General features: G+C 42.0%; 1 protein-coding gene across 5 annotated transcripts; it reads left to right on the top strand.

The window, feature by feature from the left end:
* Positions 1–5452: 5452 nt before the first annotated feature.
* ITGAM (integrin subunit alpha M) lies at positions 5453–49824 on the top strand. 5 transcript variants are annotated; one of them, XM_059154719.1, is made up of 31 exons: positions 5453–5702; positions 7293–7401; positions 11568–11671; positions 11982–12052; positions 12197–12314; positions 19243–19373; positions 19810–19955; positions 21174–21327; positions 22372–22522; positions 23162–23235; positions 28851–28980; positions 29266–29408; positions 35410–35550; positions 35644–35853; positions 39400–39530; positions 39625–39788; positions 41444–41598; positions 41695–41826; positions 42012–42085; positions 42316–42457; positions 42552–42674; positions 44682–44761; positions 45026–45109; positions 45451–45526; positions 46059–46166; positions 46370–46453; positions 46607–46720; positions 46807–46908; positions 47330–47440; positions 48158–48266; positions 49626–49824. In XM_059154719.1, the coding sequence occupies exons 1-30, from the start codon at positions 5675–5677 to the stop codon at positions 48227–48229; spliced, it is 3462 nt and encodes a 1153-aa protein (XP_059010702.1). In that variant the 5' UTR covers positions 5453–5674; the 3' UTR covers positions 48230–48266; positions 49626–49824. The 5 variants fall into 5 exon arrangements, with proteins under 5 accessions (XP_059010702.1, XP_059010701.1, XP_059010700.1 ...); XM_059154718.1 differs by lacking the exon at positions 49626–49824 and adding an exon at positions 49271–49416; XM_059154717.1 differs by lacking the exon at positions 49626–49824 and adding an exon at positions 48557–49130.
* The last annotated feature ends 11124 nt before the right edge of the window (positions 49825–60948 follow it).

Genomic DNA, 60948 nt, shown 5'->3' with positions numbered 1-60948 from the left:
TAGTATTGACCTGCTCCGTTTCCGACCTGGGCCGGTTCACCCCTCCTTAGGCAACCTGGTGGTCCCCCGCTCCCGGGAGGTCACCATATTGATGCCGAACTTAGTGCGGACACCCGATCGGCATAGCGCACTACAGCCCAGAACTCCTGGGCTCAAGCGATCCTCCTGCCTCAGCCTCCCGAGTAGCTGGGACTACAGGCGCGCGCCACCGCGCCCGGCTGCCATCAGTATTTAACATTCTCTTGCAAGCCGGCCAGATTTCTAGCTGTCATTGCCCTCACGTGGTTGCCTGAGGGCTCTTTCTGCCTCTGGAGCCTCTTCTTCCTGAGCATAATGGCAGGCATGTTGGGAGTACCAGAGAATTAAGGCTACTCCAGAGAGCACCCCTCAACTAATAGCTGCTTTGAGTTGTGGGTAAGAGTCTAGGGGTGTCTGGGTGGCTCAGTTGGTTAAGTGGCTGCCTTCAGCTCAGGTCATGATCCCAGGGTCCTGGGATTGAGCCCTGCATCCAGTTCCCCACTCAGGGGAGCATTTCCCTCTCCCTCTGCCTGCTGCTCTGCCTACTTGTGTTCTCTCTATCTGTCAAATAAATACATAAATAAATAAAATCTTAAAAAAAAAAAAAAAGAATATAGACCCCCTTACCTCCCAGGCAGATAACTCTGAGGTATGTTTTACACTGGTTTCCAGAGTTCTCAAGGTATTGAGCTTCAATTGTCCATAGTGTTAATTTTTTTCATCACACATTTTTTAAGGAGCTCTTTCCGTTCCCACGTCGACACCAGTATTTCTTGTATCACCTCCCAAGTAAATTACTTGCACTTGGATCCTTGTTTCAAGGTCCATTTACAGTGGAACCCAAGCTAAGGTTTTATCAAGAGAGGGGCTGAGGAATGGATGAGAGGAAATGGCTGGGAACCCATAGACGGGGTCACCTCATCAGGTGAAGACCTATTGTTGAGTAAGTGAGAAAGGCTCCGTGGTGTGGATAGCCATTCTGAAAATTTACCCAGGCCTTTACAGATAATGGGCCCTTGGCCACTCTTCAGGACAAAGAAGCCCTCATGTCTGAGCTATAGCAGCGTCCTGTGTTGATCAGCATGTGAAAGCTTTTACCGAAACAAATCAAGCATATACATGAAATTATTCCTCCACACTCTCATTGGATCCTTTCATCCAGGGCCTATGACTTTACTCCTCTTTCCTCTTTACTGCTAACATGTATAGATGTATAGGCACTTTGTTGTTTTAAATTATTTATTGGTGTTTTTCTTTTCTTTCTGATTATAAAAATCATTCTTTTTTGTATAAAAGTTTTAAATACAAAAAAATATAGAAGAAAATGAATATCGTCCTGTGGCCGATTAAAATAGACCATAATTCTTTGACACAATTCCCACTTAGAAGTGGAATCTAGTCCTCTCTCCTTGAATGTGGGTGAGTTCTGTGACTGCTTGACCAATAGAATATGGTGGACGAGATCCTGTGGCAGTTTTCAAGTCAAGTCAAAGTCTCATGAGACTGGACACTTTTGATTATTATTTCCTAGAACACTTACTCTTAACGTCTAATCACTATGCTGTGAGAAGCCCAAGGAACCCAGAGAGGCATATGGAGGTACTTCAGTCAGTAGTCCCAACGAAGCCTCCACCTGCACCAACTGCTGGCAATGTGAATGAACACTTTTGACAGTCCAGCCCAACTGAGCCTCAGATGACTCTACTCTAGTGTTTGTCATAATCTGACTGTGACCACATGATAGCTTTCAGTGAGAACTGCTGAAGCTGGACAATCTACAGGACCATGACACAATAAGTCACTAAGATTTGGAGTGGTTCGTTAAGCAGCCATGTTGCTGAATTGCTGTATGAGTTCTAGTAGTTTGGGGGTGGAGTCTTTTGGGTTTTCCATATAAAGAATCATGTCATCTGCGAAGAGAGAGAGTTTGACTTCTTCATTGCCAATTTGGATATCTTTTATTTCTCTTTGTTGTCTGATTGCTGTTGCTAGGACTTTTAATACTATGTTGAACAAGAGTGGTGAAAGTGGGCATCCTTGTCTTGTTCCTGATCTCAACGGGAAGGCTGCAAGCTTTTTCCCATTGAGGATGGTATTTGCTGTGGGTCTTTCGTAGATAGATTTGATGAGGTTCAGGAATGTTCCCTCTATCCCTATACTTTGAAGCATTTGAATCAGGAACGGATGCTGGATTTTGTCAAATGCTTTTTCTGCATCAATTGAGAGGACCATGTGGTTCTTCTCTCTTCTCATATTAATTTGTTGTATCACATTGATTGATTTGCGAATGTTGAACCACCCTTGTAGCCCAGGGATGAATCCCACCTGATCATGGTGGATAATCTTTTTAATGTGCTGTTGGATCCTGTTGGCTAGGATCTTGTTGAGAATCTTAGCATCCATATTCATCAGTGATATTGGTCTGAAATTCTCCTTTTTGGTAGGGTCTTTGCCTGGTTTGGGGATCAGGGTAATGCAGGCAAACATATCCAAAAATGGGCAGAAGATATGAACAGACAGTTCTCCAATCAAGACATACAAATGGCTATCAGACACATGAAAAAATGTTCATCATCACTAGCCATCAGGGAGATTAAAATTAAAACCACATTGAGATATCACCTTACACCAGTTAGAATGGCCAAAATTAACAAAACAGGAAACACCATGTGTTGGAGGGGATGTGGAGAAAGGGGAACCCTCTTACACTGTTGGTGGGAATGCAAGTTGGTGCAGCCTCTTTGGAAAACAGTGTGGAGATTCCTCAAGAAATTAAAAAATAGAACTTCCCTATGACCCTGCAATTGCACTCCTGGGTATTTACCCCAAAGATACAGATGTTGTGAAAAGAAGGGCCATCTGTACCCCAATGTTTATAGCAGCAATGGCCATGGTCGCCAAACTATGGAAAGAACTAAGATGCCCTTCAACGGACGAATGGATAAGGAAGATGTGGTCCATATACACTATGGAGTATTATGCCTCCATCAGAAAGGACAAATACCCAACTTTTGTAGCAACATGGATGGGACTGGAAGAGATTATGCTGAGTGAAATAAGTCAAGCAGAGAGAGTCAATTATCATATGGTCTCACTTATTTGTGGAACATAACAAATATCATGGAGGACAAGGTGTGTTAGATAGGAGAATGGAGTTGGGAGAAATTGGAAGGGGAGGTGAACCATGAGAGACTATGGACTCCGAAAAAAAATCTGAGGGGTTTGAAGGGGCGGGGGTGGGAGGTTGATATACCGGGTGGTGGGTATTGTGGAGGGCACGGATTGCATGGAGCACTGGGTGTGGTGAAAAAATAATGAATACTGTTTTTCTGAAAATAAATAAATAAATTTATATATATAAAAAAAGACCCGCTTTTACAACAGGAAGATATCTATACTTTATATTTTTTTCCTCCAGGAGAGGGAAGATTTTCTCCTTGCCCACCAACAACCTGCCAATAAGAGACTGTTACAACTCAGCAATGAAAAGCCACTACATTTTGAACCTTTTGTTTATTTTATTTTTTAAAAGATTTTATTTATTTACTTGAGAGAGAGAGAGTTGAGCACAGGTTTATTCTTTACTGATGAATTTTATTTTATTTTTTAAAGATTTTTAAATTTATTTGACAGAGAGAGAGATCACAAGTAGGAAGAGAGAGAGGGGGAAGCAGGCTCCCTGCTGAGCAGAGAGTCCAATGTAGGGCTTGATCCCAGGACCCTGAGATCACGAACTAAGCTGAAGGCAGAGGCTTAACCCACTGAGACACCCAGACACCCTATTGGTGAATTTTATTTTTAAAAGATTTTATTTGTTTATCTGATAGAGAGAAAGAGAGAACAAACAGGGGAAGTGACAGGTAAAGGGAGAAGCAGAGAGCCAAGCAAAGAGCCTGAGTCTGGACTTGATCCCAGGACCCCGGGATCATGACCTTAACCCAATTGACTAAGCCACCCAGGTGTTCCGAACTTTTTGTTTATAACAACTCCTCCCAATTCCTTCCTTTCCTCTCTAAAAGAGCTTTCCTGTCCTTTGTTTTTGGGACTTGCCTCTGGTTTTGTCATTAGCTTTTAAGTCTCAAATTGCAATTTCTACTATTCCTAAATAAACCCAGTTGTGCTAATAAAATAACTGACAGTTTTGTCTTAAGGGTTAACACATGAAATTATGATCTTATGTCTTTGAAAACAGATTCAGAAGTGAGTAGACATAATGGCATGTAAGGGTATATCACAGAGTGAGAGACATCATTTAACCATCCCACTATTGTTGCGTTTAGGCTGTACTTGTTTTTCATTATAAAAACACTGGCACAGTGAACAAACTTGTACATACCTTTTTGACTGTACTTCTCAACTATTTCTTAGGATAAATTTTTGGAAGTGAAAATTCCTGGACAAAGGGTTTGAGGCTTAAAAATTTTTTTTCTTTTATTATGTTCAGTTAGCCAACATGTAGTACATCATTAGTTTTTGACATAGTGTTCAATGATTCATTGTCTTTTTTTAAAAGCAAATTAATATTCAGAAAGTACTGGATTTCTCTGTATCTGAATTGTCCTTTCTGATGGCTACAGAAGGAAGACAGCACTGGCCGAACCGTACTCTTTGTTTCCTTGGACAGGAGGGAAGGGCCTCTTGTAAAGTGTGTTTTCAGGGAGAAACAGTGTGACCTCCCACAAATGCTTGGTTTGTATAAATGCTTAGACACACTTTCCAGGAGAAGGCAGGCCCTGAGTCTATTCAGCTTGCTTTTCATAATGTTCAGCCAACCCTAGAAGCAGATGGGAACAAACCTCCCCCCAAAAACCCCAACCCACCTTTGGTGATGTAGGAAAGATGTTACGGTTTGAGGCTGATGGCCAAGAAAGAATTCTTGAGATGTCTTTGGTGCAAAAAGGTGATTTTATTAAAGCATGGATACAAGACCCGTGGGCAGAAAGAACTGCTTTGGGGTCATAAGGAGTGGTCCGTTATATACTTTCAAGTTGGGAGGGGGCTACGGATAGTGTAAGTCTCTAAGGAATTTTGGAAGCAAGATTTCCAGGACCTTGAGAGGGCTAGCTGTTGTTGGGGAAAAGATAATTTATTACTGTCTAATAAAATCTTAGTTATGAGATCCTTCCGATTATATCAGTGGGCCACATGCTTGGGGAATGGTTGCTAAAACGTATCTTGGGGGTTTTAGAGATAAAGGAAGTTTCCAAAGGAATTTTTATAGTTGAAGTAGACCTACAGGATCCTGGGGTGAGGGGGTCAGGCTAGCATTACCTTTTGCCCTTAGGAAAGTATTAACATGGAGGCAGTTGAGTCCCTAGAGGAATGTCACTCTGCCTGTTTCAAGGACTTGTCAATGGGCTGTACTTAATAAGGAAATTTAATAATTTTTCTTCTGCCTCTTTTTCCCACATCACTTGGGACAATGATCTTGATGGTTTGGGCCAGGAATCTGGTTAGGAAGGGAGCACAGGCTGTTTGCAGCCCCAGGAAAATGTCAAGCAGGGCTGGTGTGCTCCCTGAGCCTCCGCCCTCTTCCTTTGAATCGCTACCAGACTTCTGCCTCAAGCTTCTCCTTTTCTGTCCTTCCTGTGCTTGGTGGCTTTCTTGAAGTGGCTCAGTGGTATGTGCAGCCCCGCAGTTCCTGCTCTCTGCAGCTATGACTCACAGAGTCCTTCTGTTAACAGGTACACCAGGGACTTCAGCGGGAGGGGGACTCAGGGTCAGGAGGGGTTTTATGAGTCTGAGTGGAGAGAGGCAGCACAGAATATGTAGGAACTAGCCTGGGGGAATATAAAGAGGGCTTGGGGAAAGATAAGGGATTCGAAAAGAAGCCGAGAGTAGAACCAGACCAAGATACCCAGAGAAGCTTGGATGAATAATTAAATTCATGGACTATGCAATGGGGTTTGGCTGTTCCCTTCACTTTACAGACCAGGAAACTGAGGCCCCAGAGAGGTGGAATGATATGCCCAAGGGTGCACAACGCATACTGGATACTGAGTGTTTTTCTTGCATTCCATGTTATCACATTCACTTTGTCCAGAGTTCTGTTTTCCAAGAATCCAGGTGTACATGTTGAGTGGCTGGCCAAAATTTTTCAGTTTTGTTTCCTTTTATGCCCATGCTTTGTAGAGAATTTGTAGAGAATGAACCAAAGGGAAAAAAAGTGCTTGATAATTCCATAGGAAGGAAATTACCTAATTGAGTCTTTAGGAACCTGATTGTTGGGCAAATCAGTAGGTGGGGGCACAGGGTGGAGATAGAGACCGGCTGAACGCACCCCGTTCAACTATCAGGAATCAGCAGCTGGGGCTTGTGGGGATCCAGGGAGGCTTCTTCCCGTCTGTTTTTATGCCACTTGTGAGCCATAGGTCTCAGATGAGCATTTATTTATTTATTTTTTATTTTATTTTATTTTTTAAAGATTTTATTTATTTACTTGAGAGAGAGACAGTGAGAGAGAGCATGAATGAGGAGAAGGTCAGAGAGAGAAGCAGACTCCCCATGGAGCTGGGAGTCCGATGCGGGACTCGATCCCGGGACTCCAGGATCATGACCTGAGCCGAAGGCAGTCGTCCAACCAACTGAGCCACCCAGGCGTCCCGAGCATTTATTTATTTTTAAATAAATGAGAATTTTAAGAATTTTCTCGAATAGGCTTTACACCCAGCATTGAGCTCAATGTGGTGCTTGAACTCAGGACCCTGAGATCAAGACCTGAGCTGAGATCAAGAGCTGCTGCTCATCCCTCTGAGTCGCTCAGACACCCCTCAAATGAGTATTTATAATCTATTTATGATAGAGAATACTAACTTTGAATCCCAGAGATGTTATCTTCCCCAAAGAATTCCATTTGTCTCATTAGTAAATTTTTAGAAAAGATTTTACTAAGCAATCTCTACACACAACATAGGGGTTGAACCCACAGGGTTGAACCTGTGACTCTGAGATCAAGAGTCACAGGCTCTACTGATTGAGCCAGTCAGGCACCCCTAATCAGTACTCAATTATTATATTTTGCATTTCCTTATTGAAAAATGTGTGGAATGCATTTTCTCTCTTGTTTTATTGGGCCACAAAACCTAAAATATTTGGCCCTTTATAGAAAAAGTGTGACAACCTCTGCCTCAGGCTAATAGAGCTGGACTTGGGAGACAGACATTTCCATGCTGGGTTTGGGTGAGTTTCAGCCGGTAGATGCATGGAGCAAGAGGGTAAGTTGCTTTCTTACCTTCTTATCCCTGCCTGATCCTCACCGCTTGTCCTTCCTCTAGCCTTGGTCTTACTATGTGACGGGTTCAACCTGGAGACTGAAAAAGCAGCGATCTTCCAAGAGAATGCAAGGAGCTTTGGGCACAGTGTGGTCCAGCTCGAGGGATCCCGGTAAGGACTGCAGGTGGAGGTTGTCTTATACTTATTCTCTTTAAAACATATATGCCTAACCCCCCCCCCCCCACAATTTCCTTTATTTTTTTCTTGATTTATTTATTTTTGTATCAGAAATACAGTTACAGAGTTCTACATTTGAAAGATAGAACGTAATAGTAAAGTTTTCTCAGCACACACTCCTTTCCCCCATTCCCTACTCAGGAGGGTCCCTGGTAAATGGTTTCTTGTGGGTTCTTCCATAGAGGTTCTATGCTGTGTGTGCCTCCACATTTCCCTAACCCCAGTACCACACACAATTTGTAGCATGTTATACTCAAACTGCAGCCTGCTGCCTATTTTTGTGAAAAAATTTTATTGACACAACCTTCATCCCAACTTGCCATTCATTGTTTATGGTTGCTTTGGATTTAAAATGAAATCAAGAGTCTTCAAAAGAGAGTATATGGTCTGCAAAGCCTAAAATATTTGCCTATATGAAATAATATTTACGGAAATAATAGTACCTTCCAGAAAAAGTTTCCTGGCCTCTGCTCTATACTGAACTCTGAATTTTTTTTTTTTTCTTAATAGAGCTTGGTGATTTTACCTGATAAATGTTTAAAGACCTTACTAATTCTTTTTTTTTTTTTAAGATTTATTTATTTGTTAGAGAGAAAGAGTGAGCGCGTGCAAGCAAGCATGGGTGAGGGGCAAAGGGAGAGGAAAAGAGAATCTTAAACAGACTCTACGTGGGGTGCCTGGGGCTCGATCTCATGACCCTGAGGTCATGGCCTAAGCTGAAACCAAGAGTCAGATTCTTAACCAACAGCGCCACCCAGGCACCCCATTTTTTAGAAAGATTTCTTTATCTTACTCTTTCTTTTTTATGCTTGCTTCATAATCTATTATTTTGATGTGCTATAATTTACATTGATATTACACTTAAATCTTCTTAATAGACATTAGATTGTTTCCAAACTTTTGTGATGTGAAAAATGCTGTCATTTTGTACATGTGCAAGTATGTTTGGAAGTAAGTTCCCAGAACTAGGATTCCGGGATCAAAGGATACATATGCATGTGTAAAGTTAATAGGTTTTTCCAGATTACTCTTTATGGAGGTGGCAACAATTTACATTCACACCAGAAATTTGTTGAAACACCTACTTCCCCACCCATTTACCAGCCCAGTGTGTTATCAAACTTATTGATCTTTGCAAATTGAATAGGTGAGATATGGTATCTCAATTTAGTTTTAGATTGCACTTATGTTTAAATGAGAGATAGATTTCCTTTTCTGTGAACACCTTTTTCTTATTTGTTGCCCATTTTTCTGTTGTTTTTTCTTCCTTAATTGGTTTGTAGGAGCTCTAACTATTGAGGAAAGTAGTCTGTGGCACGAGTTGCTAATCTCCCTCTGCCCAGTTTGTTGCTTGTCCTTTGATTGCTTGTGGTAGTTTATCATGTACAGAAAATTTTTGTTTAACTTCAGTTAGCCAACATAATGAGTTTCAGATGTAGAGTTTAGTAATCCATCAGTTGCATATACACCCAATGCTCATCGCATGATGTGCCTTCCTTAATGCTCATCACCCAGTTACCCCATCTTCCCACCCACTTCCCCTCCAGGAATCCTGTTTGTTTCCCGAGATTAAGAGTCTCTTGTGGTTTGTCTCCATCTCTGATTTCTTCCCGTTAAGTTTTCCCTCCTTTTCTATGATCCTCTGCACTATTTCTCCTACTCCACATGTGAGGGAAACCATATGATACTTGTCTTTCTTTGATTGGCTTATTTTTCTCAGCATAATACCCTCCAGTTCCATCCACATCAATGTAAATGGTAAGATTTCATCTTTTTTGATGGCTGACTGATAATCCATTGTATATTTATACTGCATCTTCTTTATTCATTCATCTGTTGATGGACATCTGGGCCTTTCCCATAGTTTAGCTATTGTGGACATTGCTGCTATAAATATTGGGGTGCAAGTACCCTGTCAGATCACTATGTTTGTATCTTGGGGTAAATACTTAGTAGTGCAATTGCTGGGTCATAGGGTAGCTCTATTTTTAAAAAAAATTTTATATATATTTTATTATTATTATTATTATTTTTTATAAACATATTTTTATCCCCAGGGGTACAGGTCTGTGAATCACCAGGTTTACACACTTCACAGCACTCACCAAAGCACATACCCTCCCCAATGTCCATAATCCCACCCCCTTCTCCCAACCCCCCTCCCCCCAGCAGCCCTCAGTTTGTTTTGTGAGATTAAGAGTCACTTATGGTTTGTCTCCCTCCCAATCCCATCTTCTTTCATTGATTCTTCTCCTACCCCCATAACCCCCCATGTTGCATCACCACTTCCTCATATCAGGGAGATCATATGATAGTTGTCTTATTTTTAACCTCTCTATGGTTTTCCAGAGTGGCTATACCAGTGCATTCCCCCCAATAGTGTAAGAGGGTTCCCTTTCCTCCACATCCTCACCAACATTTGTTGTTTTCTGACTTGATAATTTCAGCCATTCTGACTGGTATGAAGTGATATCTCTTTGTGATTTTGATTTCTATTTCCCTGATGCTCAGTGATGTAGAGCACTTTTTTTCATGTGTCTGTTGCACATACAGAAAAAATTTAAAAGGTTTTAATTTAAATTCTAGGTGGTTAACATACAGTGGTATATTAGTTTCAGGTGCACAGTACAGTGACTCGACACTTCCATACAATGCCCAGTGCTCATCACAAATGGCACTCCTTAATCCCCATCACTTATTTAATCCGTCCCCAGTCCTTCTCCCTGCTAGTCACCATCAATTTGTTCTCTATAGCGGAGTCTGTTTCTTGGTTTGCCTCTCTCCTTTTCTTTTTTGTGTTCCTTAGCTTGTTTTCTTAAATTCCACATATAAGTGAAGTCTTACGGTATTTGTCTTTCTCCGGTTGACTTACTTCACTTAGCATAATACTCTCTAACTCATCCATGTCGTTGCAAATGGCAAGATTTCATTCTTTCTTTTGGTTGAGTAATATTCCTTTGTATATATGCACCATAACTTCTTTTTTTTTAAGGTTTTATTGGGTAAGTAATCTCGACACCCAGCATGGGGCTCAAACTCACAACCCCAGTATCAAGAGTCACATGCTCCACTGACTTAGCCAGTAACGCACCCCAATATGCCACATCTTCTTTATCCATTCATCAGTTTATAGACATATGGGCTCTTTCATAATTTGGCTATTGTGGATAATGCTGGTAAAAACATTGAGATGCATGTATCCCTTTGAATTAGTGTTTTTATATTCTTTGGGTAAATATTCCAATAATGTGATTGCTGGATCACAAGGTAGTTCTGTTTTTAACTTTTTTTTTTTTAGCTTCTTGAGGAACTTCATGCTGTTTTCTAGAGTGGCTGCCCCTGTTTGCATTCCCACCAACAGTGCAGGAGGTCCCCCTTTCTCCACATCTTCTCAGCACCTGTTGTTTCTTGTGTTTTTTTGATTTTAGCCATGCTGCAGGTATAAGGTGATACCTCATTATGGTTTTGGTTTGGATTTCCCTGATACCACGTACAGAAATTTATTTAAAATGACTGTGGCCTGTGATTAAATGTATTCATTAAAAAAATTTAATTCTGGTATAGTTAATGTACAGTGTTATATTAGTTTCAGATGTACAATATAGGATTCAATAACTTTTATTTTATTTTACTTTTACTTTTTTTTTTTTTTAAAGATTCTATCCATTCATTTGACAGAGAGAGAGAGATCACAAGTAGGCAGAGAGGCAGGCAGAGAGAGAGAGGAGGAAGCAGGCTCCCTGCTGAGCAGAGAGCCCGATGTGGGGCTCGATCCCAGGACCCCGAGATCACGACCCGAGCCGAAGGCAGCGGCCCAACCCACTGAGCCACCCAGGTGCCCCGGATTCAATAACTTTTAAATGACTTCTTGGTTTTGTATCATTCTTAGAGAGGCCATTCCCCTTCCACAATTTAAAATTTTCCAATTTTTTTTCTTTGCGGAGTCATCCTCCTATTTCTGGGGAATTGGGAAATACGTGTGAGGGTCGTGGGTCCTCACTTTCCTCTGGGTGGCCAAACTTCTATGATCTCTTTCTCTCCTCAGACATCAGAGTTTGCTCTTGTCCCTGTGGTGATTTGTTCCTATCTCACCTCCCCAGGTTTGTTGTTGGAGCCCCCCAGGAGATAAAGGCTGCCAACCAAACAGGTGGTCTCTACCAGTGTGACTACAGCATGGGCAAGTGTGAGTCCATCAACCTGCAGGGTGAGTCACTGCCCCTCCCTGGGACCCAGGGCTAGGTTTCCACCTGTACATACACCTGAACTTTCCAGGAATTCCTTTTGCTTTGGGGATGTGTGATTGAAGGGCTCAGGGGTTCAGCTCCCCAGCCTCTGTGTGTATACAGACTTAACCTCAGACATCCTCAGGTACTCCCTTCATGTTCCTTTCCGAGGACTTGGGTTCCTTCTTGAACTGTTAGGTCTCCATGTATCCCAGGTCAAAGTGACCTCTGTTCACCTTCACAGAGCCCCCTTTACTCCCCAAAGCTGACCATGTATTTATGTCTCCCCAGTCCCCCTGGAGGCGGTGAATATGTCTCTGGGCCTGTCTCTGGCATTTGCGACCAGGCCTTTCCGACTGCTGGTGAGTTGTCCTGGGTCATGGGAGTGTCCCGAGGGAAGGAGTTGGGGGTCCATGGCTGCTGGAGCTGTGGTCTGTGGAGGGTGAGGTTCTGGGGTGAAAGGACAGGAATCCGGAACAACCCCACCCACCTGCAACCTTTCCCAGGCCTGTGGCCCCACCGTGCACCAAACTTGTAAGGAGAACACCTATGTGAATGGCTTATGCTTCCTGTTTGGATCCAACCTATGGCAGCCGCCCCAGACTTTTCCATCAAAGCTCAGAGGTAAGTGGCTTTTGGCAGAAACTGCAGATGGGCAGTGTGAGGGAAAGGGGAGGACTGTTCATAGCTTGAGTGGTGACTTAGAGGTCTAGGTGCAGAAGCTAGAGGGACTGGGCTCCAGTAGAGAAGGTGGGGGAAGATGGGAGGGTCTTCAACTTTAAGAAAAGTCCTGAGAGAATCCATCAAAATCCTAGAGGAGTACAGAGGTAGTAACCTCTTCAGCATCGGCTACAGTAACTTCATTCAAGACATATCTCCAAAGGCAAAGGAAACAAAATGAAAAAGAACTTTGGGACCTCATCAAGATAAAAAGTTTCTGCACAGCAAAGGAAACAGTCAACAAAACAAAGAGGTAACCCATGAAATGGAATAAGATACTCACAAATGACACACAGACAAAGGGCTGATATCCAATCTATAAAGAACTTCTCAATACCCAAAAAAAATAAATAATCAAGTCAAAACATGGGCAGAAGACATGAACAGACACTCTCCAATGGAAGACACACAAATGGTTAATTGACACATGAAAAAATGTTCATCATCATTAGCCATCAGGGAAATTAAAATTGAAACCACACTGAGATACCACCTTACACCAGGTAGAATGGCAAAGATTAACAAGGCAGGAAACAAATGTTGGAGAGGATGTGGAGAAAGGGGAACCCTCTTATGCTGTTGGTGGGACAACAAATGCAAGTTGGTACAGGCATTTGGAAAACAGTATGGAGGTTCCTCAAAAAGTTAAAAATAGAGCTACCCTAATGATCCAGAAATTACACTACTGGGTATTTACCCCAAAGATACAGATGCAGTGAAAAGAAGGGCCATATGCATCACAATGTTCATAGCAGCCATGTTCACAATAGCCACTCTGTGGAAAGAGTGAATATGCCCTTCAACAGTGAATGGATAAAGAAGATGTTGTCCATATACACAACGGGATATTCCTCAGCCATCAGAAAGGATGAATACCTAACTTTTGCATCAACATCAATGGAGCTGGAGGAGATTATACTGAGTGAAGTAAATCAAGCAGAGAAAGCCCATTATCAGATGGTTTCACTTACTTGTGGAGCATAAGGAATAGCACGGAGGACATTAGGAGAAGGAAGGGAAAATGAAGGAGGGAAACTGGAGGGGGAGACGAGCCCTGAGAGACTGTGGACTCTGAGAAACAGGGTTTTAGAAGGGAGTGGGGTGGGGTGATGGGTATTAAGGAGGGCATATATTGAAAGGAGCACTGGGTGTTCACATGTAAACAATGAATCTTGGAACACTATATTAAAAACTAATGATGCACTGTATGGTGACTAATACAACAATAACAAATAATAATAGAAAAGTCCTGAGGTAGCTACTCATCTTTGTGAGATGATTCTTCCATCCCCCAGCCCCTGCCATCATCCTTAGAGTAAGTGTCTAAGTCTCCTGACCATAGCCTTTGAGGCTCTCCCAACATTATTATTTCATCCACTGTGCTCCAGGCACCCTGGCTGCCTCTGTTCTCCAAGAATGACACCAAGTTGTCCTTGCCTTAGGGCCTTTACTATTCCTCCAGGCTGGAATGCTCTTCCCTCAGATCTTAGCTCACAACCCATTATTGTCATCTCTGCTCAAATGTCATCTCCCAAAGAGGCCTTTCCTGAGTGGCTCTTATAATCATTTCCACCATTAATTCCCACCACATTATTATTATACTTTACCATCTTCATATCTGTATATACATATTTTGTTTCTTTTCTGTGTTTTCTTCTAGAACGTTGGCTTCATGATAGCAGGAATACTGCTTACCTTTGTTGATTGCTCTATGCTCTTGTATCTATTGCTGCTTAACAAATTGCCCCTAAACTTAGCTAAAAACAATAAACATGTATATTACTGTTCCTATCAATCAGGAATCTGGGCATGGTTTAGCTGGGTGCCTCTGCCTCAGGTTTTTTCATGAAATTGAAGTTAATCTGTTAAATTGGAGCTGTGGTCTCATAAAGGCTTGACTGGAGGAAGAAGATCCATTTCCAAGCACATTTACAAGATTGTTGAACTGGGGACCTCAATTTTCACTGGCTGGTGGCTGGAGGTTTCTCTCAGTTGCTTGTCACGTGAGGTCCCCCATAAAGCAGCTTACAACTGCTCCCCCTAGAGCAGTTGACTTCCCTCAGAGTGAACAAGGGAGTAGGAAAACAAGAGAGAAAACACCCAAGAAAGAAATTAGTCTTTCCATAATCTAATCTGAGAAGTAATAGAACATTACCTCTGGCATCTTATGTTCCTTTGAAGTGAGTAAAAAAAAATCCATCTCCCATTCAAGAGAAGGTGATTATGTAAGGGTGTTATTTCTAGGAGGTGAGAACCTTGTGCATCATCTTGGTGGCTGCCTACCACATGCTTGTTCCCCAACATTTGTTGATTGATAGAGAGTGAGTGAGAGTGATCAAATCTTTTTTCCGAGCTGCTTTCTGCCACTTACTTCTTCAACTGCTTGGCCATCCTTTTGCTTGTTTTTCAAGTTGCCTCTTAACAAAGGCAGATATGTCTTTCTTTTGTAGTTCCCCCCTCAAGCACTGCTCCTTTGTACTTTACTCTAAACAGATAACCTTCCTTCCTTCTTCACAAAGAAAATCAAGGTTTCCAGGGATGAACTCCCTCTACTTACTCCTTCTTCTTGTTCAAATTTTTGCAATGGTACCACCCTTGGCAGTGTCTCACTGGTTTTAGAGGGAGATCTAACTGTCCACCTTTCCATGAATCACTCTTCTATCTGGGCTTTTGAGGCTTTATCATATCGCCAACTTGAAGCCCACACCCTCAATCATCATCTCTCCAGGAGCTTAAATTTCTCCCCGTCCTTTGAATGTAAACATGCTCATGCCTACCTATATCTTTAAAAAATCAACCACCAGAATTGATAGCTTTGAAAATAACCTTTCCTCTCCCTGGTCTTCTCTACATCTTCTGCTATTTCTCCTTTCTTTCACCACCAAACTTCTTTTAAGAGTTCTCTCATCTTATTTCCATTTCCCCATATCACCATTCTTTACCCTCTGAAATCTGGCTTCTGTCCAACCATCACATATATATCTTCCTCTTACAGATGGCATTTGTGATTCCCTAAATGCCAAATCTCTATCCTGTCCTCATGTTTACTGACTCTGATGTGACCTATAGATCATCTCTTCCTTCCCTAAACACCTGGGCTCCAGATTTCTCCCTTCCCCTGTCCTCCCTTCTTCTCCCATCCCACTTCCCCTTACCACCCCTTCCTCTTGCTTCTTCCCCTGCCAAGGCTTCTGCTGAACCTCATCTCCAGGCCATCTTCCTCTGTCGCCTTTGCATTTGTAGGTAGGGGTACCAGGTTTCAGCTTCTGTTCTCGTCCATGTGTTCTTCCTGCCCAACTGCATTCAGTTCTGTAGCTGCAGCTCTTACCCTCACATTGCTCTCTTCAGTCCTCACTCTTGGGATTCCATACTTTTCTTTTTAAAACACATTTTCAGCTTTTTTTTTTTTTTAAAGATTTTATTTATTTCTTTGACAGAGACAGATCACAAGCAGGCAGAGAGGCAGGCAGAGAGAGATGGGGAAGCATACTCCCTGCTGAGAAGAGAGCCCGATGTGGGGCTCGATCCCAGGACCCTGAGATCATGACCTGAGCTGAAGGCAGTGGCTTAACTCACTGAGCCACCCAGGCGCCCTCATTTTCAGCTCTTTAAAAATTATTCAGAATTCAAACAGCACTCAAGCACATAACACTTCTCTCTCTTGATTCTTCCAGCCTACGTTTTCTTCCTGGCATTCAACCACTGTTACCAGTCTCTTGTGTCTTCCAGTAATACTCTGTATTCCCAAACATATACATATCTCTAATGTTCATTTTGTGCCACAAATGGTAGCATGTTGTACACACTTGATTCTTTTCATTTAACATACCTTTGAGATTTTCAAAATTTTTTCTGTTTAATTTTCTTTGTATATGTTCCATACAGATATTAGAATCTGCTTATCTATTTTTGAAAAGCCAATACGTTTGGGGGTAATTTTATTTTTTCAAAGATAATACAGTTAAATTGGCCTTTTTTCTTTTAGTATACACTTCCCTGAATTTTAAGGTATGTATAGATTTTCATTAGAAGACAACATGAACATGGGCTGCCTGGCTGGCTCAGTCAGTAGAGCAGGTAACTCTTGAGCTCCAGGTTGTGAATTCCAGCCCCATGCTGGTTGTAAAGATTACTTTACAATGCAGGACTCCATCCCAGGCCCCTGGGATCATGACCCAAGCCGAGGACAGATGCTTAACTGACTGAGCCACCCAGGCCTCCTTAAAAATAAAATCTTAAAAAAAACCCAACATGGACAGAATACCAGAGTTCTGTTACTCCCCTAAAAACATCCTTCACGCTCTCTCTCTTTTAAAAAATATTTTATTTATTTATTTGACACAGAGAGAGCGAGTCTGAGCAGGGTGAGTGGCAGGCAGAAGGTGAGGAAGAAGCAGACTCCCCGCTGAGAAGAGAGCCCAACGTGGAGCTCTATCCCAGGACTCTGGGATCATGACCAGAGTTGAAAGCAGAAACTTAACCGACTGGACCCCCCAGGGGCCCCTCAGTGCTCTCTCTTTATAGTTAGCTGCCTTCTCCCTCTCCATCCTAGCCCTTGGCACTCACTGGTCTGTTCTCCATCACTGTTTAGTTTGTCTTAAGAATGCTCCATGAATGGAATTATGACCTTCTGAGATCGGCATCTTTCACTAGCATGAGGTATTTGCCTCATTGTTCATGCATGTTGTTGTTGTGTCACTAGTTCTTTCCCTTGTTATTGCCCAACAGTATTCCATCGCAGAGATTTACAGTAGTCCCGGAACACAGTCTGTTCACACACTGAACGATGTTTGGGTTGTTTCCAGGGTTTGGCAACCATGATTAGAGTGGCTAGAAACTTTCCATTGCTACAGTAATCTTTCTAGATACAAAAAAGATCCCCTCACCTCCTTTTCTAAGAAAACTTCTGTGGCTTTCCACTGCCTAAGGGACAAAGTCTAACTATTTTGGGGGGATGGAAAGGCCCTTCCCAACTTTCCTCTGCTTAATGACATAGGCTTATCTCCATTCTCTTCACATAGATTGATTTTAGTAGAGCCATTTCAATCCCTCAATTCTGCAGAATTATTTTAAGTTCATTTCCTTTTTATCAGTCAGGGATGGTACACTCCAGTTAAAATAAGTTGAGAAGGTTTATTTACAAAGGGACTAATTTTAAAGGTTTGTTAGAGTCCTAGGGAACTATAGTGGACCCTAAGGGCAAGCAGCAGCAGAGCCGTTACCACTCCTAGGCTGACTGGACAAGGAGAGGGAGAAGTAATGAGAATTCAGAAGGAGAGAGTTGTGTGGAGTGTGCCTCCTTGAAGGAGCAGTGATTTTTCCACTGAGGGCCACAGCTGGCCCAAAGCAACCTTCCAGGAAGGGAGTAAGGGGAGAAAACTCTGATCTCACTCTTCCCTCCTTCCCGTCTTCTACTGAGGCTCCTAATTGGGCAAATCCAAGTAGAAATCAGAGGCAAAGGAATCCCGAATGCATGTGGTTTACGTGGGCTGACTTCCTGGGATGCAGAGCAGTTGGAGGAGGTAGAAAGTGGATTTGGGGCTGGGAACAGAAAGAGGAGGATATCCAGCATGTTGTTGTATGTGCTGTTCCTTTTTCCTGGAACTTATTTCACCCTTTGTATTTCTGGCAAATTATTTCTCCTTCTCAGAGTTAGCTCTGAGCTAATACTACTACTTTTCCTGACTTCCTTGGGCAGAATTTACCAAATTTTCCCACACTTCATCCATATTCTAAATTGTATTAAACAATATTCAAGTTTATTAAACAGATCTTTAAAAGTATTATAAAATGTTTAACTCTCATCAGCATCAAGGTTTATTTTGCTCCCAAATTTTGCATATAATTGAACTTTTTAATATGCTGACATCTGCTGAATTGATTCTACTATAGACTCAAAGGCTTCAGTTTCTTCCTGCAAATTTTTATTTGCTTCTCCTAACATTTCCTGTGTTTATTCTTGTGAATGGCTAATGAAAACATCACAAAATTGATAAGGAATCATTAAGCAGTAGTCATCTATCTGCAAGTATGATGTCCTTACAAGCATCTTTAAATTTTGTAGTTTTTCTTGTTTACTTCTATTTCTTCCTTCAGCTATGTGAATCTACTTGTATTCATGAAAATTTGTTTATCTTTTGTTGATCTTCAAAAGTAACATTGGCACTGTGGAAAGAACCAAGATGCCCTTTAACGGACGAATGGATAAGGAAGATGTGGTCCATATACACTATGGAGTATGATGCCTCCATCAGAAAGGATGAATACCCAACTTTTGTATCAACATGGATGGGACTGGAAGAGATTATGCTGAGTGAAATAATTCAAGCAGAGAGAGTCAATTATCATATGTTCTCACTTATTTGTGGAGCATAGCAGATAACAGAGAGGACATGGGGAGATGGAGAGGAGAAGGGAGTTGAGGGAAATTAGAAGGGGAGGTGAACCATGAGAGACTATGGACTCTGAAAAACAATCTGAGGGGTTTGAAGTGTCAGGGGGGTGGGAGGTTGGGGGAGCCAGTTGGTGGGTATTATGGAGGGCACGTATTGCATGGAGCACTGGGTGTGGCGCATAAACAATGAATTCTGTTACGCTGAAAAGAAATTTTAAAAAAAAGTAACATTGGCATCTTCTGGCAGATGTCTTCTTCATAGTGGCTGTGATCATGAGATTGTGTCCATGTTTTTATTAAGTGTGGAACATGGGTTGGATATTGTTTACCTTTTATTTTGACTTCTTAGCAGAGAGCTGACATGCAAAAAAAATGAATGCATTTAGTTAGTGCATGTACTAGTACTTAATTAGTTCATCCTTTCTTTTGTTCCCCAAGAGTGCCCTCGGCAAGACAGTGATATTGCCTTCTTGATTGATGGCTCTGGTAGCATCATCCCGAGTGACTTTCAGCGGATGAAGGCCTTTGTCTCAACTGTGATGGATCTATTCAAGAAGTCCAAAACCTTGGTGAGGGCATATGGGTAGGTTTGGAAAGAGCTCAAATATATGGCATCCAGGTCTCCACTTCCCCCTTTTACTTCTATTGCAGACATTGTTAAATTGCAAATTGGTCATGGTTTTCTTTCATGATTCTTTTTCCTTCTCTGTCTGGATGCAGCTTCAGCTTCTTCCAGCCATCTGTATAGCATACGACTCTGGCTCATTGATAAGGGTTGATATGGGAGATAAAACTCACATATCCTCTCTGGGTGAGTTCTAGTACTTAGAAGTGGGAGCGGATGGCAGATCTCTGTCCTGGTGAGGTGGAAGGATTGGGGACTGTATAGAATTTGGAGGGATTTGGAGACTGCAATGTTTCAAGATCTATCTAAAGCTTCCTGGGAGATGGGTAAGTGTGAGGCGAGTCATCTTCTCCAATGTAATGGCAGATGCCTGTTCCCAGTTTTCTTTGATGCAGTTCTCTGAAGACTTCCGGCTTCATTTCACCTTCAATCAGTTCAAGAAAAACCCTGACCCAGAATTTCTGGTGAAGCCAATAAGACAGCTCTATGGGAGAACACACACTGCCACAGGAATCCGCAAAGTAGTGTAAGGTCTTTGCTTGGGAGTAACATGGAGGACTTAGGAGAAGGCAAGGACAAGTGAAATGGGGGAAATCGGAGGGGGAGACAAACCATGAGAGTCTGGGGACTCTGAGAAACAAACGGACAGTCTTAGAGGTGAGGGGGATGGGGATATGGCTGAGCCTTGTGATGGGTGTTAAGGAGTCATGTATTACATGGAGCCCTGGGTGTTGTACTTAAACAATGAATCTTGGAACACTACTCCAAAAACTAATGATGTATTTTATGGTGACTAACATAACGCACACAAGAAGATCTTCGCTTAGGGTGGAAGGAGGAAGTGATTTTTTTTTTTTTTTTTTTGCTGGACTTTGAAGATTGAAGGGGCTTATTCAGACAGGGACGGGGTAAGGGACCCGAGTACAGGTGGAGGAGAGACTCGCAGGGCGCACTCAGGAGCGACGGGTTGTGAGTGAAGGAGAGATGTGAGGAAGGTGAGAGAGAGGCTGCAGAGACTAGTTGAGGCCAGGTCACTTAAGGCAACTGAAAAGTGGGTGGGGGTCTACTGAATGTTTTAAGCCGTGGGGAGATGTCACCATATCTTGTTCTGGAAGTTCGCTCTGATATGATGTGATGTGTGTGTGTGTGTAGAGGTGAGGGTGGGGGTTGGACAGAAGTTCAGGAAGATGAGCTAGAGAGTTGTTGAATCAAACCAGGAAGGGTTTGTGAAAGCCCAATTAAGCTTAAAAATTTGTTTTAATTTAAGGGTATAATACTCAGTTAAAAAATCAGTTTATGGGGGACGCCTGGGTGGCTCAGTGGGTTAAGTCTCTGCCTTTGGCTCAGGTCATGATCTCAGGGTCCTGGGATCGAGTCCTGCATCGGGCTCTCTGCTCAGTGGGGAGCCTGCTTCCTCCTCTCTCTCTGCCTGCCTCTCTGCCTACTTGTGAACTCTCTCTGTCAAATAAATAAATAAAATCTTTAAAAAAAAAAAGAATCATTAAAAAAAAATCAGTTTATGCAAACGTATATAAAGGCAGTGATGCTTTCCTTTCCTTCCTCTCTTCTCCCTTCTCCTGCTGCCTTTCCAGGTCTTGGGGCAACCACATCTCCATGTTCATTCCAGGGGAGCCTGAAGCTCTCCTAGCTGCATCCGTGCCTGTGACTACTGACATTCCCTCCCTAGCATAACGAGTGTCTCTGTCTGTTCACATTTGACTTTTCTTTCCTCTTCCCTGGACAGAAGAGAACTATTTCACAGTAGCACAGGAGCCCGGGAGAATGTCTTTAAGATCCTAGTTGTCATCACAGATGGAGAGAAGTTTGATGATCCCTTGGATTACAAGGATGTCATCCCTGAAGCAGACAGAGAGGGGATCATTCGCTATGTCATTGGGGTAGGAGATGTGGCTTTCTGGCCTGATGTTTCTGTGGAGGGTTTCTGTTTGGATATACGTTCCCTTCAGTTTGAAAATATCCCTAAAACCAAGGTGGGCCAAGGGTCACTTCTAGCCCATATGGGCCTATATCAGTTAAGTGTAACAAATTAGAATTCAGTCTTTGAAACAAACGATTCTGTAGTTCAGCTGAGGAGTTTTTCTGATTTTGACTGGCTCTCTCTTATATCTGTATTCATTTGAAGGTTGGTTGGCAGCTTTGCTGATCTTGGCTGAGCTCTCTCCATTTCTGAGGGTTTCCAGTCATGTCTGTTTGCTGGACTAGAACGGCTGGAACAACTGGAGTAACTTGGTTCTTCTGTTCCCTGTGTGATCCTTCTGTGTGCTAGCCTGGACATGTCTTCATGGTGAAGGCAGGGGAACAAAAGAGCAAATTAAAGTGTTGCAAACACTCTTTGAAGCCTCTGTCTGCATCATTTATGATAATATCCATTAGCCAATGGATATTAGCAAGATGCATGGCTGCACCCAGAGATGGAAGCAGGGTAGGTTACTCTTTCATGAGTGAGAAGATACAGCAAAGTTCTGGGGGGAAAGAGCTTGGATATAGGAACAGGTAAAGAGTTCAGATCATCATTGTAGTCAAACTACCACATTACCTCGTATGACAGAAAAATGTATCATCTTTGGTGCATGGTTTGACAAGTAGGAAACCTCTTCATAAAGAGGAAAAGACTCTCTTTACTCTGGGGAGACGTCAGCCCCACACCAGGAGACATGGCACAACAAAGGAACCAAAGGCTGTATTTCAGCTCCTAATAACTTCCTTGACAGAATGCCCCATGCAGGGCATTCTGTTTTACTCAACTTGGTGGCCCTGTCCCAGGGGCCTTATGGTGCATTCCCTCATTTGACATATTCTGTTTCAGAATCTTTTCCTTCAGAATTTTTTTTTTTTTTTTTTTTTTTTTTTTTTTTTTTTTTTTTGCTGAATGAGACAGTTAACTCCAGATGGTGTCTGATTGTCACTGTCCTTGGTAACAGGTGGGAGATGCTTTCAATGTTCCAAAAAATCGTGAAGAGCTTAATATCATTGCATCCAAGCCTTCTCGTGATCATGTGTTCCGGGTGAATAACTTTGAAGCTCTGAAGACCATTCAAAACCAGCTCCAGGAAAAGATATTTGCAATTGAGGGTAAGCTAAGGTTCTGCATTCCTGCAGCAGCTCCAGAGGCAGTCCTTTACCCTCCAATATGCCTTTCTCCTTTAGAAACTAGGACTTCCTAACCCTTGATATCTTGACTCTTAGGATTAATTCAACTCTCTCCACTTCCTCTAGTTTCCAGCAACTCTTGCCTCTCTTGGTCATTTCCTTTGAAATCAAAGGATCTGGATTTTATCTCTACTTTGCATTGGCGATAGGCTGGAAAATTGGAGGGTAGGGGAGCCAAACCTCACACACTATTTTTCCAAGAATTTGGATATGCTGCCAATATTTGTGTGTGTGTTTCATTGTTGAATCTCCAGTGTCTAGAATAGTGTCTGGTCCATAGAGGATGCTCAATAAATGTTAACTGATTAAGAGAATTTAAAAAACTGGGGGAGGGTTCATATACAATTTGGATTTATGGTTTGTCTTAAAAAGTTGGAACATTAGACTGCATTCTCATGTGGCAAAAACCAGTTGGAGCCAAATAGCTACATCTTTATAAAAGGGGTATATACTTTCTAATTCAGCATAGCTGCCATCTGAGCCTCCTTTTGTCTGGTCACCATAGCATTTGAGTTCCAGCTCTTCTGCTTTCCTTATTATAGAAATCTCTCTTCCTCTCAGGTACTCAGACAGGGAGTACCAGCTCCTTTGAGCATGAGATGTCTCAGGAAGGCTTCAGTGCTGCCGTCACCTCTGTAAGTGGTCCTTCATTAAATTGGGATTGGGCAAGAGGTTTGGTGGTTTTTATCTGCAATGAGTACTTGTTGGGAGGCATTTCTTTGATGGGGAGCAGCGGTCCCTTTTCTTTCCCTTTTTAATCCTGTTTTTTTTTTTTTTTTTTTTTGTTGTTGTTGTCATTGAGGGTATATGACACAGATATGGATATATGATAAGATTTTAGCTTCAAGGGGTGCCTGGGTGGCTTAGTGGGTTAAAGCCTCTGCCTTTGGCTCAGGTCATGATTCCAGGGTCCTGGGATTGAGCCCCACATCAGGCTCTCTGCTCAGCAGGGAGCCTGCTTCCTCCTCTCTCTCCCTGCCTGCCTCTCTACCTGTAATCTCTATCAAACAAATAAATAAAATCTTTAAAAAAAAGATTTTAGCTTCAAGTGTACAACATAAGGATTTGATATATGTGTATATTGTGAAAACATCACTACAATAAGTCTAATTAATATGTATCACTACATATGTTACAAAAATTTTTCTTTTGATGAAAACTTTAAGATTTATTTTCTTTTTTAAATTAAAAAAATTAAAAATTCTTTATTTAAGTTCAATTTAGTTAACATATAGTGTATTATTAGTTTCAGGGGAGGAATTTAGTGATCCATCAGTTGCATCTAGCCACCCTCAGTCTGTTTCCTTAAGCTCAGCATCTCAGCATCTCTTCACTACCTTCTCTATTTTCATCTGATTTCATTTTCCCTTTGCTCCTTCCCTTCCCCTATGATCATCTGTTTTATTTCTTAAATTATACATGAGTGAAATCATACTGTATTTGTCTTTCTCAGACTTATTCCACTTAGCATAATGCTCTCTATTTCCATCCATGTCACCCCAAATGGTAAGAGTTCATTCTTTTTGATGGCTGAGTAATATTCCACAGTATATCTTCATCCATTCGTCTGTCACGAGACATCTGGCCTCTTTCCATATTTTGGCTATGTGAACATTGGTGGCTATAAACATTGGGGTTCATGTGCCCATTCAAATCACGATGTTTGTATCCTTTGGGTAAATACTGACTAGTGCAGTTGCTGGGTATAGTGTAGCTCTATTTTTCACTTTTTGAGGAAACTTCCTACTGTTTTCTAGAGTGGCTGCACCAGTTTGTATTCTCACCAACAGTGTAAGAGGGTTTCTCTTTCTTCACATCCTTGCCAACATCTATTGTTTCCTGAGTTGTTCAATTTTTTTTTAGATTTTTTATTTTTTATAAACATATATTTTTATCCCCAGGGGTACAGGTCTGTGAATTACCAGGTTTACACACTTCACAGCACTCACCAAAGCACATACCCTCCCCAATGTCCATAATCCCACCCCCTTCTCCCAAACCCCCTCCCCCAGCAACCCTCAGTTTGTTTTGTGAGATTAAGAGTCACTTATGGTTTGTCTCCCTCCACTCTGGAAAATAGCATGTAGAGCATTTTTTAAATGTTCTGTTAGCCACCTGGATGTCTTCTTTGGAAAAGTATCTATTCATGTCTTCTGCCCATTACTTTCTTTTCTTTCTTTCTTTCTTTCTTTTTTTTTTTTTTTTACTATTTTATTCCATTTTATTTTTAATTTTCCCCCCCAAAGATACATTTTTTTTACTTATTTTTTTTTAATTTTCAGCATAACAGTATTCCTTGTTTTTGCACCTCATGCAGTGCTCCATGTAATCTGTGCCCTCTCTAATACCCACCACCTGGTTCCCCCAACCTCCCACCCCCGCCGCTTCAAACCCCTCAGATTGTTTTTCAGAGTCCATAGTCTCTCATGGTTCACCTCCCCTTCCAATTTCCCTCAACTCCCTTCTCCTCTCCATCTCCCCATGTCCTCCATGCTATTTGTTATGCTCCACAAATAAGTGAAACCATATGATAATTGACTCTCTCTGCTTGACTTATTTCACTCAGCATAATCTCTTCCAGTCCCGTCCATGTTGCTACAAAAGTTGGGAATTCGTCCTTTCTGATGGAGGCATAATACTCCATAGTGTATATGGACCACATCTTCCTTATCCATTCATTCGTTGAAGGGCATCTTGGTTCTTTCCACAGTTTGGTGTCCGTGGCCATTGCTGCTATAAACATTGGGGTACAGATGGCCCTTCTTTTTATGACTTCTGTATCTTTGGGGTAAATACCCAGGAGTGCAATTGCAGGGTCATAGGGAAGTTCTATTTTTAATTTCTTGAGGACTCTCCACACTGTTCTCCAAAGAGGCTGCACCAACTTGCATTCCCACCAACAGTGGAAGAGGGTTCCTCTTTCTCCACATCCCCTCCAACACATGTTGTTTCCTGTCTTGCTAATTTTGGTCATTCTAACTGTGTAAGGTAATATCTCTATGTGGTTTTAATTTGAATCTCCATGATGGCTAGTGATGATGAACATTTTTTCATGTGTCTGATAGCCATTTGTATGTCTTCATTAGAGAAGTGTCTGTTCATATCTTCTGCCCATTTTTTGATATGGTGGGTATTATAGAGGGCACGGATTGCATGGAGCACTGGGTGTGGTACAAAAACAATGAATACTGTTATGCTGAAAATAAATAAAAAAATAAAAAAAGAGAAAGATACGAATTTAGTGCTATTGTATTATCTGTAAAGTTGCTATTTCTGTAGATTGTCTCTGTTCCTTTCTGGTCTTTATTACCATTGGGCTCTCTCTTTACTCAAAGGATCCTCTTTAATATTTCTTGCAGGGTTAGTTTAGTGTTCACAGATTCATTTAATTTTTGTTTGTACTGAAAGTCTTTTTTTTCCCCCATTTTAAAAAATTAATTTATTTATTTTCAGCATAACAGTATTCATTATTTTTTCACCACACCCAGTGCCCCATGCAATCCATGCCCTCTCTAATACCCATCACCTGGTACCCCAACCTCCCACCCCCCCGCCACTTCAAACCCCTCAGATTGTTTTTCAGAGGATAAGGAAAATGAGGTCCATATACACTATGGAGTATTATGCCTCCATCAGAAAGGATGAATACCCAACTTTTGTAGCATCATGGATGGGACTGGAAGAGATTATGCTGAGTGAAATAAGTCAAGCAGAGAGAGTCAATTATCATATGGTTTCACTTATTTGTGGAGCATAACAAAAAGCATGGAGGACAAGGGGGGATGGAGAGGAGAAGGGAGTTGGGGTAAATTGGAAGGGGAGGTGAATCATGAGAGACTATGTACTGATATTCTTTATTTCTCCTTTCATTTTGAATGACAGCCTCTCTGGATAAAGTATTCTTGGCTGCATATTTTCCCCATTTAGCACATTGAATATATCATGCCAGTTCTTTTGGGCCTGCCCTGTCTCTGTAGGCATGTCTGCTGACAAACTTATGTTTCTACCCTTGGAGGTTAGGGACCTCTTGTCCCAAGGTGCTTTCAGGATTTTCTGTTTATCTCTGAAATTTGAAAAATTCATTATCATATGCTGATGTGTTGGCCCATTTTTATGGACTTTTTGGACTTGAATGCCTGTTTCCTTCCCTTCAGATTAGGTTCACAGCTATAATTTGTTCAAATAACCCTTCTGTCCCTCTCCCTTGCTCCTCATCTTCTGGGATCCCTACTATCAAGCTGTTACTTCATTTTATGGAACTGCTAAGTTCTATTTAAGCATGCCTTTATTGTTCAGTAGTTTTCTTTCTCTCTTTTTAGAAGATTTTATTTATTTGACAGACAGAGAGAGAGTGAGAGTACAAGCAAGGGGAGCAGCAGGCAGAGGGAGAAGCAGGCTCCCTGAGGGAGCCTGATGTGGGAATTGATCCCAGGATTCTGAGATCATGATGTGAGCTGAAGGCAGATGCTTAACTACCTACCCAGGTGCCCTCTTTCTCTCTTCTTTTCAGTTTCCTTATTTTTTGTCATCTTATCTTTTATATCACTGAGTTGTTCTTCTGACTCATTCACTCTAATTTTTATAGCCTCCATTTGGGACTGGTTCTTGGTAATAAGATTTATTTTCTTAGCAATTTCAAATATACATTACAATTTAGCTAAGTATACTCACTATGCTTTATATTGCATCCCTGCATTTATTTATTTAATAACTGGAAATTTGTACCTTTTGACCACCATCACCCATTTTGCCTACCCTCCCAACTCATTGCCTTTTGCAACCCCCAATCTGTTCTCTGCATCTATATAATTGAGTTTTGTTTTGTCTTTAGATTCCACATATAAGGGAGATCATACCCTACTTGTCTCTCTCTGACTTATTTTTCTTAGCATAATGCCTTCAAGGTGGGCACATATGTGTTGTCACAAATGGCAGGATTTTCTTTTTTATGGTCGAATAATATTCCTTTGTATTATATATCACATTTTCTTTATTCATGCCTTGATGGATAGTTAGATTATTTCCATATCTTGGGTATTTTAAAATTTTTAATTTTTAAATTTTTTCAGTGTTCCAAGATTCATTGTTATGCACCACACCCAGTGCTCCATGCAATACATGCCCTCCTTAACACCCACCACCAGTCTCACCCATCCCCCCATTCCCCTCCCTTCCAAAACTGTCAGTTTGTTTCTCAGAGTCCACAGTCTCTCATGCCTTGTCTCCCCCTCTAATTTCCCCCAATTCACTTTTCCTTTTCTTCTCCTAATATCCTCCATGTTATTCCTTATGCTTCACGAGTGAAACCATATGACAATTGACTCTCTCTACTTGACTTATTTCACTCAGCATAATCTCCAGTCCTGTCTGTGTTGCAGCAAAAATTGGGTATTCATCCTTTCTGATGGCTGAGTATTGTTCCATTGTATATATGGACCATATCTTCTTTATCCATTCATCTGTTGAAGAGCATCTTCACTCTTTCCACAGTTTGGCGATTGTGGCCATTGATGCTATGAACATTGTGGTACAGATGGCCCTTCTTTTCACTACATCTGTGTCTTTGGGGTAAATACCCAGTAGTGCAATTGCAGGGCCATAGGGTAGCTCTATTTTTAAATTTTTGAGGAATCTCCACACTGTTTTCCAAAGTGGCTACACCAACTTGCATTCCCAACAACAGTGTAAGAGGCTTCCCCTTTCTCCACATCCTTGGCTATTGTTTTTTTAAATTATTTTTTTCAAGATTTTATTTTGAAAGAGAGAGTGAGTGAGTGTGAGTGGGGGGAGGGGCAGAGACAGACGGAGAGAATCTCAAGTGAATTCCATGCTGAGCATGGAGCCAAACGTGGGTCTCAGTCCCACAACCTCAAGACCATGACCTGAGCTGAAATCAAGAGTTGAATGCCCAACTGAATGAACTACCCAGGGGTCCCTGTGTCTTGGCTATTGTAAGTAATGCTTCATGAACGTGGGGTATCTCTTGATTTAGGGTTTTCATTTCCTTTGGATAAATACTCAGAAGTAGGATTGTTGGATAATTTGATAATTCTATTTAAAAATTTTTGAGGAACCTCCATTATGTTGTCCACAGTTGCTGCACCAAATTGCTTTGGATATTTGGGGTCTTTTGTGGTTCCAAAAATTTTAGTATTGTTTGTTCTATTTCCGTGAAAAATGCTATTGGAATTTTGATAAATATTGAACTGAAGTTGCAGGCTGCTCAATCTTGTTCTACCCTGTTTCCCAGAATGGTCTCTTGCTAGGTGCTGTGGGAAGCTTTGACTGGGCTGGTGGAGCCTTTCTCCATGTGTCAGAGGATAAATTTACCTTCATCAACACAACCAGGGTAGATTCAGACATGAATGATGCTTACTTGGGTAAGTGGAAAGGGCAGGGTAACTTTAAGAAGGGGTCAGGATATGGCCTAATTCAATTAACATATATATCATTGGCTCTTTTTGGACCCTTGGAATAACTGTAAGGACAGAAATTTCAAAATTTCAATTTAATTATGTTAACAAAGGGGAATATAGTGCAGGGTCCAGTTATCCCAACCTACTAAGCATGGGGCTACTGCATTGCCCCTACTTAAGGGATAGGTCTCTCAGAGGGAGCAGGGTCTGTGAAGGAAACACTTACCTTCTCCAGATCACCATCTTCAGGTTATGCTGCTGAAGTCATCTTGAGGAGCAGGGTACAAAACCTGGTTCTTGGTGCACCTCGATATCAGCACACTGGCCTGGTGGTGATGTTCAGAGAGAGTGCTGGTACCTGGGAGAGCAGTGGTGTTATCAAGGGCAGCCAGGTAAGTGCAGAGCACTTCCCTAATACTCTTTGAACTTCCCCATGATCCAGCAACTATGAGGTCAGACAGGTCACCTCAGAGGAGGAGTTCAGACATACTCCAGCTAAGCCCCTGCTCAGTGCCTGAGCAGCCCTAGGGGTTTAAATTTTTGAGTATCACTCCTGCAAAAGCAGTGTGATTTCATCTTATGTGGAGTATCTTATGTGGTATGAGAGGCAAAAATTTCTAGTTCCAATTATCCTTGCAAATTCCTGAAATAGTACTGTGCTCATGATGCTGTGTCTGTAGTTCTGTGTGTATTCCTTTAATTTTCATCACTGGTTCACCGGTAATTAATGCATCATATGTGGATGAAACCAATTTAGTCTGTTTTTCATAATTCTTTGCGATTACTCAAATTCTTCAAATGGTCTTTTCATAGGTTTTATCCACACAAGTTGACTGTTGATGGCATAAGTGCCTGACACATACAAGGGGTGGGGTGGGGGAGAATGTGTAGGGAATTCCAGGAAGCCGACTGTGGGTGTGATGCTACTTCTCTGTTCTGTGTGTGTAGTCCGAGATCACATGGAGAAGGATAGCTAGTGATCTCTTTCACCACACACAGGTATTACACATGCAAATTATAGTCAGCGGTGATAAATACTTAAACTGGGACAGTCTGGGTGTTATGAGAGCAAATGGGAGGGGCGTCCACACAGGAGTATTGGGGAAGGTTTCCTGGAGAAAGTGATAGTTCAGGGGAGGAACTAGAGAAGTGAAGAATGGGGAAATAAAGCACCGAAGAAGGGAGAGAGCAAGAGAGAGCTCAGGGTGTGCATGTTGGGGTTGGGGCGTGTGGGTGAACACACTGGGAGCAAGGGCAAGAAAAAGATCAATCTCAGATCTATCCACTCCCTCCGTTTCTACTGAAATCAGCCTGGTCCAGGCCATCATCATGTTTCCTGTGGACCTAGCTGTAGCCTTGCTGGTCTCTCATAGGTTCGTGTTGTCTCCCTCTAATCCATAGAGGGAGGGTGACCTTTCCAAATGAGAAACTGTTTATATCAATCTGCAGTTTAAAACTCTTTGTTGACTACAGAGCAATATTTAATAAAATTTTAAGTCTATACAAATAGTACTTATAAAAAGGATAATACATCATGATCAAATATGGTTTATCCAGGAATGCAAGGCTTGTTCAGTAGTGCTGAGAAATGGGCAAGCTGATTCTAAAATTAATATGGACATGCAAAGGGCACAGAATAGCCAAAATAATCTTGAAAGAGAAGAATTTCCAATTTCAAAACTTACTGCCGATCTACAGTAATTAAGATGGTGTGGTACCAGCAAAAGGATAGGCCTACAGATCAATGGAATGGAACTGACAGTCCCGAAATAAATCTATATGTCTGCAATCAATTGATTTTTGACAAAGGTACCAAGTTCATTTAATGGGGAAAAGTAATCTTTCAACAAATGGTTCTGGACATTTGGATATCCCCTGCCTCATGATATACAAAAATTAACTCAAAATAGATAAAAACCCAAAGGCAAGAAATAAAGCTATAAACCTCTTAGGAGGAATCACATTAATTTTTGTAAACTTAGATTTGGCAGTGATCTTTTTCCACTTTTCTGGATTTAAAAAAATTTAAAATCAATTAATTAACATAGAGTGTATTATTAGTTTCAGGGGTTAGTTTCTCTGCTGAGCAGAGAGTCTGGTCCTCCCTCTCCCTCTGCCCCTCCATCTACTCATGCTCTCTCTCTCTCTCTCTAATTAATAAATAAACAAAACCTTAAAAAAGTCCAGCTAACATCACACTAAAAAATAGAACTTTTACCCCCTAAAATTGGAAATAAAACAAGAATATTCACTTTCATAAAGAAAGGATGAAAAAGAACAGAACAAAAAAGGAAAAGAATATAAAATAAAATAAAATAAAATAAAATAAGATGAAACCAGAGGGAGATAAACCACAAATGACTCTTTTTAAATTTTTTAAAATTTTATTTTAATTTTTCAGTGTTCAGTGTGAACAAAGATTCACTGTTTATGCACCACCCCCAGTGCTCCATGTGATCCGCGCCCTCCATGACACCCAGCATCAGGCTCACCCTTCCTCCACCCTCTCTCTCCCAAAGCCCTCAGTTTGTCTCTCAGAGTCCACAGTCTCTCATGCTTTGTCTCCCCTCCGATTTCCCCCAATTCACTTTTCCTTTCCTTTTCCTAATGTTCTCCGTGTTATTCCTTATGCTCTGCAAGTGAAACCATAGGATAATTGACTGTCTTCGCTAGACTGATTTCACTCAGAATAATCTCCAGTCCCATCCACGTTGATACAAAAGTTGGGTGGGTATTCATCCTTTCTGATGGCTCCGTAATATTCCATTGTATATATGGACCACATCTTCTTTATCCATTCGTCTGTTGAAGGGCATCTTCACTCTTTCCACAGTTTGGCGATTGTGGCCATTGATGCTATGAACATTGGGGTACAGATGGCCCTTCTTTTCACTACATCTGTATCTTTGGGGTAAATACCCAGTAGTGCAATTGCAGGGCCATAGGGTAGCTCTATTTTTAAATTTTTGAGGAATCTCTACACTGTTTTCCAAAGTGGCTGCACCAACTTGCATTCCCACCAACAGTGTAAGAGGATTCCCCTTATGGAGACATGTCTTGAAGTTGCTGTGGCTGATGTCGAAGAGGTTACTGCCTATGTTCTCCTCTAGGATTTTGATGGATTCCTGTCTCATGTTGAAGTCTTTCATCCATTTTGAGTTACTTTGTTTATGGTGTAAGAGAATGGTCGAGTTTCATTCTTCCATACATAGCTGTCCAGTGAAGACATACAAATAGCTAGGAGATACATGAAAAAATTTTCATCATTAGCCATCAGGGAAAATCAAATCAAAACCACATTGAGATACCACCTGACACCAGTTAGAATGGCAAAGATAAACAATGAAGGAAACAACATGTGTTGGAGAGGATGTGGAGAAAGGGGAACCCTCTTACACTGTTGGTGGGAATGCAAGTTGATGCAGCCACTTCAGAAAACAGTGTGGAAACAATCTGAGGGGTTTGAAGTGGTGGGGGGTGGGAGGTTGGGGTACCAGGTGGTGGGTATTATAGAGGGCACGGATTGCATGGAGCACTGGGTATGGTGAAAAAATAATGAATACTGTTTTTCTGAAAATTAATTAATTAATTAATTAAAAATTAAAAAAATCTAAACACAGAGATGTAAAATAGCTGTCTTGCTAATTGCACTGAGTATATAATTCAAAATAATAAATTGTAAAATTAGAGCAACAACAACAACAAAAAAGAAAACAGTGTGGAGATTCCTTAAGAAATTCAAAATAGAGCTACCCTATAACCCTGCAATTGCACTACTGGGTATTTACCTCAAAGATACAGATGTCGAGAAAAGAAGGGCCATCTGTACCCCAATGTTCATAGCAGCAATGGCCACGGTCGCCAAACTGTGGAAAGAGTGAAGATGCCCTTCAATAGACAAAAGGATAAAGATGTGGTCCATATATACAATGGGATATTACACCTCCATCAGAAAGGACAAACACCCAACTTTTCTATCAGCATGAATGGGGCTGGAGATTATGCTGAGTGAAATAAGTCAAACAGAGACAGTCAATTATCATATGGTTTCACTTGTGGAGCATAAGGAATAACATGGAGGATATTAGGAGAAGGAAAGGAAAAGTGAATTGGGGGAAATTGGAGGGGAAGACAAGGCACGAGAGACTGTGGACTCTGAGAAACAAACTGAGCAATTTAGAGGGGGAGGGGAATGGGGGTTGGGTGAACCTGGTGGTGGGTGTTATGGAGGGCACGTATTGCATGGAGCACTGGGTGTTGTACATAAACAATGAATCTCGGAACACTGCATCAAAATTTATGATTCATTTTATGGTGACTAACATAACATAATTAAAAAAAAGAAAGATACATTTAAGAGAATGAACAGACAAGCTACAGATTGGGAGAAAATATTTGCCAATTTTCCTTCTTTTTTAAATTATGTAGCTGACAAAAGACTTATATCCAGAATATATAAAAGATTCTCAAAAACTCAACACTAAGAAATTAAACAATCCAATTAAGAAGTAAGCTGTTTTTTTTTTTTTTTTTTTTTTTTTTAGTATATGTGCTGCCAAAGTGAGCACAAGCTAAATATTTTTTTAAAGATTTTATTTATTCGTCAGAGAGTAAGAGAGAGCACAAGCAGGGGAAGCAGAAAGGGAAGGGGGAGAAGCAGGCTCCCCACGGAGCAAGGAACCTGACGTGGAGCTTGATCCCAGGACCCTGGGATCATGATCTGAGCGGAAGGCAGACGCTTAACTGACTGAGCCACCCAGGCATCCCAGTAAGCTAAATATTTTAACAGACACTTCACCAAAGAAGATACAGAGATGGCAAGTAAGCACATGAAAACATCCTCCATGTCATTAATCATTACAAAAAGGCAAATTAGAATGACTATTAGATACTATCACATAGCTATGAGAATGATTAACAGAAGGTAGTAAACTGGCAATATCAAGTCGTGGCAAGGATGTGCAACAACTAAAATCCTCATACATTTCTGCCTGAATGAAAAATGGCATGCCTACTTCGGAAACAATTTGTCAGTGTCTTACAAAGTTTAATATGCTGTTACCATACTGGCAATCTCACTTTGAGGTATTTACTTAGGAAAAACAATAACAGATGTTCACATGAAAACCTGTATGTGAATGCTTCCAGTGGCTCTATTCATAATTGCTAAAAACGAGAAACAGTCCAAGTGTCACTCAACTGGGGAATGAATAAACAAACTGTGGTACATCCATATAATGGAATATCAGAAATATTGGAAATAAAAAGGAATGGACTACTTATATATGTAACAACCTGACTGAATCTTAAATTCATTACTCTCGGTGAAAGGAGCCAGACATGAAAGGCTACATACAATTCCATTCATACAACATTTTGGAAAAGGAATAACTTTAGGGACAGAAAGCAGATCAGTGGTTGTCAGGGTTGGTGTTGGAGAGAGAGGTTGGTTACATTAGAACATGGAATATTTTGGGAGTGATGAAACTTGTATCTTGATCATTGGTGGTGGTTACATTACTTCATGCATTTGTCAAAACTTACAAAACTGTACTAAAGAGGCTGAATTTTATTGTATATAAATTACTCCCTAATCAACTTGACCTTAAAGACAAAAAAATCCTACTGACTTTAGGTGAAAGCTTAAATGCCTTTATTGGGCAATGAGTGAGGCCTTCATCAATGGTGTGTGGTGCAGAAATCAGATTGTATTGACTCATGTCTTGACATCTCTGGCACTTTTCCTTCCTGGAACTTGCCCCACTTTGAAATTGCTAAATACATCTCCCTGTTTGTCTCCTGCTCCATGGAGAGCCCTGGAAAGCACTGTGTTTCCACGACTCAGTCTCATGCTCAGCAAAGAGCAAAACTTCGTAAATGAATGAACAAATGAGTGAATGAATGAATGACTAAATGGATGAGTCTTGTGGGTAAATTCTACAGATTGAACATATTTTTGTTTTTTGGAAACATACTTTAAAAATTATTTTAAAAGATAGACAATACTGCTCAATACCATGCAAAAAAAATTCCTGCAGGAAGTTATTTTTAACTTAAGCCAGTTGATTCCTTACTAGCCAGACGGTCAACATTGAAGATATTCTGTATTCTCTCCTAGGCTTTTCTGTGTAGTTTCCAATTCAACTTCTTCCTTGCTGTACTAATCATCTCCCTGGCACACCATTGTTGGTCAATACTCAGCCTCTTCGCATCACCTCTCTAATATTTTCCTCTAGCTGGCAGTGCATTCAAATGAGAATTTGAATCATAAAGAAAATAACATCTGCTTCTAAGTCCTTTCCCTAGCTGGTATGATTTTTCCCTCACAGGGAGAAAACACTCACACATTGATTTTGGTGGCAAGAGATGTGATCCTGGGCTCATCTCTTTCAGATTGGCTCCTACTTTGGGTCCTCCCTCTGCTCTGTGGATATTGACAAAGATGGCAACTCGGACCTGGTCCTCATCGGGGCCCCCCATTACTATGAGCAGACAAGGGGAGGCCAGGTGTCTGTGTGCCCCTTGCCTCGGGGGGTAAGTGGCTCCTGGAGCCTGGGCTGGGTGTGACCTGGGTGTGGAGTTGAGGAGTTGCCTGGGTTGGGACTTGACATTCTTTTTATTCAACAGAGGGCTAAGTGGCAGTGTGGGGCTATTCTCCGCGGGGAGCTGGGCCATCCCTGGGGCCGCTTTGGGGCAGCCATGACGGTGCTGGGGGATGTGAATGGGGACAAGCTGACAGACGTGGCCATCGGGGCCCCAGGAGAGCAGGAGAACGAGGGTGCTGTCTACGTCTTTCATGGAACCTCAGGACTGGGCATCAGTCTGTCCCATAGCCAGGTAAGGTCGGGTCACTGTCCCCATCATGTCAGTAGCCTCTTTGTTGATCTGTTCCTTTCTCATTCAGCATCCCCATGGCTGCCAGATCAATTCTCCCAATACTACTATTCAGAAACTTTAAAAGTAATAACACATTTTATGGAAATTCTTGCCACAACTATAGGAGGCGCATGGGACATCACCACTCCCACTTTATAGATTAGATGAGGAGATTAAAGCTCAGAGGTTGTACCTGACCAGCTGGAAGTGTTGGGATGTAGGCATTGTTTTCTTCTGAATCTCAGTCAATCTTGGTAGGGAGACCAATAGTCCTGTTTTGCTCAGATCTGTCCTAGTTTTAGTACTGAAAGTAAGAAGGATCTTGCTCTTAGTTTAATGCTGCTCTTGCTTTCTTGATGTTATTAATTTTTGAACAAGGTGTTCTGCACTTTTATTTATTTATTTATTTTTGGTACTGGATCCTGCAAATTATGTAGCCCATCTTGGTAGTTGGCCACTTGAAATTTTGGTTGCCACAACTGGTTTCCTCTCTGAAATACCTCCCTGTTACCTGCTAGATGGAGTCCACTATGTAGAGGGACTCCCACAGTCTGGTTCCTTCCCGTCACCACCATCACACCCACTGCGCTTCCACCCTTGGGTCTCTGGCTTTTTTCCAGCTTCACATTTTTCTTAAGTGTTTTTCCTTCCAGTCCCTCCATAGCACCTGCCAGATCTCTCATGCCAGAGGTTCAATCTTGTCAACATAATGAAATAACCTGAAGGATTTAAAAAAACACAGATGCTTAGGCCCTGCTAGTATGGGTTCTAATTTAATTAGTCTGGAGTTGGTGCCCCAGCTATCAATAGAAATTTCCAGCATCTTATTTAGAAAATTTTCAAATTTACAGCAAAGTTGAAGGAACTGTATAACGAACACCCATATATTTACAACCTAGAATCTACAGTTAACATTGACCACTTATGTTATCACACATCCATTTTTTAAAATTTCTTTTTTTTCTGTTTTCTGTTTTTATTTATTTTTTTTTCATTTTATTTTCAGCATAACAGTATCATTATTTTTTCCCCACATCCAGTGCTCCATGCAATCCGTGCCCTCCACAATACCCACCACCTGGTACCCCGACCTCTCACCCCCCGCCCCTTCAAAACCCCTCAGATTGTTTTTTTTTAATTTATTTTTTATTTTCAGCATAACAGTATTCATTATTTTTGCACAACACCCAGTGCTCAGATTGTTTTTCAGAGTCCACAGTCTCTCCTGGTTCACCTCCCCTTCCAATTTCCCTCAACTCCATTCTTTGATTCACTCTATTTCTATCCATCCATGAGTCTATCCTGTTTTTTAATGCATTTCCAAGTAAGTTACAATGCCCTTAACTACTTAAGTACTTAACTAGAATTCACTACTTAGAATATCTAGTTGGATATTCTAGTTAAATATATCTAGTCAGAATATCAGTAATTAGAATTCAATATTTACTGACTGTTGTTTTTAAGATAACATTCATAGATAGGAGATGCACAAATCCTTTGCCATTCAATGATTTTGACAAATGCATACATCTGTGTAACCCACATTCCTATCAAGATATAGAACATAATTACCACTCCAGGAAGTTCTCTCCTGCCACTATCCAGTCAGTTTCTGACACTGCTCTATTAGAAAGGAAACCACTGTTCTGATTATTTTCCACCATAGATTAGTTTTACTCATTCTAGAACTTCGTATAAATAGAATAGTATATACCATGTAGGCTCCAGCATTTTATTTATTTATTAAAAGTTTTATATCTTTATTATTTTATTGGGTCTTTAAAATTTTATTTATTTATTTATTTATTTATTTATTTTTTTAAAGATTTTATTTATTTATTTGACAGAGAGAGACCACAAGTAGGCAGAGAGGCAGGCAGAGAGAGAGAGGAGGAAGCAGGCTCCCCGCTGAGCAGAGAGCCCGATGCGGGGCTCGATCCCAGGACCCTGAGATCATGACCCGAGCCGAAGGCAGCGGCGTAACCCACTGAGCCACCCAGGCGCCCTAAAATTTTATTTAAATTATAGTTAGTTAACATATAGTGCAATATTGGTCTCAGGAATAGAATTCAGTGATTCATCACTTACATGCTAAACCCACTCTAGTATTTGAAAGGTGTCTGTTAGTTGCTGCCAGGGCTAAGAACCACTGCCTTTCTTCTCTCTGCATCATGGAGCCTCTTTCCACCGTTGTGTGACTCTTATCATTAGGCCTTTTTTCACTCACACCTGCTGCTTCTCTGTGTATCTGGGGTATGAAGGCTCTAGTTTTACTTTATCTTCAAAAAAAGATCGTTCTGTCCTTTTCTGCTGTTCTACTTATCCTATCCTGTTCCACTGTTTGTGTTTTGTCTCGCTTTTTTTCTATGGTTAGGGAGGAGAGTGGTTAGTGCTAGGATAAGTAAGCATGCTGTGGCTTTCCCAGCTACTTAATTTTACATTATGCTTAATTACAAAACAAAACTTCCTCCCAATAGAATACCATAAATTTTTCTCAAAAAACTTCGAGGCATAATGTGCATCCAGTAAACACACCCATCTTAAGTGATGAGTTTTTACGTGTCCGTGAAGGTGCGTAAGCACCGTCTAGACTAAGATTTGGCACATTCCCAGGAACTCATCCTTCCTCATCCTTCGATTCAGTTGAGAAAATCACTTTTTAAAAAACTGAGGTAAAATATACATGACATAAAATTTACCATCTTAAACACTTTTCAGGTGTGCAATTCAGTGGTATTAAATGCATGACAAAAATCACTTTTAAAATTTCCTTTAAATTTATTTGGCTGTTATTTGTAGAGTGTTTTTTTAAAATTTAAATTTAGTTAGTTGACATATACTTCATCACTAGTTCAATGATTCATCAGTTGCACCTTCCACCCAGTGCTCATCACACGCCCTCTTTAATGTTGCACATAGATTAAAGAGTGAAAATTATTCTTAAAGTATCATTATGAAAAATAACAATCACCACACTCACACAGTAACTTCCTCTTTATTTTCTCTTCTCCTGAAACTTCTTGCAGCTCTTTCAGTGATTCTCCATAATTTTCAATGACATGATTTTGTTGCTGCTTCATTATTGTTTTAACATTGACTTCCCATTGTGGGAGGTGAAGACTGACCTTGCTTTCAGAAAGCTTGCCACCTCTGACCTTTTGCCCTCTTGCTCCACTCCTTAGATGAGAATTTTGGTAAGATCAGTATTCAGTGTTTGCATTATCTTGACTATGTGAAAAGATTCAGCTTAGTCAAATAGCATGCTGTGTCATGTCTTTCCTGTAAAACTTTGTTTTTCTTGGAAAACCTGGGTAATTGATAGAAATTTTGGTTGTCATCTCAAGGCTGTGGTCTAAAGCTGAATAATGCCTTAATTTCCTTGAGAAGCTGTAGGAGATGCGACCAAAGTGGAGCCCAGACAATACGTCCTGGGGTCACTCTGGGCAATTGAATCACACACTTTCCTATTCTTTCCCACTCCCTTTCTCTCCCCCTTTCTACCCTCAGAGGATTCAAGGCTCCCAGGTCTCCCCCAGGCTCCAGTATTTTGGTCAGTCACTAAGTGGGGGCCAGGACCTCACAATGGATGGACTGGTAGACCTGGCTATAGGGGCCCAGGGCCATGTGATGCTGCTCAGGTGAGAACTTCTTTTAGAGCACACCCAATATCTTCTCTTTAAGAAATGGCTTTATTGCCTGAAGGCCCCTGATGGCCCTCTGGTGTCCCTATAGATCCCAGCCTGTGCTGCGTCTTGAGGTGACCATGGAGTTCACACCCAAGGAAGTGGCAAGAAATGTGTTTGAATGTCATGAAAAGGTGGAGAAAGGCCAGACTGCTGGAGAGGTCAGAGTTTGCCTCCATGTTCGCAAGAACACACGGGACCGACTAAGAGCAGGTGAGGCTGGGTAGGTAAGTCTGAAAGGGTTAAATGACTAGAGACATTGATGGGTGGACCACTCCAGTCCTCCCAGCCTTCTGTCAGTTTAGAGCAAACTTCCAGACAGGTTTTGGCAGGCTTTTATAAGCTTGGCTGGAGTGACAAGGCACTTCTCTGGCTGGGTGGAGAGCCCCAGCAAACCCCACCAAAAAGTGAGTATGCAGTACTCCCTTACTCTCTCAGTTCTCCAGAGAAGCAATGGCCCCACACCTGTGAACTAACCAGGATTTTTTTCAAGCTCAAGAGATGACTCATTTAAATGGGAGTTTGGGTTGATGAAGCTAGACACAAATTCACAAAACATTCAAACATGCATTTTTTCACAACTGACTTGACTTTCTCTTTATCTCTATTCTGAAAAAGTAGCACTGTGCTTGGTATGGAGGAATTGTAACGGTGGTACTAGGGAGAAATGGGAAGGAAATAAAATTAGGTTTCTAGCAGTAATCTTACAGGGCTGAGGAGATAGCAGTCAGTTTCGGGCAGCCAGCATGGCAAGACACTGAGAGCAAAATGTTGGAGAGTAGAGAATTGCATAGAAGTGCAGTATGAATTCCTCTCAAGTCATTGGCTGAATTCTTAAGCCATGTATGTCTAGGTCAGGACTCTAAGAAACTCAGTAGAAGATAGCAGCTAAGGAGTTGAGTAGAAGTTGAACTCTCCAGTGCTGAGGAGACAGAAATGTGAGAGAGAGATTGGTAAGCAACTTGGTCTTTCTATTGGAACAATGTCTATTCAGACCAGCAACCAAGAGAAACAGTAGATAATAGAAATAGACTGATAGGTGATTCAGGAATTAGTTATTAGGAATTTAAAAATAACTACAGTGAATATCTTCAAGAAAAAAGAGGAAGTGGTGAAGTTTAGAAAAGACCTGGAATTCATAAAATAGATTAAAATGGAAATATAGCACTGAAAAATACAGAGACTGAAATTAAGAGCTCAATAAATACATTTAATAGGTTAGAAGCAGTATAGAGAATTGGTGAACTGGAAAATAAATCAACTGAAAATATTTCAATTAACACACGGAGAGAAAAAAGGATGAAAAATACCGAGAGAAATCACAAGGCATATGGAACACAGTGAAAATTTAATAAATATATAATTGGAATTCCAAACAGAAGAAAGAGAGAGAATAAGAAGCAACAAAATAGTGGTAACACATTTTCTAAAACTATGAAAGACATCAAGATTCTCTGCCAAATCAAAGAAGGATAAATATACAGGAAACCATACCATAGTATATGATACCAATGTATAAGATATTATAGATTGTACCATACCAAAGCACAAACTTCTGAAGACCAAAGTAAAGAAAAAAGTTGAGACTTTCCAGGAAAATATACTTAATATTTTAGGATGTAACAGAATAACTGCCATTTATTGAGCACTTGCTATGTAGCAGGCATTGTGCTAAATGCTTTATGGACACTATTTCATTTAATTTTCACCATGAAGAAGGTACAATTATTATTCTCAAATTAAAAATAAGGAATGGAGATTCAAAGAGGTCATATATGGTTGGAGAGCAATAGATATGAACCTCAAACACATGCTTGTTTGACTCCAAAGCTGGCCTCCTCACCACCATGCTGCCCTGCCCCCCTCAGGAGAGATCCAGAGCATCGTTACATATGACCTGGCTCTGGACCCAAGTCTCCCACATCCCCGAGTTGTCTTTGATGAGACAAAGAACAGCACACGCAGACAGACAAGGATTTTGACGCTGAATCAAGAATGTGAAAGCCTAAAGCTACTGTTAGTGGTGAGCAAGAGATGGCCACACTTCTGGGTCCTTCAAGCATGGGGTGGGCTTGGGAAGCTGAGGAAGGCAGACTCTTAAACCCCTGTTATCTCTCAGTATTGTGTAGAGGACTCAGTGACCCCCATCATCCTGCACTTCAACTTCTCTCTGGTGGGGAAGCCTTTGCCCTCATTCAAGAACCTCCAGCCATTGCTGGCTGTGGATGCTCAGAGACACTTCACAGCTTTGGTGAGTCCTCAACTTGTGGTCCTGCAGGAGCATGGAAGGGACCAGAGGCCAAGATCACTGAAGCACATTTTATTTCATTTCACGTAATTTTATTTCAATAATTGGTTTTATTGTTTCATTTCACATCATTTCATTCTTTCCTTCCATCATATTCTCTCTCTCTCTCTCTCTTTTTTTTTTGGTAGTTTCCCTTTGAGCAGAATTGTGGCAGTGACGGCATCTGCCATGATGACCTCAGCATCACCTTCACTTTTATGGGGTGAGTTTCTTTTCCTCACTGCTACCTGCAAATCTGCACCACAACCTGGTGCTTTGTTCTTCTCCAGGCCTGTAAGGGAGCCTGGCACAGAGCAGCTGCTTCAGAGGTGTTTGTGTGGCTGCCCCATCCCCTGTCTTCTCTCTCCAAGCATCTGTGCCTCCTTCCCACCAGGGCAGACTTGCCACATGGAAGCCCTCAGCATCTCATGGCCTGGCTTATTCTTCCCACAGCCTGGATGCGCTGGTGGTGGGTGGTCTCCGAGACGTCAACGTGACACTGACTGTGAGAAACCAGGGTGAGGACTCCTACAGAACTCAGGTCACCATCTTCTACCCACCTGGCTTGTCCTATCGGAGGGTGTCGTTGGCCCAGGTAACCAAATCCTTGTCAGGCTCTGTTTGACTTTTTCTCCCTGTCTCTCCAGTGGGTGCTTGACATCGCTACCTCTGTCTCCCTTGCCTTCCAGAAGCAGCTCTCATGGAGACGCTGGCGCCTGATTTGTGAGTCTGAGGACTCCACCAATGGGCCTGAAGGCTTGAAGAACAGCAGCTGCGGTATAAACCACCCCATCTTCCCAAACTCCTCAGAGGTCAGGCTGCTGTCCTCCTGTCTTTTTCTCTTTTGTTTTCTCCTGAATTCTTCTCTCTCTCTTCTTGGCTCTTATTTTGAAAGATAGTTTTATTGAGATATAATTGAATTCACCCATTTCAGGCACACAGTTCAATGGCTTTTAGTTAATACAGAGTTAATACATTCATCGCCATGATCGATTTTAGAATTTTTTTTTACCTCAAGAAAATACCCTGCTCTCCTTAGCCATAAGCTCCAGTCCTGTCATTTCTCCAAGCTCTAGGCAGCCAGTAATTTGTTTTCTGCGTCTAGATTCACCTATCCTGGACATTTCGTGTAAATGGGTTTATACAGTATGTGGCCATGTTTTCAAGGATCATCCATGTTTGCCGCATGTATCAATACTTCATTTCTTCTTACTGCTGGATAGCAGTCTGATATATGGATGCACCACATTTTTAAAAATTTCTTTTCAGCGTAACAGTATTCATTGTTTATGCACCACACCCAGTGCTCCGTGCAATCCGTGCCCTCTATAATACCCACCACCTGGCTCCCCCAACCTCCCACCCCCCACCCCTTCAAAACCCTCAGGTTGTTTTTCAGAGTCCATAGTCTCTCATGGTTCACCTCCCCTTCCAGTTTCCCCCAACTCCCTTCTCCTCGCTAACTCCCCATGTCCTCCGTGCTATTTGTTATGCTCCACAAATAAGTGAAACCCTATGATAATTGACTCTCTCTGCTTGACTTATTTCACTCAGCATAATCTCTTCCAGTCCTGTCCATGTTGCTAGAAAATTGGGTATTCATCCTTCCTGATGGAGGCATAATACTCCATAGTGTATATGGATGCACCACATTTTAAAAATTAACATGTACTGTATTATTTGTTTCAGGGGTACAGGTCTGTGAATCAGCAGTCTTACACAATTCACAGCACTCACCATCGCACAGACCCTCCCCAGTGTCCATCACCCAGCCGCCCTATCCCTCCCCGCTGCCAGCAGCCCTCAGTTTGTTTCCTGAGATTAAGAATCTTTTAGGTTTTCTCCCTTCCTGGTCCATCTTGTTTCACTTTTCCCTCCCTTCCCCCCACGAACCCCCACTCCTGCCTCTCAAATTCCTCATATCAGAGAGATCATATGATGATTGTCTTTCTCTGATTGACTTATTTTGCTTAGCATAATACCCTCTAGTTCCAACCATGTCATTGAAAAAGGCAAGATTTCATTTTTTCCCCAAGCGATTTGTTTTTCTTTTTTTTCTTTAATTTTTAAAATTTTAAAAATATACATGTATATATGCATACATGAGTATATATGTAAATACATGTATATACATATGTATATATACATATACAGATACATACATGAATAATATATTTATATATGTAAATACACCTATTCATATATGTATAGATACATATATATGAATACTATGCAGCCATCAAAAAATGAAATCATGGAGGACATGGGGAGTTAGAGAGGAGAAGGGAGTTGGGGTAAGTTGGAAGGGGAGGTGAATCATGAGAGACTGTGGACTCTGAAAAACAATCTGAGGAGTTTGAAGGGGCGGGGGTGGGAGGTTGGGGGAACCAGGTGGTGGGTATTATAGAGGGCACGGATTGCATGGAGCACTGGGTGTGGTGAAAAAATAATGAATACTGTTATGCTGAAAATAAATAAAAAAATGAAATCTTTCTGGAATATCTATCTATCTATAGATATATATATGGACATATATATGAATGGATACATATGGATATATATATATCTATATATATGTGTGCGTATATATATATATATCCATATCTTTTTTTATCCATTCATCTGTTGATAGACATCTAGGTTCTTTCCATAGTTTGGCTACTGTGGACATTGCTGTTACAAACATGAATCTTTAGGGTAAATACCCAGTAGTGCAATTGCTGGGCGATGCACCACATTTTATTATTCATTCTTTAGTTGATAGACATTTGGGTTGTTTCTTCTAGTCTTTTCACTGTCTCTCTTTTCTCTAACTCCAGGTCACTTTTACTATCACATTTGGCGTGGAATCTGATGCTTCCTTGGGAAACAGACTACTCCTCAAGGCCAATGTGACCAGGTGTGCTGAGTCAGCTTCCCCACTTTGAGGTCCCAAACCCCTCCCCAGTGTGGACCACTGCCCTCTCTCCCCACTGGTTCTCCCTTCAGCTCATTCATTCACTCATTCGTTCAGTAAATACCAGCTGAGCGCTCACCATGCACTAGGCTCTGTACTCAGTGCTGCTGGTGCGACAGCATGGATAAGACGTGTGTGGTTCCTGCCCTTACAGAGATTATAAATTTGTGAAAAAGATATACAAGAAAGCTCTCTGTTTCCCTTCAGTGAGAACAACACGACTAGGACCAACAAAACTGAATTCCAGCTGGAGCTGCCTGTGAAATACACTGTCTTCGTGGTAGTCACCAGGTGCTGGCTTCTAGGGCTTTAGCCCTGCCTTTACCACTGGGCCAAACATGGCCCATTGTGTATTTGTGTGTGCGTGTGTGCGTGTGTGTGTGTGTGTGTCTAGCATCTGTGAGCATGGGTGTGTATTTGTGCATGTGGGTGTGCATGTGTCTGCATGGCCCAAGCTAGTACATTCTGTGTGTCTGACGTGTCTGGCCCCCTATACACCATCCCACTGGCACTGTCTCAGGGCAGCCTTACCCTTATGTCTGTTTATTCCCTAACACACTTAGCCCAAGACCTCCTCTTAGGACACATGTGAAGTCCCGACACCTCCTTTACTTTCTTCTTTCTCCCCTCAGCCATGAGGTCTCCACTAAATATCTCAGCTTCACAGCTGCAGAGAAGACCAGCCGCATTATAGAGCACAAGTATGAGGTGGGTAGCTGAGAAGGAAGCCAGGGAGGGAAATCAATGGGATGGCGTGATAATGGGAAATAATGACGGAGGCACGCATCAGATGCTTACTACGTGCTGGGCTCTGTTGCAGGCTCACTTTCATTCTGTGCACACCCAGGACTGCGTGCGCATGTGTACACACACACACACACACACACACACACACACACACCTCATTTTATCATTACAATGATTCTTTGAATCAGGGACTGTCATTATCTCCAGTTCGTAGATGGAACAAATGAGGCTCAGAGAGGTTAACAGAACACAGCCATGGTCTCACCGCTAGTAGTGGAAGAGCCACTACTTAGTACCAGCCTGTCTGGCTTTCAAATGTGTGTTTAACCCCTACCGTCTTCTGACTCCCAGAAAGCATCAGGAGGCAGGCTGCTCGGGACTGCGAGGCCTTATTAGGTGTACGGGGTGTCAGGAGTCGGGAGGCCGACTCTGGGTGCTGGTGGGAGCAGAAAGGCAGAGTGCTGATATCCACCGCCCTCCTCCCACTGTGCAGTTCAACAACTTGGGGCAAAGGAGCCTCCCCATCAGCGTGGTCTTCTGGGTGCCTACCAAGCTGAACCAGGTCACTGTCTGGGACAACCCTCAAGTCACCTTTTCCAAGGTAAGTCTAGCTGGGCTTGAGGAGTGACCCAACTCCTACCACCACAGCCCTGGTCTTTCCTAAAATCTCTGGGTTTTTTTGGTTGTTGTTGGATTTTGGAGCCATTTTGACCCTCTCCTGGACCTTGGCCATTTCAGTCTCCTTGATGGTGGACCCATGAGCCCTCATTTTCTGTCCTTCTCACAGTGTCTCTCTTTCCTTAGAACCTTTCCAGCGCTTGCCACAGCAAGGAGTGGGAACCCCCTCTTTCTGATTTCCTGGTGGAGCTTAAGAAGACTCCAGTTGTGGTGAGAATAACCCTAACCCAGCTTTAGGGACACGTGCAGACTCAGCACTGTTCCTTTATTAGTGCTGAGTACCACCTGCCAACAGTGTGGACTGGGTGCATGGATATTTTCTGTATCCAGCTTAGTCATTCCTGCCCTCTGCTCTCTCCCCAGAACTGTTCCATCGCTGTCTGCCAGAGAATCCAGTGTGACATCCTGACCTTTGGCATCCAGGAAAAGCTCAATATCACCCTCCAAGGCAACCTCTCATTTGACTGGTATATCAAGGTATGTGAGGGCCAAGGCTCAGCTGGGCACAGACAGGATACTCCAGGGGGCCCACAGGTCCAACGTCCATCCTTTCTCTCCCATAGACTTCAACACACTACCTTCAGGTTGTGAGCACAGCAGAGGTCTTGTTTAATGATTCGGAGTTTGCCATGCTTCCAGGACAGGAGGCATTTCTGAGGGCTCAGGTATTTTCCTCTGACCCAGAGGGACTATGGGAGGCAGGAGGGGAGGCTGGGCTTGGGGCAATCTCTAGGTAAAGCGATAGAGTGAGACAAGGGAGGAGGAGTGTGGGGGCGCCCGGGCGGCTCAGTGGGTTGAGCCTCTGCCTTCGGCTCGGGTCATGATCCCAGGGTCCTGGGATGGAGCCCCACATCGGGCTCTCTGCTCGGCAGAAACCTGCTTCCTCCTCTCTCTCTGCCTGCTGCGCTGTTTACTTGTGACGTCTCTCTCTCTCTGTCAAATAAAGAAATAAAATCTTTAAAAAAAAAAGGAGGAGTGAGGGTCCAGGGAGGGGCTAGTCATTGGGTTCAGGGAGTGCACAAGTTCTGACGGGGGAACCCCTAGAAATCTGAAGTTCATCATTACCCCTCTCTCCCTCTGCCACAGACAGAAACCAAAGTGGAGCCAACTGAAGTGCACAACCCTTTACCACTTATAGTGGGCAGTTCAGTGGGGGGGTTCGTGCTTCTGGCCCTCATCACCGCTGGACTGTACAAGGTATCCCCTTTTCCTGTCTGCTTCCCTCTCCCGCACTGCTTCTTACTCAGCAGCTCGTTACTGGCTTTGACTCCCACCACGTCACAGAGTCTGTTTCTTCAGCTATAAAATGAGTGTCAGTACCATTTTGTGAAGGTAATTGGGTATTAACCCAATATACGTAGTACACTTAGAATGGTCCCTGGTATAGAATGACCACTATAAAGGTATTGATTTTGAGGAAGTGGTGATGCGACATGGGGGCTTAAGTGGGTAGGAGAAGAATCAATGAAACAAGATGGGACTGGGAGGGAGACAAACCATAAGTGACTCTTAATCTCACTAAACAAACTGAGGGCTGCTGGGGGGAGGGGGGTTGGGAGAAGGGGGTGGGGTTATGGACATTGGGGAGGGTATGTGCTTTGGTGAGTGCTGTGAAGTGTGTAAACCTGGTGATTCACAGACCTGTACCCCTGGGGATAAAAATACATGTTTATAAAAAATTTAAAAAAAAAAAAGGTATGAATTTCCCCTTCTCCTTCTGTATTTTATTTCTTTTCTATCTTTCCTGTCTCTAGCGTTAATGCCTCTCTTTCCCTGCCCCATTTCCCCCAGGTCTTTAGAGTCTGCCACATTTTTCTTTGTGCCTCCTGATCTCTGTCCCCCTCCTGGTTTGCATGGCCTTCACCACTTCCCTGGCTTTGCTGGTCATTACTCCCTTTGTCTCTGCCTCCACAGCTTGGCTTCTTCAAGCGGCAGTACAAGGACATGATGAGTGAAGCTGGTCCCAGTGCTGCCCAGGCCCAGTAGCAGCTCCTTCCCCATCGAGTGGCCTCTCCTGCAAGAAGTAAGACATTGGTTAGACCTACAGTGCAGGTCCTCAGGCTGTTGGACAGATTCATGTATTAGGGGAGTGGGGTGGTAGCAACTCATTCAGGAAAGAACAGCTTGGACTTCCATTCATGTGTGTCTATGTTTGTTCAAGTGTGTGTACAAGCATATGCATGAGTTGTATGCATGACTCCGATGTCTCTTGGAAGGGGATGAGTGCTTTCAGTACAACCTCTCAGGAAGAAGGGAATTGCTTGAGATTCCTTACATGTGGGTGAAGGGACCATTGGACCTTCCTTCTGACAGAGGTGATGGCAGCTTTTGTGGGTGAACATAAAGGGAAATGCAACAGATTCTCTTCAGGAAGAGAGACCTCCTTTCATCGGCAAGGACATAGAGCTGCGGGAGCCTGTTCAGTTGGGTGGAGACCACACTGGAAGAATCATGGTGGAGTCAGGGTCTGGTCAGCCACCAGGAGCCTGTCCACCCATTCCACACTTGAGCTATATAAGGTCCAAGGAGCAGCAGTGGTGCACCTCCCTTTATCTATGCATTTACTTACTATTTTAATGTTATTTTTATTTTTTGGATAGATAAACCCATCTGTTAAAAAAATCAAAAGATGTGCAAGCATTTGTGGTGAAGTTTTCCTTCATTCTGGTCCCCACAGCCTTTCAGGTCCCTCCTAAGGGGCTGTCAAGGTTGTGTGTATTTTGGGGTCTCCTTCACAAAGATTCTAGGCATATGCAAACACATACACAAATACAAGCTTTTTACACAAATTATAACATGTTATTTATACTGTTCTGCATCTTGCTTTATTCATTAATATAGCTCAGATGTTTTATATCGATACATAAAGCATTTTTTCATTCTTTTATACAGCTGCATAGTGTCCCTTTGTGTGGGTGGGTCATAATGTATTTAACCGGTTTCTTTTTGATATTCCCAACCTCTAGCAAATAAAAACATGGTGAATTAATAAATTGAATGTTACTTTTGCATATGTATAATTTATAGGTTATGTTCTCAGAAGTTTGAGTTCTCCCAGAAGTAAACCCAAGATAATAATTTGAGTGACACTGAAAAACAACCTGAGAGTTTTGAAGGGGTAGGTGGTGGGAGGTTGGGGGAACCAGGTGGTGGGTATTGGGGAGGGCACGGATTGCATGGAGCACTCAGTGTGGTGCAAAAACAACGAATACTGTTACTCTGAAAAGAAATAAAAAAATGTAAAAAAAAAAAAAAGAAATTAAAAAAAAAAAAAAAAGAATTTGAGTGAAAGAAGTTTATTTAAGAGTGTCCCTAAGAGATAGGGAAGGATGTGAGCTGGGAAGGAAGTATATTTAAGAGACACCACCGTGTATCCCTGCAGAGTCACCTCATTGGGAGTTCTGGGAGACAGTAGAATGCAAACCTCAGCATTGTTCCACTTGAAGACAGAAGGAACTGGAGTATGTCTATGGTTGGCCCTTGAACAATGCTGGGATTAGGGGCACTGATCCCTCATGCCATTGGAAATCCATGTATTTGACTCCCCAAGAACCTAATTACTAAGCCTTACTGATAACATAAACAGACACCTAATTTGCATATTGTGTGTATTATGTATTCTTATAGTAAAACTCAAGAAAAGAAAATGTCATTAAGAAAATCATAAGGATAGGGGCACCTGGGTGGCTCAGTGGGTTAAGCCTTTGCCTTCGGCTCAGGTCATGATCTCAGGGTCCTGGGATTGAGCCCTGCATGGGGCTCTCTGCTCAGCAGGGAGCCTGCTTCCCCTTCTCTACTTGCCTGTCTCTCAGCCTACTTGTGGTCTCTCTCATTCAGTCAAATAAATAAATAAAATCTTAAAAAAAAAGAAAATCATAAGGAGAGAGGGGTCAAGATGGCAGAGAAGTAGGAGGCACTGTTTCAACCGGTCCCCTAAAGTGAGCTGAATATCTACCAAAGCACTCTGATCACCCATGAAATCAGCCTGAGATTAGAATTATACACTTCTGGATCTCTATGGGGGCAGAAGACTCCAGTGGACAGATAAAGCAGAGTGGGAATATCGGACTGATATCGGAAGATAAACAAAAGGGGGAGGGAGCCACCAGAAGCAACCCATTGGAAAGTAATACCCAATACAAGAATGCTGTGTGATTGGGGACCAGCATTAACTTGGAGTCTGGTTAAAAGCACTCAAAAAGAACAAAAGATCTTAAGGGGAAGTTGGTGGAATTGGGCGGTTAGGGACATGGCTTAAGCCCACAGACCCAGGATGGCCACCGCTGGTGCCGTTCCAGAATGAGTGCGGCAAAGAAGCCAGGCCTTGGTCTCTGAGCTGCTGGTGCCCATGAGAGCATCCGGGTGGCGGCGCGCATGACGGAGTCTGGTGTGGACGCCAGCTGGTGTTCTCTAGATCCACAGCTTCTTGCATTCTGCACTCATGCAGTGTGACTGGGGTCTGAGTCACACTCCACACCCTCCCCTGAGAGAGGTCTGTGCAGGCATTAGTGGGTGTTCTCTAGGACCGGTGAGAGTCTTAACACTCCCAGCATGAAAATCTCAGTGTGCTGTCTCCGGTTGGGACCTCTCCAGTGGTCTGGACCTGCCCAGACAGCCATGGCAGAGGCAGCCACTGGAAGCCAGCTCTCTGGACTAGTTAGTACTTCTCATGGTTTTGGTAGCACCAGGGTAGAAGCAGGAGCTCCTGTGACCCCTGAGACTGGGCTGGGGTTGTGCTCTGCCAGTGGGAGGTGGCAGAGGGGGAATTTATGTGCTCTGGAGCACCCAGAGGGGAACAGACTGAGGCTTATGTGCTCTGGAGCACCCAGAGGGGAACAGACTGAGGCTTCTCTGTAAGACAGAGGTCTCAGCAAACTGCAGTTTGCTTTTGTCTAAACCTCCAAAGAATCACCAAAAGCCACCAAGGGAGGAAAAAGAAAAACAAACAAAACAAAACAAACCAAAAAACCCTCCAGAGAACAAAAGCCTGAAAAACCGGTTTCCTCAGAGCCCAGCCCCTTGATAGGGGGAGGACTCAACTCCAGCAAGACTGCTTGAAAAAACCACGTGGCATCGATGATCTGTCTATTTCTGAGAGAAGCGTGTTAGGATCTCCAACGATTAGTGTATTCATATCCATATGACTCTCTATCTTGATTAACAGTTTTCTTATGTAATTGGCTGCTCCCATATTGGGGGCATAGATATTTACAATTGTTAGATCATCTTGGTGGATAGTCCCTTTAAGAATGATGTAGTAGTGTCCTTCTGGATCTCTGACTACAGTCTTTAGTTTAAAATCTAATTTGTCTGATATGAGAATCGCTATCCTGAAATGCCAATAGAGTATTACCCCCACCTTAAAAGACCACCAGAGACGTGAGTCAAAGCCAATCAGCAAGGGTTGTTTATTGCAGGTTCGAACCTGGACCTCTGCGCCGCTCGTTGCCGATAACGCCGAGAGGTCCCGAGCTGGGTTCGTGCAGGGTTTTTATAGACAGGTACAAACAAGTTTTGGGTGGGGCTGAGCTGATTGATTGACAGTTTGAACAGGCATACTTGGCGTCAGTGAATTGGGTCAGGGGACCCGCGTGCGAAAGCAGACAAAGCAATCTTACAGAAGCAGAACTGGCCGGTTAGCCCACGTATGCGGAAAAAAGCACTATCAGGATATTGAAGGCCTGGTTACTATCAAGTAAAGACAATTGGGAGTCTCCTGGTGGAATGTTACATTCCTGCTATCAAGCATCCTTATTAATGAGATTTAGGTTTAGAAGAAATTTAACTTTATTTACTTTTCCTTCTACCTCCGCCTCCTTCGGTTTTTTATGGAGGGGAGGGTGACATTAGGGCTTGAGGAACTGAGTTCTGTGTCCCTGGAAATTGGGCTATTGATAAGGTAACTTCTTTGTTTGTAAATCTCAAGGACATTTGCAAACCAAGGGTGACTCCTGTCTTGCAGGATTGTGATCTCATCAAGTTAACCATTTATCATTTTATGGCAGTCAGGGGTGCCTGAGGAATGCCACACAGATGGAGGGGAGCGGGTGAAGGGGGGGGGGTGCAAGGCGCCAGCCTTTGCTTTGTCCTCAGCCAGGCTCCTGCTCCTTCAACCCCAGCCTTCTCTTGAGGCCCGTTGGCATGAAAGATGCTTCTCCATCCCTTCACGTTCAGTCTGCGTGTATCTTTAGGTTCAAAATGGGTCTCTTGTAGACAACGTATGGATGGGTCCTGTCCTTTTATCCAGTCTGCAACCCTGTGCTGTGCCGTTTTATGGGTGCATTTAGGCCATTCACATTGAGGGTGATTATTGATAGACACGTTTTTATTGACATCGTGTTACCTTTGAAGTCTTTCTTTCTGTAGATTGTCTCTATATTTCTGTTCAATGCTATTCTTGGGCTTTTTCCTCCTTTAAAGAAGCCCCCTTAATATTTCCTGCAGTATCGGCTTGGTGGTTGCATAGTCTTTTAAGCCTTGCCGGTCCTGGAAACTCTGTCTCTCCATCCATTTTGAATGTCAGTCTTGCTGGATAAAGTATTCTTGGCTGCATGTTCTTCTCATTCAGTGCCCTGAATATATCTTGCCAGCCCTTTCTGGCTTGCCAGGTCTCTGTGGACAGTTCTGACATTATTCTGATGGGCTTTCCTCTGTATGTAAGGATTTTCTTTGTCCTAGCTGCTTTCAAGAGGTTCTGCCTACAATTATAATTCTTCATTCTTACTATTAGTGAAAGACCCTTCCCCCAGTTGTTAACTAATTAACTGCTCTTTTGCCTTTCTGTAACCGCCTGGCCTTTCCCTTCCCCCAGTTGTTAACTGATTAACCGCTCTCTTGCCTTTTTGTAACCGCTTGGCCTTTGGCCACCCGCAGGCGCCTGCGATACAATAAAGAACCTCTTGCTGTTTGCATCCTGTGGCAGAGTTGAATTCTTGGGTAAGGGGATCCGCGGGTCTTTCATTAGGTGTCTCGAGGACTTTCGAGAATCTGTAATCTTGGGGGGAAACCTTCTGGCCTCTAGTATTATTAAATACATAGCCATCCAAGCCTCCCTCAAAAAAAAAAAAAAAAAAAAAAAGTAAAAATCCAGAATACACCAGCTCTCTTTATGCCTTAAAGAACAGGAGAATCAACAACAAATTTTGCCAACCCCACACTTAAGAAGGGAAATAATCAAGATTAGAGCAGAGATCAATGAGATAGAAACTAGAGATACAGTAGAATGCATCAATGAAACCAAAAGCTGGTTTTTTGAAAGAATCAATAAGATCTATAAGCCATTGGCCAAACTAATCCAAAAGAAAAGAAAGAAGACCCAAATTAATAAAATTATGAATGCACGACTAACAACAAGGAAATAGAAACAGTAATCAGAAATTAGTTAATAATAATTAGAAATTAGTTAATAATAATAAGTTAAGCAACCTAGATGAAATGGATGCATTCCTAGAAATGTATAAACTTCCAAAACTGAATCAGGAAGAAACATAATCTGAATAGACCAATATCTAGTAAAAAGATTGAAGCAGTGATCAAAAATCTCCCAAAAAACAAGAGCCCAGGGCCTGGCGGATTCCCTGGAGAATTCTCCCAAACTTTCAAAGAAGAAATAATACCTATTCTCCTGAAGCTGTTTCAAAAAATTGAAGCAGAAGGAAAACTTCCAGTCTCTTTTTATGAAACCAGCATTATCCTGATCCCCAAACCAGGCAAAGACCCCATCAAAAAGGAGAATTTCAGACCAATATACCTAATGAATATGGACGCCAAGATTCTCAATAAGATCCTAACTAATAGGATCTAACGGTAAATTAAAAGGTTATCCACCATGACTAGGTGGGATTTATCCCTGGGATTCAACTGTGGTTCAACATTTGAAAATCAATCAATGGGATAGAACAAATCAGTAAGAGAAGAGAGAAGAACCACATAGTCCTGTCAATTACTGCAGAAAAAGCATTTGACAAGATACAACATCCATTCCTGATTAAAACCATTCAAAGTACAGGGATAAAGGGAAAACTCCTCAACTTCATAAAATCCACCTATGAAAAGCCCAGAGCGAATATCATTCTCAATGGGGAGAAGCTGACAGCCTTCCCTTTGAGATCAGGAACACGACAAGGATGCCCACTCTCACCATTGTTGCTCAAAGTAGTACTAGAGGTCCTAGCAACAGCAATCAGGCAACAAAAAGAAATAAAAGGTATTCAGATTAACAAAGAAGAAGCCAAACTTTCTGTACAGATGACATAATACTTTATATAGAAAACCCAAAAGACTCCACTCCCACACCACTAGAACTCCTACAGCAATTCAGTAATGTGGCAGCATACAAAATCAATGCACAGAAATCAGTTGCTTTCTTATACACTAGCAATGAAAACAGACAAAGGGAAATTAGAGAATCAATTCCATTTACTATAGCACCAATAACCATAAAATACCTGGGAATAAACCTAACCAAAGAGGTAAAGGATCTGTACCCTTGATCCTTCTGAATGAGAAATGCAGGAATTGCAGAACACTCATGAGAGAAATTGAAGAAGACACAAAAAGATGGAAAAGCATTCCATGCTCATGGATTGAAAAAATAAACATTGTTAAAATGTCTATACTGCCTAGAGCAATCTATACTTTCAATGTTATCCCTATCAGAACTCTACTGGATTTTTCAAAGAGCTGCAGCAAATAATCCTAAAATTTGCATGGAATCAGAAGAGACCCCAAATTGCTAAGGAAATGTTGAAAAAGAAAAACAAAAGTGGTGGCATCACGTTGCCTGATTTCAAGCTTTACTACAAGCTGTGATCACCAAGACAGCATGGTACTGGCATAAAAACAGACACATAGACCAGTGGAACAGAGTAGAGAGCCCACATATGGATACTCAATTCTATGGTCAAATGATCTTTGACAAAGCAGGAAAAAATATACAGTGGGAAAAAAACCAGTCTTTTCAATAGAAGGTGTTGGGAAAATTGGACAGCTATGTGTAGAAGAATGAAACTCGACCATTCTCTTACATCATACACAAAGACAAACTCAAAATGTATAAAAGACCTCAACGTGAGACAGGAATCCATCAGAGGAGAACATAGGCAGTAACCTCTTTGACATCGGCCAAGCAACTTCTTTCAAGATATGTCACCAAAGGCAAAGGAAACTAAAGCAAAAATGAAATTTTGGGATTTCACAAGATCAAAAGCTTCTGCGTGGCATAGGAAACAGTCCACAAAACAAAGAGACAACCCACAGAATGGGAGACGATATTTGCAAATGACAATACAGACAAAGGGCTGATGTCCAGGATCTATAAAGAACTCCTCAAACTCAACACACACAAAACAGATAATCATGTCCAAAAAATGGGCAGAAGACATGAACAGACACTTCTGCAATGAAGACGTATAAATGGCTAACAGACACATGAAAAATGTTCGTCATCACTGGCCATCAGGGAGAGTCAAATCAAAACCCCACATTGAGATACCACCTTACACCAGTTAGAATGGCCAAAATTAACAAGACAGGAAACAACGTGTGTTGGAGAGGATGTGGAGAAAGGGGAACCCTCTTATGCTGTTGGTGGGAATGCAAGTTGGTGTAGCCACATTGGAAGAAAGTGTGGAGATTCCTTAAGAAATTAAAAATAGAGCTTCCCTATGACCCTGCAATTGCACTACTGGGTGTTTACTCCAAAGATACAGATGTAGTGAAAAGAAGGGCCATCTGTACCCCAATATTTATAGCAGCAATGGCCACAGTCACCAGTCTGTGGAAAGAACCAAGATGCCCTTCAATGAATGAATGGATAAGGAAGATGTGGTCCATTTATACTATGGAGTATTATGCTTCCATCAGAACAGATGAATACCCAACTTTTGTATCAACATGGACAGGATTGGAAGAGATGCTGAGTGAAGTAAGTCAAGCAGAGAGTTAATTATCATATGGTTTTGGTTATTTGTGGACCATAAGGAATAACACAGAGGACATGGGGAGCTGGAGAGGAGAAGGGACTTGAGGAAAATTGAGGGAGAGATGAACCATGAGAGACTGTGGATTCTGAAAATCAATCTGAGGGTTTTGGATGGGAGGGCGGTGGGACATTGGGTGAACCTGGTGGAGGATATTATGGAGGACACATATTGCATGGAGCACTGGGTGTGGTGCATAAACAATGAATTCTGGAACACTGAAAAGAAATTTAAAAAAAAAGGTTACTTGAGAAAAAAAATCTTAAGGAACATTGGGGTACATATGGCCCTTCTTCTCACTACATCTGTATTTTTGGATGAGCCATGAGAGACTGTGGACTCTAAGAAACTGAAGATTTTGAAGGGGGGAGCTTGGAGGGATGTTGAGCCTGGTGGTGGGTATTAAGGAAGGCATGTATTGCATGAAGCACTGGGTGTGGTGCATAAACAATGAATCTTGGAACACAAAAAATAAAATTAAAATAATAAAATTATGTAAGTTAAAAAATTGTTAAGGAAAATACATTTGTTGTATTGTATGCAGTTTTTGAAAAATCCACATATAAGTGGAACTGTGCAGTTCAAACCTGTGTTGTTCAATAGTGAACTGTACAGCAGCTCTACATAATTATTGGCTGAGGTCTGCTCTTGGTGGGCAGTGGTGTCATCAGTTCCCTGGCACTTCTGACCTCACCTGAATGAAGACAGAATGGGTTCTGGTGGCCAAAGAGATAACAAGTTCTGCTAGTTGGAAATATGAAAGATGAGCTTATGGTCCCTTGTCAAGGTCCACATGGATCCAAACAGGGCATTGGTAGCACTTGCTATCAAGGGCATGTAAATTTTTGATAAGCTGTTTCTAGGCAAACTTCCCTCCTCAGGGGAGCACTACCAGTTCCCATTCTCCCATCCCTTTGCCAATGCAGTTAACTATGACTCTCACCTTAGTGTGCATCCTAATTCTGACGCCAGTCCTGCTAAGCAGCCACCACTTGCTATTTAATAATACCTGAATTTCACTTATGAGAAAACAGACTTAGAGATCATCCCAATGGCCTGAGATCATACATATAGGAATAGAAGGGAGCTGGGATTAAAATCTGGCTCTGTCTGGTTCCAAAGCTTTTCTCTTTTACTGTCCTGATGGCTTTTGAGGAATACCCTGTGACAGGACAGGCACAGGGAGGTGTGGGGAGACTGTGGCTGTTATCTAGATGTTATAATATTAGGTGATAAACCATACGAAATTGTCAACATGTTTTTTTGACAAAAATGGCAATTTCATGGGGCTCATCAAAATACAGAAAATCATGTCTTAGACATCTGTTCCAGGATAAGAACAGAGATGGTAGGAAGGAGGGGTGGTTTCTCCTACTTGGGAAGGTGTGGGAAGGGTCCCCAGGGGAGGCAACACCTGACTCAAGTAGAGGCAGGAATGTTCCAGTCAGAGGGAAGCACAGATGGGGTCAAGGAGTGGGCAGGAGCTTGGGCAGTTGTGCTTCGTAAGCCAGACTGAGGAGTTTCCATTTTACTCAAAAGTGAAATATGATGTCATTAAAGGGTGACTAATGAGACAATGGTCCTCGTATCCTTGGGGGTGCCATAGCACATGTCACCTTTGGATGATTCTGCACAATTTCCTCTTCTGACTTCAAAATTCATTAAAAATGTTTTTCTACTTCCTTAAGTTGAAAGATAAAGGACCTTAATATTTCCAGAAGTCCTTAACTGAGCCAGGAAAGGGGAGGGCTTCTGTATTTGCAGAGGCCTGTCTTTGAATGAACAGTTAAGGTCTTGAGGGCTCAGAGTCCACATTTACATCATTGAGTTGGAAGATTCTGTTGAATTCAGCCAGATAGGAGTTTTATGATGGGTTGGAAAATAAATAATTTTTAGTGACAAATTACCCTAGTATAACCACAAAGTTACTAATAAACAGGGCCACAAATCTCATGATAAGCAGCCAACCCCAGGGAAATCTCTTGTTTTTACTTTTTAGAGTCCCTTGCTTCAGAATACATAGAGCCCTTCAGTTTCAATCCTCATTTTCTTGCTCAGGAATAGGGTTCTTATCTGGGCCACCATGGAAGATCGTTAGAATTATGACCCCCATGCTGAAGAAATCAGAGAGGGAGAAAAGCCATGAGAGACTCTGGACTCTGGGAAACAAATCGAGGGTGGGTGGGGTGAAATTGTAACTGGGTGGTCAGTATTAAGGAGGGCATGTATTGCATGGAGTACTGCGTGTTATAAGCAACTAATGAATCAGTGAACACTACATCAAAAACTGATGATTTACTATATTCTGGCTAACTGAACATAAAAGAAAAAGAATTATGACCCCCAATGATTGTTTCTCCTCATATACCACTCATTTATTGCTTTTTCCATTAAGTAGAGGGGTCTATCTCTACCAGCTAGAATCTGAGCTGGATTCTGTGGCTTGCTTTGACCAATAGAATGTGATGGCTTATGGGATGTGTGGGAGTTCCAGAGCCTGGGCTGGGAAGCACTACAGCTTCTGCTCTCACCTTCTCAGAATCCCAAGACCACCATCCTGAGATCCACTGAACACATTAGAGAATGAGCAGCCACAGGAGGAGATGACTAAGGCCCCCAGTAGACAGCCAGCAAGACTGCATGCTTGAGGTCCTCATGGCCCTTCCAGCCCAGTCTAGCCATCTGATGACTGCAGCCACCGGCAAGTCCAACAAAAGAATTGCTCAGAACTGTGAGAAATAATATATTGTTGATATCTCAATTCTCTATGCTTTGGAATGGTTTGTTATGCCACAATGGGTAACTAATATAACCACCCAGTTAAAGAGCATATTTCCTCATTTCCTATGCAGCTATGATGGCTGTATGGCTAGGTTCTGTGTGGGATATGAGTAGGTTGAATGAACAACTTTGGAGTCAGCCCACTGACAGAAGTGTGCTTCCTTTCCCCTTACCATTTTTTACCAGCTGGGGCATGAATGCCATGGTGTACCATTTTGGACCTTGCAGATAAGGGCAACATACAAAAAGGCTAGAGTGAGACAGCAGAAATCTAGGTTCTAACTCTGTAGAACTACCATGTTAACCCTGGGCTCCATAATCTCATATTGTTATAAAAAAGAGAAATGAAAACTAATCTTTTTGGCACTGGTATTCTGAACTTCCAATATAGCAGCTGCCCCTGTATGGTAATACCACTACCTTCTCAAAAGTTTTGTTTTCTTACTTGATCTAAGAAATTGTCATAAAGCCTGAAAGTTTCATGGTGGTGCTGCTAGCCTAATTCCTAGCATTTCAGTCCCCTCCTTCTCGTCAGGACTTAGGATATGGCTGGCATCCAGAAAGGGGGGCTGGGAGTGTTCCACTCTATCCATCCTCAGGATGGTCACAGGCTTCAGTTATACTTTTCTCCATCTGTGGGGCCTTTCTGATGAACCCTCTTGGTTTTGGTCTCCAGAATTTATCCTCAACCTCTGAGAGCACAAAGCTGGGATCCTACCCATTTATTTCCTCCCTCCAGGTGGCTAAATGACCTGATAGAGAAATTAACTGGCCTGTTTCCCCTGTAGATGCATGAGAAAGGTACTTGGAAGGTACTTCTCTTTCTTCTTTCTCGAGATTACCAGAGATGTATATCTTGATGGTATGGATTTCCCTTCCCAGGGAAAGCTCATGGTCTTTAATTTATTTTTTTAATCCTTCCCCTTTACTCATTTCCAGTTTAGATGGATTTTAAAGAGTGCACATTGTACTGCTGAGCACTGGGTGTTATAAGCGATTAATGAATTGTTGAGCCTTACATCAAGAACTAATGATGTTGGCTAGTTGAACACAATAATAATAATTTAAAAAAAAAAAAAAGAGATTTCTAAATGACAACGCTTAGGCCAAATCCAGCCCTCAGATTTTATTTAGCCTATATGGTTTTGTTTATTTGTTTTTTTATTAGTTGCTAACATTTTAAAACCGAGAGCTTTTTTTAAAAAAAAAAATTAAATTAAATTTAAATCCAATTAATCAACATATAGTATAAATTTCAGAGATAGAGTTCAGTGACTCATCAGTCATATATAACACAGTGCTCAGTACATCGTGTGCCCTTCTTAATGCCCATCAACCAGTTACTCCATCTCCCCATCTTAAAATTGAGAGATTTCTGAGAGAAATCCAGATTTATGTTTTTTCTTTTTTAAAAAAGTAACATATAATGTAGTATTAGTCCCAGGGCTACAAGCCTGTGAATCATCAGGCTTTAATAGCAAATACAATGTCCATAATCCAACCATCCTCTCCCTGCCCCCAGCAACCCTCAGTTTGTTTTGTGAGATTAAGAGTCTCTTGTGGTTTGTCTCCCTCCCAATCCCGTCTTTCTTCATTTTTCCTTCTCTACCCTCCAAACCCTCCACGTTGCCTCTGAATTCCTCATATCAGGGAGATAATATGATAATTGTCTTTCTCTGATTGACTTATTTCACTCAGCATAATACATTCTAGTTCCATTCACATCATTGCAAAAGGCAAGGTTTCATTACTTTTGATGGCTGCATAGTATTCCATTCTATGTATATACCACACCTTCTTTATCTATTCATCTGTTGATGGACATCTGGGTTCTTTCCATAGTTTGGCTATTGGGGACATTGCTGCTATAAACACTTGGGAGCACATGCCCCTATGGATCACTACATTTGTATCTTTAGGGCAAATACCCAGTAGTGCGGTTGC

This window comes from Mustela lutreola, chromosome 17 (assembly GCF_030435805.1).
Source record: "Mustela lutreola isolate mMusLut2 chromosome 17, mMusLut2.pri, whole genome shotgun sequence".
NCBI classification, from domain to species: domain Eukaryota; kingdom Metazoa; phylum Chordata; class Mammalia; order Carnivora; family Mustelidae; genus Mustela; species Mustela lutreola.
The sequence above is the reverse complement of the archived record's forward strand: the minus strand, read 5'-3'. Positions and strand labels throughout refer to the sequence as shown.

What these genes read in the sequence shown, in the direction of transcription:
- ITGAM (XM_059154719.1), top strand. Translation starts at nt 5,675, where the DNA reads ATGACTCACAGAGTCCTTCTGTTAACAG. An exon ending in GTCCAGCTCGAGGGATCCCG is followed by an intron (nt 7,402 to 11,567) that starts GTAAGGACTGCA and finishes TCACCTCCCCAG; the next exon opens with GTTTGTTGTTGGAGCCCCCC. An exon ending in GCCTAAAGCTACTGTTAGTG is followed by an intron (nt 41,599 to 41,694) that starts GTGAGCAAGAGA and finishes GTTATCTCTCAG; the next exon opens with TATTGTGTAGAGGACTCAGT.